General features: G+C 43.2%; 2 protein-coding genes and 2 non-coding genes across 5 annotated transcripts; 3 read left to right on the forward strand and 1 right to left on the reverse strand.

The window, feature by feature from the left end:
• Positions 1-1,414: 1,414 nt before the first annotated feature.
• On the forward strand, positions 1,415-27,892 carry UTP6 (UTP6 small subunit processome component). Of its 2 annotated transcripts, XM_004012482.5 has the most exons (19): positions 1,415-1,568; positions 2,953-3,037; positions 7,437-7,478; positions 7,697-7,789; positions 8,922-8,969; positions 9,424-9,487; positions 11,177-11,295; positions 11,895-11,972; positions 13,189-13,270; positions 13,700-13,781; positions 14,722-14,906; positions 17,725-17,804; positions 18,382-18,459; positions 20,808-20,987; positions 21,847-21,927; positions 22,110-22,219; positions 23,196-23,262; positions 25,660-25,732; positions 26,761-27,892. In XM_004012482.5, the coding sequence occupies exons 1-19, from the start codon at positions 1,477-1,479 to the stop codon at positions 26,916-26,918; spliced, it is 1,797 nt and encodes a 598-aa protein (XP_004012531.1). In that variant the 5' UTR covers positions 1,415-1,476; the 3' UTR covers positions 26,919-27,892. The 2 variants fall into 2 exon arrangements, with proteins under 2 accessions (XP_004012531.1, XP_060251232.1); XM_060395249.1 differs by lacking the exon at positions 23,196-23,262 and having other exon boundaries at positions 26,761-26,786.
• LOC114117077 (small nucleolar RNA SNORA54) lies at positions 12,051-12,178 on the forward strand. Its single transcript, XR_003590869.1, has one exon. It is a non-coding gene; the product is annotated as a small nucleolar RNA SNORA54 (small nucleolar RNA).
• A 5,969-nt stretch (positions 27,893-33,861) lies between the features above and the next one.
• Positions 33,862-38,355, forward strand: COPRS (coordinator of PRMT5 and differentiation stimulator). The gene is made up of 4 exons (XM_027975269.2): positions 33,862-33,998; positions 36,573-36,624; positions 37,006-37,227; positions 37,928-38,355. Exons 1-4 carry the CDS (start codon positions 33,900-33,902, stop codon positions 38,095-38,097), a joined length of 543 nt encoding a protein of 180 aa, XP_027831070.1. The 5' UTR covers positions 33,862-33,899; the 3' UTR covers positions 38,098-38,355.
• A 27,808-nt stretch (positions 38,356-66,163) lies between these two features.
• Positions 66,164-66,236, reverse strand: TRNAG-CCC (transfer RNA glycine (anticodon CCC)). The gene has a single exon. It is a non-coding gene; the product is annotated as a tRNA-Gly (tRNA).
• Between the last annotated feature and the right edge of the window lie 4,471 nt (positions 66,237-70,707).

Consider the following 70,707-nt stretch of genomic DNA (forward strand, 5'->3'; position numbering starts at 1 on the left):
AGGGGCATTTGTGCTCTTACTGTTAACACAGGCCCCAGAGATTTTCCTATTACCAAGAAATTCCATCTGTGTTTTACATCCATGATTTCCTTCCATATCCCTCATGTCTTACAGCTGAGGGAATCAAGAATCAAGCCACCCTTAGCCTAAGTGCTGAGACTAGAGGGGGAGAAAAAAGAAAGGAAAGGATCAAGGATAGAACATGGTTAATTGCTAAGCCTATATTCCCCTTTAATAAATCATGGAGGATCAAGGTACTAATGCTAATGTTGAAATAAACAGGTCTAGCAAGAACTTCTGCTTTGGTTTTTTGAAATCATATTCCAGAACTTGAACTGAGCCACGTAGTTAATATTTTAGATTTAGTAATGACACCAACAATATCACTTTCAAGCTCGGTTGTCTGTATCTTAGAAATGCTGACTTGCTTGGGCAGAGGTTAAAGGAGGGTATGTATCTTATTGACTCTTATTTGGGTAACTCCCAAACTTTTCAATACCAAGATTCCCTCTTCTTAAAAAAAAAAAAAGTTTCTGATATCCACCCAGGGGCCGGCCATGTTTTGAAAGATATTGTCTGCAAAGGCAGGATAGCTTTTTAAATAATAAAACTCTTTGCCCATTTAAAAATTAATCACTATCTAATTGGCACATGAAAAACCAGTGTTATCACACTAGTTTACCAAATCTTGTCGAATGCAAAGGCACAGTGTTTGGGAAAGCCTGAACCATTTTTAGCGCCCCCTACAATTTTCATCGGGCTTCCCTCGTGGCTCAGAGGTTAAAGTGTCTACCTGTAATGCAGGAGACCTAAGTTTGATCCCTGGGTCGGGAAGATCCCCTGGAGAAGGAAATGGCAACCCACTCCAGTATTCTTGCCTGGAGAATCCCATGGAAGGAGGAGCCTGGTGGGCTCCAGTCCTTGGGGTCACAAAGAGTCAGACACGACTGAACGACTTCACTTTCACAATTTTCATCACTCCTCTTTGAAATGCTTACTACAATTTTATGATATTTTCTATCCTTCCCTCTTGGAGTGTTTGTATTTTCGTTCTTAGTGTTGGAAAGCAGAATAAAAGGAGACAGGATCTTGCAGAAAATGCATTTCAGGCCCCTTTCAGGTAAACCCTCCAGACCGCGAGGTGCTTTTCCCGGTCCCAGCCCAGGTCTATCCGTGCGCGAACTTAGCGCCGCCCCCATTTTAGCCCCGCGCCTCAACTCCAGACCTCAAGCACTCGAGTTGAGCAGGTACTCGCAAGCAACCTCACAGTCAGCCACCAGGAGGAGACAGCGGCCTCAAGAGCCGGGAAGACCTGTCCAATGGTGGAGGCGGCGGAAGCGGAAAAGGCGGGACTTAGGGCGCTGGTGACGTCAGCACGCGCGAACGTTTTGGCCGGTTCTCGGGATTAGAGGGTGGCCATTTACTTCGCGTGTCGTCGGTGAGAGGAGCTGTGGTGGGTTGTGAAGTTCGGCTATCATGGCGGAAATAATTCAGGAACGTGTAGAGGATCGACTTCCCGAATTACAGCAGCTAGAGCGCACTGGACTCTTCAGTCAAATGGAGATTAGGTGAGAGAGCGGAGGAAAGAGGAAGGGCTGGGGCGGGCAGAGGGGAGGCAATGGCGTGTGTGTGTCGGGGGCGGATATAGGGGCAGTTGGGTGGTTGTTTTTCTAATATGGCGGAAGGCCGTTTACAGATTTTGATGTTATCTAGAATTAATTTCTCATTCATTGCTAGGGGATCCGTCCTTTTACCCCGCAAACAGTATGTTTCTTCGTAGAGCCGAGTTTTGAGGCCATAAAGGTGATAAAACCAGGACCCCTACCGGTCAACAGCCAGTAGCAGCCCTGACGCAGTCGCGGGGGGCGGAGGGGAGTCAGACAAGAGAAACCTTTTTTTCACGGTACAGTGTGGTGTAAGTTGGTTGTAGCCGAGTGTACGGCCTAAAGATGCCGACAGAGTGCTGTGTGCCTAGGGGTATGTGTGAGTGCTCCGTCGCGTCTCACTCTGCGACCCGCTAGGTTCCTCAGTTCATAGAATTTTACAGGCAAGAATACTGGAGGGGGTCGCCATTTCCTACTTCAAGGCATATTCCCGACCCAGGGATTGAACCCGCGTCTCTTTACCACTGGACCGTGGGAGCCCACGAGTGATAATTTTTTCTAAGAAGACTGGACTTTGGGGATCATTTAATTCAGTTTCATGTTTTACCTTAGGGTTTAGCGAACCACGACCAGCGTGTAGTTATTCATTAGTTTGTTAAAATTTAGTTTAATAGTTTTTAATAGCTTTCTGTGACTTTTTTCATTTTACAGTGACTGCAAATGTAGTACTATGACTGTGGGAACCTTTAACATTTGTTAATGAAACACAACATATTGTTAATTCTTTAGTAACTGTTTAGTAAATGTTATTATTATCGTTAAATAGAGACGATTTTTGGTCTTGCACATCTTGGCTTAAATTCTAATATACCCATGTTCATTTCTTAAATACAGTGAGTCTTCATGAATAAGCCCTTTGTAGTTATGAAACCGGTAGAGACAATCCAGGTGGTGTTGTTTTTTTTTTTCCCCTAAACTGCTTGTTGAGAATTCAGAAACGAGGAATTTAGGAAAGAAATTTGTTTATTATTTAAACTGAAGTGACCTGAATTTGGAGGAAAAGAAATCTTTGCTGGTGGGACTATTGCGGTGATTTTCATGGAAGTTTTAAAGTACATCTTCATGCTCTTGAGACTGCATAAGTCCTGAAACTAATAAATATTGTAAATCAACTATGCCTTAATAATAATAAAGAATACAGAAGTGATTGTATAAGAGAATATTTACTTAATGAAAGGTAATTATTTGGGAATTATATGTTCTTAAATATATTGGAAATAGACTTAATTCGAAAGTCTTTTATTTCTGCATATCGCAAGTGTTACATTTTAAGTGGCTTTCTCCTCAGGGCAATCATTAGGAAGGCTTTAGAACTAGAATACAGGATACAGCGAAGGAGTCTTTTAAAGGATGACTTTATCAGATACGTTCAGGTGAGTAATTTTATTATTTCTGAATTCCCTCACAAACTTAAAATCAGTTATAGAATAGTTAGCTTGCTGTCAGTTTCCTTTGAACTTCTGGAACTGATGATGAGTAGAAAGGCAGTTTTTGAACAGGAATAGAGGTGATTTGGGAATAGCATTGCTCTGCTAAGGGTTTGGTCCTTGGAAAACAGCTTTCTCCTATTCTGTAGGGTTAGTACATCAGAGACTCCAAAAAACCAATGTGTTAGGATTTCAGCAAGAGATTTGATTGATAATGTCTTGTGGGGAAAAAGAAAGGAGTGTGAGTTTGATGCTAGCAGATGGATAGAAAGTTAATATTAGGTGCCTGTAGTGTGTTGATTTAGAAAGAGGTTAGGTTTGCTACAAAATTCTTCAGTCCTGAGAATGAATGGAAGACTTGAGTGAAGATAAAATGTATATGCTAGATCATTTTTCAGTTTGGCGAGAATAATCTGTTGGAGGACAAATTCAGGATTCAGAAAGAACCCAATAACGAGATGATGTCAGTCTTACATTTAAGACTGATAAACATTATAAGAATAAAGGGTCTAAAGCTTAGATTAAAAAAAATCCTAGTGAATGAAATATGACTAAGAATGATACCTGGCTGAGAATCTTGTATTTGAAAGGTCCTAAGGTTTAATAGAATAGCAAGGAGAGATAAGAAAGCCTTCCTAAGTGATCAGTGCAAAGAAGTAGAGGAAAAGAATAGAACGGGAAAGACTAGAGATCTCTTCAAGAAAATTAGAGATACCAAGGGAACATTTCATGCAAAGATGAGCACAATAAAGGATAAGAATGGTATGGACCTAACAGAAGCAGAAGATATAAAGAAGAGGTGACAAGAAAACATAGAACTATACAAAAAAGATTTTCATGACCCAGATGACCACGATGGTGTGATCACTCACCTAGAACCAGACATCCTATAGTGTGAAGTCAAGTGGGCCTTAGGAAGCATCACTACAAACAAAGCTAGTGGAGGTGATGGAATCCCTGCTGAGCTATTTCAAACCCTAAAAGATGGTGCTGTTACAGTGCTGCACTCAATATGCCAGCAAATTTGGAAAACTCGGCAGTGGCCATAGGACTGGAAAAAGTTAGTTTTCATTTTCAACCCAAAGAAAGGCAATGCCAAAGAATGTTCAAACTACTGCACAGTTGGCACTCATCTCACAAGCTAGCAAAGTAATGCTCAAAACCCTTTAAGCTAGGCTTTAGCAGTACATGAACCAAGAGCTTGGAGATGTTCAAGCTGGTTTTAGAAAAGGCAGAGGAACCAGAGATCAAATTGCTAGTCTGCTGGATGATAGAAAAAGCAAGGGAATTTCAGAAAGACATCTACCTCTGCTTCATTGACTATGCTAAAGCCTTTGTGTGTATCACAACATACTGGAAAATTCTGAAAGAGATGGGAATACCGGACCACCTTACCTGCCTCTTGAGAAACCTGTATTCAGGTCAAGAAGCAACAGTTAAGAGCCGGACATGGAACAATGGACTGGTTCCAAATTGGGATAGGAATTTGTCAAGGTTGTATATTGTCATCCTGCTTGTTTAACTTCTATGCAGAGTACATCATGCGAAATGCTGGGCTGGATTCAGCAGAAATTAGATCCCTTCCTGTTGAATTGAATAGCTAAATGTGCTGGGAAAACTTTAAATCTTCTAAAAATAATGAATGACTTTAGGTTCGGAAGAGTTTCTTTTTTCTTTTTGTTTTGTAAAATTTTGTTTTTATTATTTCTTTTAAACACCAGAAACATCTTGTATTGCAGTATAGCTGATTAGCAGTGTTGTGATAATTTCAGGTGAACAGGAAAAGGACTCAGCCATACATGTATATATATGTATTCATTCTCCCCCAGGCAGGCACATAACATTCAGCAGAGTTCCATGTGCTATACAATAGGTTTTTGTTGATTATCCATTTTAAATGTAGTAGTGTGTACATGACCTTCCCAAAGTCCTTAACTGTTCCTACCCTCTGGCAACCGTGAGTCTGTTCTGAGTCTCTGTTTGGTGAGTTCATTCGTGTCTTTTTTTTTTGATTCCACATATAAGGGATGTATGATATTTCTCCTTCTCGGGAAAGGTTTCTTATTTAAATTGAAGTGTAGTTGATTTACTATGCTGTGTTTATTTCTGGTGGATAGCAAAGTTATTTGACTATTCATACATATGTGTATGTGTATATATACATATGTAATCATTTTCATATTCTCTTCCATTATGGGTTATCACATGATATTGATTATAGTTCCCTGTGCTGTAGGACCTTGTTGCTTATATATTTTATATATAGTAGTGTGTATCTCGGAGAAGGCACCCCGCTCCAGTACTCTTGCCTAGAAAATCCCATGGATGGAGGAGTCAGACATGACTGAGCGACCTCACTTTCACTTTTCACTTTCATGCATTGGAGAAGGCAATGGCAAGCCACTCCAGTGTTCTTGCCTGGAGAATCCCAGGGATGGGGGAGCCTGGTGGGGTGCCGTCTATGGGGTCGCACAGAGTCGGACACTACTGATGCGACTTAGCAGCAGCAGCAAACTACATTTGTTTTCTGTCTCTGAGTCTGTTTTATTAATGAGTTCATTTGTGTTGTATGTTAGAGTCCACATATAAGTGATACCATATGGTGTTTGTCTTTCTGACTTATTTCACTTAGTATAATAGTCTCTAGGTCTGTCCATTTTGCTGCAGATGGCCTTATTTCATTCTTTTTTTATGAGTGAGTTGTGAGCGCAAACCATGAAAGAGAAGACCAGTTTGTTTATGTTAAAGGTAAAAATTTCTGTGCAAAAAGGGAAAGATACATATTGTAAAAAGACAAGCCACAAAATGTAAAATATTTGTAGTACGTATAGTGAGAATCTAGAATAAGTAAAGAACTAAAAATCAAGAAGAAATGATGAGTAGAAAGAAAATGAAAACAGGAGAGCTAGGAACAAGCAGTTCATAAAGGGGAAGCATCAGTCATTGGTAAACTTAGGAAAAGATGTTCACCTTTTTAGTAATCAGGTAAATATTGATTAAAATCAGGGGGCACTACTGCTTTATAGCATCATATTTACAGACATCTTGAAGACTGACATTATTAGTATATGGTTTGTCCCACCACTTTGAAGAGCAATTTGGCACTATTTCATAAAGTCGGAGATGCATGAATTCTGTGACCCGGGGTTTCATTCGTTCATACAGTGTATATTGAGGGCATGTTAAATACATGGCACTATCCAGTCCATTGGGGGTACAAAAGTAAATTAGGCAGACAAAAATCATTGCCTTTAGGAGCTTACATGTTAGTAGTAAAGTTCCTGGATGTATCTATAAGAAGACCTGTTCAAGAATATTAATTTCAACTTTTTGTAATAGAAAAATTTGAAACAAATACTATCACAGGAGAAAGGATAGGTAAATTGCTCATTTCTATAATGAAATATTATACAGCAGTTAAAATGAATGGACTTGAATTCCTTGTGACAACAAGGCTATATCTAAAGTCACAGTGTTGAGTAAAATAATGGAGTGATGGGTTCAGTATGATACTATTTGCATAAAGTTTAAAAGCATTTAAGACCATATTACAATAGAGTTTGAAGTCATGCTTTTGAATGATAAACAACTGAGTCAAGATAGTCGTTTCCTCTGGTGAAGAAGAAGAGTAGAATCAGACATGGTTCGTAGGGGGCTTTGCCTTTATTTGAAATGTTTTATTTCTAAAAATATTTTGAAGCAAATAGAGTAAAATGTAGGCTTTGATGTAACTGTGGTAGCTGCATGAGTGTTCTGTATGTTTGAAATATTTTGTTTTAAAATGAAGCATGAGATCTTGTAAGGTTCTGTGCTTTCTCTTTCTAGTATTCCACCCCCCGCCCCGCCCCCGCCGGTAGTTTTGAAGCTTAGAGAGGAATTATTTTTGGAGAGTCTTAGAGGTTCTCAGGGGTCCTTTAGAGGTAAGGGTAGGGAGAGCCAATTAGGGACTGTGTTTCAACTAGTACAACCCTGTTTATCTGCTTTATTTGCTTGTACATCAGCTAAAATATTTAAATGGTTGATTTACTGAAAGTTGGCACACACTGTTGTAGACTAGGTTAGATTGACAAGGTAAATCGTAAGTCTTAACAGCTTTAGTAATATGCATTCTTCTATCTAAGATGTTTGTATGCTAATATATGTATGTGTGAGTTTTGCAGATGTAAGGTGCATTTTCAGGGAATGCTAGATACTTACTGTAAATCAGGTTTCTTGATAGAAAGTTCTCTTCTGTTTTAGGCTCTTGATTTTTATTTACTTTATAGTTTTAACCAAGTGCATTGCCTCTAAATAAAAGGTTATAATATTTCTTGTTTTCTTTTTTATGTGTGTTTTTCTTTCACAGTATGAAATTCATCTTTTGGAGCTGATCGAGAAACGGAGAACTGTAAGTAGATTTTCTGAAAGTTGGGAAAAATACATTATTAATTAATATGACTCTAGAACATGGGTTTGGCAAGCAATTGGCACTGATAATTGTGTGGTGGTATGCTCATAATGATGTTTTTAACTATTTGCTTTCTCTGTCAGTACTGTTTAAAGATCAAGTGGGGTTTGGATAAGTGGGATTAAGCTGAGGCTTTTTTTTTTAATGTCCTTTTTCAGCGCGTTGGATATACATTTAAGAAGGATGAGATTGAGGATCCTATAATACATCGGATACAGAGTGTCTTCCGACGTGCATCAATTAAGTGGAAAGTAAGTGTTCAGTGTGTCCATAACTGTAAGAGATGTGAGGATATGTATTGTATGTATTATGACTTGGATGTGCAAATGTGTGGTTGTGGATTCTTATCATGGGTATCTTGATACTTATTCTAGTGATAGTATCATTACTTGAAACCATATACCAACCATTAAGAAAATTGATTGCATTACCTTAGAGTTATTTTTTGAGGATGATGCTGAAAACAGTGGATATCATACATATTTAAGGATCATAAAATTATCTGAGATGTGTTTGGTTATGTCTCTAAGTAAAATACAATGAAGACTTGAGGTGGAAGAAAAGGTGAGAGTGTTGTTCAGTTGCCAGGTGGTGTCTGACTTTGCAACCCCACGCCAGGCTTACCTCTCCTTCACTATCTCCCAGAGTTTGTCCATTGAGTCGATGATGCCATTGAACCATCTCATCCTGTTGCCCCCTTCTCCTCCTGCCCTCAGTCTTTGCCAGCATCAGGGTCTTTTCCAGTGTGTATGCTCTTTGCATCAGGTGGCCAAAGTATTGGAGTTCCAGCTTCAGCATCAGTCCTTCAAGGAATATTCAGGGTTGATTTCCTTTAGGATGGACTGGTTTGATCTTGAGAGTAGGGGCATCAGCTCAGTAACTTGGTTTTTCTTCAAGTTTGGTTCTGGGACCAGGATATATTATCTGGGAAGTATTCTGGATTGTTAGGAATGATAAATTTTAGTTTGTAATCCCTGATTGAGACCATTTCAGAAGTGCATTTTTTAAAAAATATTTTCTTGGCTGTGATGCATGGCATGTGGGGTCTTAGTTCCCCAGCCAGCGATTAAACCTGTGCCTCTTGGATTGCAAGCATGGAGTCTTAACCACTGGAGTGCCAGGCAAATCCCTCAAGAGGGCATCAAACAAATTGGATAGATTTTTGTCTTAGCGCGTGGGAGGCGGGGTTAGGGGGAGACAGTTATCATGGTTAAGAGATCTAAAGCCTGGGTGTGTGACAGCCTAATAGGCTGAGGGATGTGGTATATAACACATTGGAGATCCCAACATCTTCCTCTGTTGCAAACAAAATTGATGAATGCAAAGGTGTATTGTATATAAAATTTCAAATGCAGGTAGCTTACTACATTGCTTTTCTTGCAGGATGATGTTCAACTTTGGCTGTCTTTTATAGCCTTTTGTAGGAAGTGGGTGAGTATTGGGCAGCTCTGTCTCGCTCCCTTTTTCCTTTTGGTTAGCCTGCATGTTAAACCTCATGCTTGACTCCTGAACTCTTATGTTTTCTCCAATGACGTAGGGAGGGTTAACAAACAGGAAGAGAACTCAAGAATGTGGAATTTCAGTGTAACATTTGCATGTCTGAATGACTATATAGATGGCTTCTATATTAGTTGAAAGGAAAATGATCTTTATGTGTATTTGTTCATTAAAGTTGAAATCATTTTTTAGATAATGTAAAATGTTTATCTGTAGTTGTTTAGGTAGAAGAAAGCTGTGAGTGAATCTTTGTTTATATCTCCCTAGCAATAACAGATCTTGCCTCATTGGGTTTTACAGGGGATTACAGTACAGTACAGATCACTTAGAGGTTCATATCAATGCCTTTGCTGTGCAGGAAGTAGAATTTTTCTTTTTCTTTTAATAGGCTGCCAAGGTTCACCTTAGCAAGGTATTTTCTTCCTTGTTGGCCATTCATTCGAACAAGCCAGGTATGGTGATATCCTCCTTAGTTCTTTGTCTACCTTTTTTTGTGGACTAAAGCCATTTTGGAATTTATTTTGCTTTATAGACCTGAAAGAATTATTTTCAGGATCTGAGCATAGGATCTTGGCCTCAGCAGTTTTTATTCCTGAATTAGCTGCCTTTTTAGTTCATCACTGCCTGCTGTATACTAGTAACCATGCTAGGTACTGTATCTGTGGGCAAGAAGGACTGCAGTTCTTTTTAGCTGATGGTGGAACTCCTTAGTGCTTTGAGGGGTATTCTGTTTGGAGGCACTCAAATCTGAGGATTTCAGAAACTTAAAGGGGAAAATATGAATACAGATTTTTACTAGGGTTATTCCTGGATAGCTCAGTGGTAAAGAAACCACCTGCCATGGGCAGAGGAGCCTGGCAGGTTACAGTCCATGGGATTCCAACGAGTTGGATATGACTTACTGACTAAGCAGCAGCAGTGGCACTGGCACAAGGTAGGTACTCAAGAAGAAAACCTCTTGTGAACACCGATATTTCATAGTGGAGGTGCTTAAGTGTCTGTTCTCTAGTATTAGGTTTACACTACACAAGACTCAGAATTGGCTGCATTTGGCACCAGTTAATTCAGAAAGATCCAGTAGTACTCTCAGCAGCCTGGAGGTTTGTCTCAGATGTGAGGGCATGAGAACACATGAGTGGGCAGAGGAGAGAAGACCCCTGGAGGGATGTAGCTTCCAGGTATTATATATATGAATTGTGCTCAGTTTCAAGAGTCAAATGCTCAAGAAAGTGCAAAGCAGTGGCTCTATACCATTCAGAGTTCTAGTACAGACACAGTTACCAACCATGGGCCATTTTTACCAAAAGCAGTCTTCTCTGGTAATAGCTGATTCTGTGAAGTCTCTGGGAAAGAGCTAGAATGTTAATTTCTCATATAGAAGGGCAAAGGTTTTTTTCTTTTAAAGCCTTTATTTCCAGTAGGTACAGTAGAAATTTTTTTGATTATGAGTCATTTGAAAGAAATCATTAATATTTAAATAATTTTTCCTTTAAGTGAAAAATCATTTAAATACAGAGAAAAGAGCAAAATAATTTATTTCATTGTCTCTAAGATCCACAATTTTTCCCAGCCTTAACACTTAAAATTTGTATGTGACTTAAAAATGAGATGATTGACCTTGGATCTGATGAAATAAAGTAATGGGCACATAAGTACCCACTGCTACTGCTACTGCTAAGTCGCTTCAGTCGTGTCCAACTCTGTGCAACCCTATAGATGGCAGCCCACTGGGCTCCCCCATCCCTGGGATTGTCTAGGCAAGAATACTGGAGTGGGGTGCCATTTCCTTCTCCAATGCATGCATGAAAGTGAAAAGTCAAAGAAAGCTGCTCAGTCGTGTCCGACTCTTAGTGACCCCATGGACTGCAGCCTACCAGGCTCCTCTGTCCATGGGATTTTCCAGGCACAAGTACTGGAGTGGGGTGCCACTGCCTTCTCCATAAATACCCACAGATGTTAACATTTACTAGTTTGGTTCAGAACACTTTTTCGTTTTAGATAAAGCAACAGTACTTTATAGATAACTGTTAGAAACTCCCTATCTCCATCCCCTTCTTGATTGTCAAGTTTAAAAAAAGTTGGGTATCAAAACCTGACTTGATTATTTTATTGAAATGAAGTTGAATGTCTTCCACTTACAGGTTTGTGGATTTTGGCGGCCAAATGGGAACTGGAAGACTGCTTGTCTTCAGAAAGTGCAAGACAGTTATTTCTTCGGGCTCTGCGCTTTCACCCACGTTGCCCAAAACTTTATGAAGAAGTGAGTGTGCACATAAGATGAGAGTAATGGCTCTGTTTGGTCCTCTGGAGAAAACATGTATGCTTCATTAAGTTAAGGCTTTGACTTACGGAGGCTCGGGATAAGTAGGGGAGCTGCTGGGGAAAAGGGGCCAGAAGAGTATTTCTTGGCCAGTATTAGGTATTTACCTTGTTCATCTTCCAGATCTTTAGTGAGAGATGGAGACTCCTACCTTCCCATTATGGTGGAAGGGATAGGGAGCTGAACCTTACTTTTCTTTAGTTGAGGCTTAAGGTTCATTTTTATACTTTTGTACATAGGTATATATACATTTGTTCATTGACTCTCCCCTCCCATTGTCTCTTCCCCTCCACTTCTTCCTCCCCTCCTCTCCCTTCCTGCTGCTTTTGCTCTTTTTTCTGTAAAACCTGGCATGGCCAAAACCAAAAGAGCAAAACAGCATACCTTGTCAGTGTCAGCTAGTTTCATAACAAGAGAAAATATAGTCTCTCCACGCTTCCTCAGATCTGATACTTAGGAGTAAGAAGTGTCATCTTACATATTTCTAACTGAAAAATTATCTCCAAAGATGATTAGTTTGTTATTTCCCTTCTGTGCAGTACTTTAGGATGGAGCTGATGCATGCTGAAAAATTGAGGAAGGAAAAGCAAGAGTTTGAAAAAGCCAACATGGATGTGGTAAGATCCTAATATACTGTAACTTGTTAATAAGATAGAGTGTTTTGAGTTTGCTTAGGAGTAAAAGAAAGTCTTTGGGAGCACTGTTCGTGACCTGCTGGTCTGCCTGTGGCTGGCGGGTTCCATTCCGGTGCCATAGCAGCTCCAGCACCATGTGACTGACTGCCTGGCCTGGAGGCCCTCGGTTTAAGGTCTTGGAGACAAAGTGAGATAAAAAGAAAATCTTTAGAGTGGTGGTTTTTTTTTTTTTTTTTTTTTTCTTTTTAAAAATTTATTTATTGTTGGCTGCACTGGGCCTTTGTTGCTTCGTGGAGGCTTTCTCTATAGTTGTGGTGAGCGGGAGCTACTCTAGTTGTATATGCATCCTAGAGTGTACAGGCTTTAGTAGTTGTAGCATGTGGGCTCAGTTCTCCAAGGCATGTGGAATCTTTCTGGACCAGGAATCGAACCCATGTCTTCTGCATTGGCATTCAGATTCTTAACCACTGGACTATTGAGGAAGTCCCAGAATGTATTTTTCATTCCAGCTTAATGTTTGGAAACTTATAATGTCCTGCATTGACTTAATTAAAATGGGCCTAGTAATAAAAGTGGAATTTTGTGCTTTTAAAACAAACATTTGGACTCATGGGCGTGGCCCTTGAAATTATTACTGATGGAATGGCCAAAAACTATTCTTTATGATCTCATTCAGTGATATGTTAATGGTTCTAAGGAGCTTAAGAAAGGTGGTGAAATGTATGATCCCTAGCTGCCTTTCTTTACCTATTCATGTAATTTTTTACCTGACAGAGTGAGTTTAAAGAAATGTTTGAGAATGTTAGAGCTGAAAAAGGAACTTCGCTGTCATCTGTTAACGGTGGTTTCTAGCTCTGAACTTTTTAACTAGCTAAAATTTTACACAGAAGAGTCAACAAAGCACGTAAAACCTGACCTATTCAGGGCTAGATGGAGACTAGGACCTTAAGCCGTGTGATCTTGCCATCACTCCAGGAGCCTGGGGACACAGTTGTAAGATCAAAGATCTTGTTCATGTTGCACATTTGACAACTGAGGGAAACTGGCCTAGAGAAAGGTGTGATTTGCCAGAGGGTGTGATTTGTGTCATGCGTGATTGCTGTCATGTGGCACAGTTAGTCTAGGATTGTTAATTTTTGCCCTAGTGCTTTTTCTTGCCAGCACCATCTGTTCAGTTGTTTAACTTCCCACTCTTTAGGGGAATCTTGAGCATGCTGAAGAAGTCCTTACGGGCGAGTTGGCGCGGATCATCTATAAGAACGCTATAAGTGTAATTAAAAGTAGGTATCTTTTGAAAACTTATTTATGGTGGGAAAATGAACCATTCTTTTTATAATGAGGAAGACCTTTAGCCTGTTTTGAGAATTTCTGTTGGAATGTGTAAAACTCATGATTGTGGGAAATAGTGTCCTATTTCTTTAAGAAAATGGCAGATTTCCCCTTGGATTATAACCGTGTCTAAGTTTTTGAGTACCTAAATCATGATTTAATTAAGTTTAATTAAGTTCCTTTTGCCCTAAGACACTTAGAATAAAAGTTAAAAGTACTTACTGAATACTCAGATATTAACAAAGACTTTGTATTGTGGGACTGTTATTTTCTTCCCCATTTTCTTTTTCTTCGCATTTTATAAAACAAAACTAATGCTAGTACTTCGAGAAAGTGCTCCTTTAGAGTCTTACTCCACTCCCCTGCTTTTAAAATTTTAGGTGCAAAATTTCATGTGTCACTGCTTTCAGTTGCACAGCTGTTCGACTTTGCCAAAGATCTGCAAAGAGAAATTTACAATGAGTAAGTAAAGTAGTGGAAAGGTGACTAGGTCTGTTTTGATCTTGGGGTAATGATTTAAGTTGGATATTTAGAGACGGGGAAGGAAGATACCATATAAAATCCTTGGAGAGAAAGCTGTTTTTGGACTATTACATCACAGTACATAAATGTATTTTTAAAAAATATTTATGGCTGTACCAGGCATTAGTTGTGGCATGTGGGATCTAGTTCCCTGACCAAAGATCGAACCCAGACCTGCATTAGGAGCATGGAGTCTTAACCACTGGACTGCCAGGGTAGTCCCTGAAAATGTATGTTTGGAGAAGATGTTTTGATTCACTCACTGGCTTTCTGTTCAGTAAGAAATCTGTGCTACAGCTTAAGTAAAAATCTGTATTCCGGCCTTCCTGATGTGTTTTTTGTCCTTAAGATGAGAGTGAGTGAATGTTTATAGTTCAGTGCTACAGGTAATCAGACATTGTTGTTTTAATGTCTGGTTGTATGGTTGAAGAATTATTTGCAGCCTACCTTCTGGGTCCTTCACCCTTGGGAAGACTTATAGGAGATAAGATAGAACTTGGATCTGTTTGCTCTGTGGATACCTTTAGGTTTTTGGCAGAGGATTAGACTCCTATTAGAGAAAACCCAGAGCCTGGGCTCGAGAACCAGGAATCTTGTCATACATACCTGCCTTTGGCATCTAATTTGTAAGTTAATATTTATGAATGAGACAGTCTGCAGTTAACAAGTATGGATTCTTCTTAATGGATGGACCGTTCTCATCCATTGATACTTATATAGTGAGGGTGAAGACATCTGGAGAGCCGGTTGGGAAAGGACTCTTGTGATGAGGGAATTGATAAAGAGGTGTTCTCAGTACGTTTTCAGAGCATTGGGACTCTCTGTTCTGATAGTCTGAATCAGTTACATGTCCTAGGTTGACAATCAGTATTTTTTTTAGCCTTAAGGCTCTGCACACAGACGACCCCCTCACTTGGGACTATGTAGCCCGGCAAGAATTGGTGATTCAGTCACAGCCAGGAGAAGAGCTGCCTGCAACCAAACAAGCCAAAGCAAAGGAGGTGGGCCGCCGGGAGGAGAGGTGCTGTGCTGTGTATGAGGAGGCGGTAAAAACTGTGCCCACAGGTGAGCTTCCCCAGGCCTTGTGTACCTAGGAGCGATGGTGTTCCTGAGTGGGAACCTGGAGCTTCATTCTCAGTAGCAGAATCAGTTCTGGAACCTCTGTGTGGTAGCTTACAGTGTGCCTGGCTGGCTTTCCACTTCTTTCTCTTTTATGACCTTCCCCGAGAGCTGTGGCATTTGTTCATTTATTTGGGGAAATAAATTATACTTCAGTTGGTCTGTCGTGTCCGACTCTCTGTGACCCCATGGACTGCAGCACGCCAGGCTTCCCTGTCCATCACCAACTCCCGGAGCTTGCTCAAACTCATGTCTATCAACTCGGTGATGCCATCCAACCATCTCATCCTCTGTTGTCCCGTCTCCTCCCGCCTTCAATCTTTCCCCAGCATCAGGGTCTTTTCTAGTGAGTTGGTTCTTCACATCAAGTGGCGAAAGCATCAGATTTTCAGCTTTAGCATCAGTCCTTCCAATGAATATTGAGGACTGATTTCCTTTAGAGTGGACTGGTTGGATCTCCTAGCTGTCCAAGGGACTCAGAAGAGTCTTCTCCAACACCACAGTTCGGAAGCATCACTTCGGTGCTCAGCTTTCTTAATCTAACTCTCACATCTACATGACTGCTGGAAAAACCATAGCTTTGACTAGCAAAGTAATATCTCTGCTTCTTAATAGCCTATCTAGGTTGGTCATAGATTTTCTTCCAAGGAGCATGTGTCTTTTAATTTCACGGCTACAATCACCATCTGCAGTGATTTTGGAGCTCCAGAAAATAGTCTGTCACTGTTTCCACTGTTTCCCCATCTATTTGCCATGAAGTGATGGGATCAGATGGCATGCTCTTAGTTTTCTGAATGTTGAGTTTTAAGCCAACTTTTTCTCTTTCCTCTTTCACTTTCATCAAGAGGCTCTTGAGTTGTTTTTCACTTCCTAACATAAGTGTGGTGTCATCTGCATACCTGCGGTTGTTGATATTTCTCCTGGCAGTCTCGATTCCAGCTTGTGCTTCATCCAGCCCAGCGTTTCTCATGATGTACTCTGCATATAAGTTAAATAAGCAGGGTGACATATACAACCTTGATCTACGCCTTTCCTCACTTGGAACCAGTCTGTTCCATGTCTGGTTCTAACTTTTGCTTGACCTGCATACAAATTTCTCAGGAGGTAGGTCAGGTGGTCTCGTATTCCCATCTCTCAAAGAGTTTTCCACAGTTCTTTGTGATCCACAGTCAAAAGCTTTGGCGTAGTAAATAAAGCAGAAGTAGATGTTTTTCTCATACTCACTTGCTTTTTGGTGAGCGAGTTGGCAATTTGATCTCTGGTTTCTCTGCCTTTTCTAAATCCAGCTTGAACATCTGGAAGTTTACGGTTCACATATTGCTGAAGCGTGGCTTATAGAATTCTGAGCATTACTTCGCTAGCATGTGAGATGAGTGCAAATGTGCAGTAGTTTGAGCATTCTTTGGCATTGCCTTACTTTGGGATTCGAATGAAAACTAACCTTTTCCAGTCCTGTGGCCACTGCTGAGTTTTCCAAATTTGCTGGCATATTGAGTGCAGCACTTGCACAGCATCATCTTTAAGGATTTGAAATAGCTCAACTGGAATTCCATCACCTCCACTAGCTTTGTTCATAGTGATGCTTCCTAAGGCCCACTTGACTTTGCATTCCAGGATGTCTGGTTCTAGGTGAGTGATCACACCATCGTGGTTATCTGGGTCCTGAAGATCTTTTTTTGTACAGTTTTTTAGTGTATTCCATTGACACCTTAATATCTTCTTGTTAATATCTTCTGCTTCTGTTAGGTCCGTACTGTTTCTGTCCTTCATTGTGCCCATCTTTGCATGAAATGTTCTCTTGGTATCTCTGATTTTCTTGAAGAGATCTCTAGTTTTTGCCATTCTGTTGTTTTCTCCTGTTTATCTGAGGTTGTTGATATTTCTCCTTGCAATCTTGAGTCTAGCATGTGCTTCATCCAGCTGGACATTTCGCATGATACACTTTGCATATAAGTTAAGTAAGCAGCGTAACAGTATACAGCCTTGACGTGCTCCCGATTTGGAACCATATTGTTCCATGTCTAGTTCTAACTGTTGCTTCTTGACCTGCCTACAGATTTCTCAGGAGGCAGGTCAGGTGGTCTGGTATTCCCATCTCTTTAAGAATTATCCACAGTTCGTTGTGATCCACACGGTCAAAGGCTTTAGCGACTGCATGGACTATATAATCCGTGGAATTCTCCAGGCCAGAATACTGGAGTGGGTATCTTCTCTTCTCCAGGGGATCTTCCCAACCCAGGGATCGAACTCAGGTCTCCCGCATTGCAGGTGGATTCTTTACCAGCCGAGCCACAAGGGAAGCCCAAGAATAGTTGAGTGGGTACCCTATCCCTTTTCCAGTGAATCTTCCCGACCCAGGAATCGAACCAGGATCTCCTGCATTGTAGATGCTTTACCAACTGAGCTATCAGGGAAGCCCAAATTATACTGAGGAAATGATATTTTAGAAGATTGCTTAATCATCATTCCTTGATTATTTCCTGTTACAGATTTACTTCACAATTTTGCAATATTGGGAAAAGTAGCGGGTACCTGACATGGATAGGCTTTTGTTTTTTTTAAGGCTTTTAATGTTTATATTTCTGTCACTTCTCAGTTGTTTTGCCCTCAATATTTGAGATATTTGATAGACTGTAATCACAATAATTTATTTTTTTTCCACTTCAAACTCTTCCTCAGAGGAGTTTTTCCTGAGATGATGTGAGGACTGTTAGACTAAAAAAAGTGCTGGTGGTCTGATTAACATAAGCTTTGACTTTTTCAGAGGCTATGTGGAAGTGTTACATGAACTTCTGCATGGAGAGGTTTACTAAGAAGACAAGCAGTCGCCTCCTCAGAAAGAAGGTATTGACTTTTAAGTGGTGAAAATGGCTGACTAGACAATGTCTTCTTTCTTTCATATATATATATATATATATATATATATACACACATACACACACACACACACACACACACACATTTTTTTTTTTTTTTTTTTTGGTGAGATGTGAGGGGCTGCATGGCATGTTGGGATCTTAGTTCCCCAACTAGGGATCTTACCCATGCTTCCTGCATTGGAAGCATAGAGTCTTAACCACTGGACCACCAGGGAAGTTCCAGAAAGTGTTTTCTGAAAGAAGAACATGGGCACAGCTCCTTGGGGTCTGGGAGTTTCCAAGAAGGTCATGAATAAGCACCTTTTCCTGACTTGAAAGGCCTGAGTCAGCTGCTTTGATCTAGTTCTGGCCACATATTGGAGGGGATGCACTCTCCCTGGGCTGCGCTTGGTGCAGCTGCCCAAATCCTTTAGTCGTAAGTGAAACCACCTCAGCCCCTTCTCTGAATTCTCAGAAGTAAAACTGCCTCTGTTCCTGTCAAAGGCCAAAGGCCCCTGCTAGGATCTTTGTAATGAACTGAAAAGATTTTTTTTTCATTTCAGAGGCTGGAAAGAACCATGGCTGCATTCCGGAAGGCACATGAGCTCAAACTTTTACCAGAACTCCAGTACAGGCAGCTGGTAAGGACACATTCATGCTGATTACATGTATTTCGTTCTGGTTGGTTCATGCTCGTATAGTGTGTTTTAATATATATGGTTTTATAAGTAAGCACATTTGGAAGATTGGCATGGTAGATGTAGAGAGTTTATTATTTGGTTGTCAGTATTTGGTAAATCTGTACCAGTAGAGGGAGGAATGTTTTTAAGTACGTAGTGGAAAACACTGAAGAGTCATACTTGGGTGTATTCTGTCTGTCTGTTCGTGTTTTCCTGAACCTGTGCTTGGCTCAGAGTAACCGTTGGTACAATAAAGACAGATGTGTTCCAGTGTTTTAAAGTTGACATTTTAGTAAGAAGCACAGTAACCCATCCTTATGTTCTGAAGTGGGTAAAGATTATATAGAGACCAGGATAATAGTGGGATTATTATTAATAGTAGTGTAGGAATACACAGGTCTAGACTGGATTTTGCCACAAAATAGGCAAACTGCTTAACCCTTCTGAGACTGTTCACTTGATTTTAGAGTGATAGTGATCCTTGTTTTTGCCACCTCATAAAAAACTGTTGGGAGCATTACATGAGATTGTGAATGTTAATGTATTTAAATACTTTTATAGGGGAAGAAAGGACAAAAATCTGTATTTATTGAGTACCTTTTACTTATACAATTCTTTTTATTTATATAGTGTACATAGTTTTTACATAACTGCCATTAATGTTTTGCTATTTTGTGTTCTGCTGTTTTTGCGTTAATATTTTGTCTGTACTTCTTACATGGATCTACATAAGCAACATGTTAGTAGTGTATCATGTTATACCACGACTGGGGTGCCCTTCGTCCATTAGAGCATCTTAGCTGTGAAAAGTCCCCTATTTTGGATGAGTTCAGATGCCATGTTTGAGCTGTTAATTGAATACTGGTGAGACAGTCCCACCCTGTATGTTTGTTCAGCTGCGTGCATCTTGGAGTGCCTTGGTAGTCATATTCAAGTTCCATTATTGGTTTCTTTTGCCAGTCATAACTCTGACCATTTCATTTTTATTTATATATATTTATTTATTTCTAAGTTTTGGCTGCACTGTGTTTCATGTGGGATCTTACTTCCCCAACCAGGGATTGACCCGGCATCCCCTGCATTGGGGCATGGCGTCTTAACCACTGGACCACCAGGGCAGGCCTGCCCTGGCCATTTCAGACAACTTCTCTTCTTTACAATTCTGGCAGTAACCCTTCCAGGCCTCCCTGTGTGTCACTGATTTGGTGACCTTGCCTTTCGTGGGAGTCCTTCACTGTACTACCTCTTAACTTCAAATGCTTGGTTGATTCTACACCCATCCTTTCTCCAGATTATTCTCCACAGAACGATCGTTTAAAATCTATTATCAGGTTATTCTGTGGCTTCCCATTGTCCTTTGGATAAAGCTGCTCAGTCTCCTTAATTTGGCCCCAAGGAATTTCCAGTCTCTCCAGTTTATATCCCAGCCCTCCAGTCATTCTGTGCTTCGATTTCTTTTTGGATCCAAAGTTTCTGTCATCTTTAGCCTCTTGCCCATGTTGGTGGGAGAGTCTTCTCTTTTCCTGGTGAACTCTGCTTACACCTGAATAATGCCTGATCTTTCTGAAGTCTTGGCACAGATGGGGCTTCCATTTGGGGAGCCCTTTCTGATCACTGCTGAAGACAGTGCTTTGTACTCCTATAGCATATGATTCTTTTCCTGTGATCATACATATCACATTGTCTCTGGTGCTAGACTGGAGGCGCTGTGGGTGTTTGGGAACACACTTGACCTTCTCATTATTGAAGATTCAGTAATGATAATACACAGTGTGCAGTTAACATGCTTGTTGAATAAATGGATTACATATGGCCATTTACTTACTACTTCACAATTTTATAATAATGGATTGGTTTTAGATTTTTCTGTCCCTATTAACAGTAGCATGGACACAAGCATTTTTGAGCAGGTAATATTTCCTCCTGTTTATTTCTTGGGTCATACCTGTTAAAGTAAAACTCCCCAAGTTTATGTATGAACATGCTCATGACTCTTCAGAGAAATGGTACCAGTTTATAGTATGCCAGGCTCTTGTTTGATTGAATGAGTTTCTTTCTTTACCACCACACAGATAGTAGTTTTATCTTTACTGATTTTTATATTCTGTTCGGTGGGTGTGGATTTTGTTGTAGTGAACTATGTTATTAACAATTTCGCTTTCAATCTAAATTATTCAGGGCCTTTGCTTTTTGGCTCTTACCTGTTTTTTCGATAGTCTTTGGGAATAGGAACAGGAGTGGAGGTGAAATTCCAGTTAGATAACTTAGATCTCAGCAGTGACTCTTGGATGGCCCTTTGTCTTCTGCAGAGCACGTTGTTGCTGCATCGCCAGTTGTTAAAGGAATCCCTGGAGGTGGCAGACGCTGGGGTGAAATTGTTCAGGAAATCAGTGGAGATGTGGCAGGTGAAGCTGGAGGCCCTGATTTCGTCAGAGAGCCACGAGATGGCCAAGGGTTTTGACCAAGCCTTTGCGTACCTGAAACCTCAGGTCTGTGAGTTGGGTCTTTTGCATTTTGTTCTATTTGGGACCTTTTAAGACTTCAGCCAAAGTGTGTTTGGAGTAGAGTTGTCAGAGGAGAGCTCGCCTCAAAGTGCATTCATGGTGATGGTTGAATCAGGATCACAGGTGGAAGAATAACTTCCATTTACTAGCATGTTTCTACATCTTTATTTGAAAATAGACTAAATTATGTAAACTTCTCTACTTCTATATCTGATAAGTGAAAACTATTAATAGAATATTATTTTCATGTGCTTCCAAAGCTGACCTTAAGTCCCATATATATTTCTAAACTCTAAAGTTCATTTTAAAATTGAAAAAAAAATTTAAAAGAATAAGCTTTAAAGCTTCATGGTGAATCTTCTATACTAGTAGGAAAAAACCATTCTAGAGGTTAAAGTGGGGAGAAATCATAATTATTTTATTGCTTATCTGTGTGAGCTGCTGGGATATGAGTGAAGTCCAGGCAGTTCAGCCTAGATAAGTTAGCACTTGTGTTGTAATCCTGCACAGCAGACTACAGATCGTATATAGTGACCTTACGGACAGCTTGGGTGTAATTGTGGGCTGTTACATGCTTAACTAACAGATGATTGATAATAATAACTTTAGGCAGTAGTCCCCAGGAGAGGGGAAGTAGAATTAACAGAATAGTGTTACTTTGGGTGACTGAGTCCACAGGCTGTTTGTTTTGGCGTACCATTCCTGCCAGGCACCAAGAGTTCCATGAGGACAGACTGGGAATGACTCCGTATTTCACATTTTATTTCAAGGGGGACATATTTTTATAGTGACTAGTTTTCAGAGCTTGGCACTAAGCTGTCATTTTCTGTTTCATGGTGAGCAGATGTGTCTTCCATTGTGGCTTACTTGGGCCCAGTGGAGTGAAGATGCCGGAAAGCAAGAAGAAACTGAAGGAATCTATAAGGTACAGGCCCCCTGTCATAAGTCTCATGTGGGTAATGAGCAAATAATTCTAGTTGGCTAGCTTTCAAAGGGTTTTTTCCTAAAGCACTGTTCATTCAGTGTGCTGGGATGGTTTTGGGAAATTTGTCTTGATACCTACATGTCCCCTTATGTAGCTTGTTTCTTTTTTCTTTTCTATTTTAGAGAGCTATCTTCCGTCTCTCAGGAGCTGACTCAGTCCCTGTGAAGGAAAAGTATCTGAATTGGGCTTATCGAAGTGGTGGTTACAAAAAGGCTAGAGATGTGTTTAAAAGGTACTTACAGACATGTGCAGCTGTTACTTGTCTCTCCACCCCATACTCAGCCCCTTGCACCCATATTATATGTGAGGAATAAATCCAAGAGCCTTTTGGTTCATGCCCACTGTGACAAATTTTTTTAAAAAGAGAAGGAGGTAGATAGCAAACAATTCATTATAATCCCATCATTAAGAGAAAAAGCATCTTTAATCTTTTTAAAATTTGTCTTTCACCCCAATAAAAATTAAAGGGACTTCTCTGGTAGTCTGTTGCAAGGCAGGGAATATGGGTTCGATCCCTGGTTGGGGAAAAAGATGCAGAGCAGCTAAGCCTGCCCACTGCAACTGCTGAGCCCTTGCGCCACAGCTAGAGTCCACATGCATAATGAAAGACCCCACATGACGCAGCTAAGGCCTGGTGCAGCCAAGTAAATGATACCAGAAAATTCTTCTTTTAAATCTGTTTTTCACATATCTGAGATTATACTACAATCACATGTGGTGTACCACTTTTTATTGATGAAGCTTAGACTGACTGGCCTTTTTCCTATCAGTAACAATTCTTTAACATTTATTAAAAATAACTTACGGATATGCCATAATTTATTTGGCCACAGTAACTGCTTTGATGAACCCTGCTGCACAAATATTCTTTGTCCATATTGGAAATTATTTTCTCAGAATATATTCTTAGAAATGGGCTTATTGGTGTCCTTCAAAAAGACCTTGAGATGAAGGAGAGGGAACTTAAAACCCTAAAAGTGAGAAAACAGAAAGAAAACTGGGTAGGTGTTTGGTGGTGGTGAAGAGTTCAGGCTTTGGAGACTGGAAATGGTGAGTAGCTGGTGGTCAGGTCCAGTCCCCGCACTGAATTGCAGCCAGAACTTTATCAGACCATGTGTGGCGGGGGCCCTGGCACAGTATTTATATTCACGATTTGTAAGAGGCTTTCTGTCTCTGTGCAAGATAACAGTTCCCCACTTCCTCTTTAGTTTACAGGAAAACCGTCCATTTTCAGTTGATTTTTTCAGGAAGATGATCCAGTTTGAGAAAGAGCAAGTAAGTGTCCTGTCTGTGCATTTCTCATTGGGAAAATGGATTAGCACGTACTCATCTATGGCAGCATTATGTTGTTTAAGATGCTCTCATAATACAGTATAATTTCTGGTCCCTTCTTCCAGCCCCTTTTCCATAGATGTGATTTTAGGAATGGTAGCCAAGCAAAGAAGAAAAGAAACCTGTCTTGAAACTAGACAACTCAGACGTTGTCTCATATAGGAAGCCGCGCCCTGCCTCCACAGTGCCCTGGTTGTCTCTTGTTTTGGGCTGTGAGGTAGAGAGAAGGCACACATAACTGTGTCTGGTGTTTTTAACTGAACTTGTGAATGAGGAAAAACACAGGAAAATGTCAGTTAGAAAACACAACGTAAAAGTCCAAATATATCTGTAATCCCATCACCAGTGACTCAACCAACCATATTATTTTTATTTTTGTTGTTTTTTTAATCCTTTATTTACCTATGTTTTGTACTGTTTTATTTCTGACGATACATGGAGTTTTTCTTTATTTCTTAACATTATTTTGTAAACATATTCCTATGTTTTCACATGGTATCATTTTGAATGTTTGAATGGTTGTCTTACTAAACCTGTAAGTTTTCTTAACCATCCCATTATGTATAGGATATTTCCAGAATTTTGGTATTGAAAACAGTGCTGCAAGCATTTTATTTGTATACAGTTTTTTTTCCCTGTTTGAATTACTTTCTTGAGATAAATCTCTAGGATTGGAGAATACTGGCTTTTTTTATGGTTCTGTATTGCCAGATAGTTTTCTAAAAATTATGGTGATAATTGCTGCATACATATATCATTATATCTGTTTTCTCCATATCTTTTCCATGTGTTCAATTTTGTTTTCTCTTCTTTGGCATTTTGATTTGTGTTTATTATTTTTCTTTGAATTTTGAGAAATTGATAATGAGGTTGAATTCTTATTTTCAAGGTTTTGACCCCTGTGTGGGTCAGTGATTTCTTTTTGTTGTATAGGAGATAATCTAACATAATAATTCACAGACTGACTTTGGGTTAGTAACGCAGTGGTCATGTACCTTGGACAAGTCACTTAATTTTAACCTTCGACATACTCACCTGTAAAGGAGGTCGTAATACCTGTTTTGGAGGGGATATACAGGGCCAGATGGAAGACTGGATGGAAAGGACTTTGCATAGTTACACATTTACTATGAGCCCTTCGTAAAGTGTGATTTCTGCCTATATCCATGTGTAAGACACGAAGTAAACTGGCTTTCTGTAAGATAGTACAGTCTCAGCAAGGAGAAATTGAAACGAGGACATAGTTATTTGACTACATAAAAAGATTTTTAAACTGAAGATGTTTATCTGCTTTGAAAATGAAACAAAGAGAAAACATTTAAAGTAGAGGTGAAGAATTAACGTTTGTTGTTGTAAAGGTAGTACTGGCAGGAAGTTCCCTGCTGGTCTAGTGTTTGGGACTCAGCTTTTAATGCTGTGGCTCAGGTTCAGTCCCTGGTCAGGGAATCCTCAGGGAACTGAAATCCCATAAGCTGAGTGGTCCTGCACTGCCCACCCCCCACCCCCACAAGGTAGTGGCTACTCTGCTTGGTGAATAATTCATTAGTAGTTTAATTGAATCCTTACAAATTGCTCTAAGAAATAATGTTACTGTTATCCTCATTTTATGGGTGAGGAAACTTGAAGGTCAGAGGGTTCAAAAAACTTGCTAAAGTTCATGTAACTAGTGTTTATGTAGTGCCTTGATATAAACAATTTTTTAAGGTGAGCATAGCTAGTATGTGCTGCTGCTGCTGCTAAGTGTCGCTTCAGTCGTGTCCGACTCTCTGCGACCCCATAGACGGGGCCCCACTGTCTCTGGGATTCTCCAGGCAAGAACACTGGAGTGGGTTGCCATTTCCTTCTCCAGTGCATGAAAGTGAAAAGTCAAAGTGAAGTCGTGCCCGACTCTTAGCGACCCCGTGGACTGCAGCCTACCAGGCTCCTCCGTCCATGGGATTTTCCAGGCAAGAGTACTGGAGTGGGGTGCTAGAGCCCATATATTAAAGGAAGAAATCCCTCACCATAGGGAGTAGAACCTTCCCCATTTATTTAGTTAAGTCCTGCAGGGTTTCACATATATCTTCCTGTGGAGCTGTCCTTGTTCCCTTAAGTGAGAATTGATGAGGCTTTTTGCAAGCCACCAGAGCAAAGTGCTTTTGTCATTGTTTGACTTTACTTCACTCTGCCACATAGTACATTTGACTTTTCTCTGGACAAGTTCAGAGTCAGGCTGTGTTTATTTAAACCCATCTTTCCTCTCCTTCAGATACCTAATAGACAGTAGTAGCAATATGTGTGGAATGAATTTGTGACATTACAGATTAGAGTTTTGAGGCAAGATTGTCTGATTATTTATAGGAATCCTGTAAGATGGAGAACTTAAGAGAGTATTATGAGAGGGCTTTGAGAGAATTTGGAACTGAAGATTCTGGTAAGTAAACTTCAGTTAACTATTTTTGGGTCATGGCCCTCCTTGAGAATAAAACTTAGCATCCTTCCTTTGCCTCCTCCCTTACTTTGTATGTAAATAGTTGCAGATATAATTTTACTGCTGATTTCAAGTTTACAAGCCCAGAACGAAGCCCATGGGTCTTCTATTAAGAAGAGCTCTGGATTAGAGGGAGATTTGCTTGGTTTGGTTCTTTTAAAAAATGTGATATTTGTAAGGAAAAGATTAAGGTAGGTCAGAACAAAATGGAGTGGGTATTATGTCAGGGGAGTGGTGATAACTAATTGACAAGGGTTGTCATGGGCTATTGCCACATTGTCTTAACTTAAAGGACTTGTAAAACATACCTCTGGGTATAGGTATGTCATGTAAAGTCTGTTGATTTAGGAACTCAAAAAAATTACACTTACAGATGTTAAACTCAGATTTTAAATCATACATTAGGTTTTACAAGGTTTTAGCATGCTTTCTGGTGAAATGAATGAAAACAGCATTTTTGCTAACATTAAGCACGTTTTATTAAGCATGTTGACAAGGTTCCAGTAAAGTCATTGAGGTAAGTTTCACAATGAAAGAGACTCAGCAAAATCCTCCCTCGAAAATATATTTAGCATTTTTGAGTTTACGAGATAGATTGTCATGATTAAAGTGAAGTTTTCTACTTAAAAACAAAAGGTTTTGATGTACCATACTAAAGAAGCTGAGAGTGAAAGTTGCTCAGTCGTGTCCTACTCTTTTCGATCCCATAGAATAGTCTATGGGATTTTCCAGGCCAGAATGCTGGAGTGGGTAGGCATTCCCTTCCAAAGAAAGAAGGGGGAGAGGTATTATTTTACCTAGAAGCCACTTCTAAAGTAAGAAGCTGAGGTATTATTTTACATAGTTTTCTAGGAAAATAACTGCACAGAGTTGTTTCTTAGAAATCTTGCATTGAGTTGATGTTAAATAATTAAGTTGACCTAATAAAGCCTTGTCAGTTATCTCATTGTATGTTTGGATTCCCTTTAAAGATCTCTGGATGGATTACATCAAAGAAGAATTGAACCACCCGCTTGGTAGACCTGAGAACTGCGGACAGCTCTACTGGCGAGCCATGAAAATGTTGCAGGGAGAGGCAGTAGAGCAGTTTATGGCTAAACATGCTCTGCATCAGGCCGGCCGTTTGTGAAAAGAGGAAGAGCACAGTCACCTTTGTCAAATAGTGCTGTAAGCCCTCCGGGCAGATTTGTTTTATGCAGTCATCTGCAGTTTGCTGAGATGGTGTCTCATTTTGAGGCCTGCTTTAATTTTGTTGACGTGTTAATCTTGAATTCCAGAAAAGAGAAGTGCTGCTTAATGGCCAGAAGCCAGTTGTTGAGGCCAGGCCTGTGTAGATCCTAAATGTTTTTCAGAATACATGGAAACGATGTAACTGATCTTGTTTTACTACACCTTGTCAGGCTTGAGTAGCTCTAATCTAGACCTCAGGTTCAGTTAAAATGGAGACGAAAATACAGTTCTGTTTATTTTCTCCTTATAAAAGTATATGTGGTGTGCATTTAGTGTGAAAGTATGGAGGGGACAGAGTAATTTTGCAGTCTTGTCATCTGGGCTTAAACTCACTGGTATGATTTCCTTTGTTAGAATTGGATTTACACTGTTAGATCATTCATTCATTGAGTCCCTGTCATGGGCAAGAAAGAAGACAAACTTTTGGGATGGAAGTGGGGGTTAAAGGCATAGAGCTGATGTCCTGAGTTGGTTGAAGCAGCAGAATAGGATGCTAGGTATTAGGGGGAAAGTTATCCTTTAAGAAGATCTTAAGAAATTACAAAAGTGTTTTTGTCTCTGGGACTGATCTGGAGAGAAATGTTTGCACTGGAGAGACCCAGTAACAAGGAAAGGCAGGGGTAGGGAGTAGCTTAGAAAGAGAAGGGCTTCAGAGGCAAGGATGGAGGGTAGCTTACAGCAGAGACGGGCATTCTTGGAGAAGAAGAAGCGGTTGTTTGAGTTGTATATCCTTCAGCGTAACATGATACTGGGAGAAGGATTCAGTACAGTTTTACTTACAGTGTTTCACTTAATATTATGTTGTTTTCCATGTTATGTCTATGTTATAAGTAGCCTTGAAAATGTGAAATAAATCCATAGCATTCCATTGAATAGATGAGTCATGACTTATTTTTACTAATTGCTTGTGGTTGGACCGTGTGCCATTTTTTCTTGTAAGTGCTGTTGGTGAAGATTCTTAAAAATCTTGTTCACATCCCTGGTTATTTCTTTGGAAGACTGACATCTGACAGTAGAAATTCTGTGTTAAAGGATATATATATATATATTTTTCCTCTCTCCTAAGTTGCTGGGAAACACTCATCTATTTTCTTCTTCTTTTTTATTTATTTATTTTTTTAAAATTTATTTTTACTTTATTTTACTTTACAATACTATATTGGTTTTGCCATACATTGACATGAATCCAGCACGGGTGTACATGTGTTCCCAAACACAAACCCCCCTTCCACCTCCCTCCCCATAACATCTCTCTGGGTCATCCCCGTGCACCAGCCCCAAGCATGCTGTATCCTGCGTCGGACATAGACTGGCGATTCAATTCTTACATGATAGTATACATGAGGATATAATTATTTTAAAGAGTATTGATAAGTATTGCCAATTTGCAATGTATGGAAATACTTTCAAGCATTATGGGTATTTTATATATTTTTTACCATTTAATACGTGAAAAATGATATATCCTTGTTTTAATGTGCATTTCTTTGATGTTACTGTATGTTAATGTGTTAGACTGTGCTACTGTGTTTATCCTAGTTCTCTCTTCACGTTTGACTACTTTTTAAACTTTTTTTTTTTTTTTACTAATTTGTAAGTTTCTTATGTACTAAGAATAGTAATCTTCAGCTTGTGTTTTCTAACAGATATTTGCTCCCAGCTTTTTTTGTGTTTGTGTGTAGTGTTTTTTGGTGTTCAAAGGTTTTGTATGTGTGCGTGTATGATTTCGATTGTTGAAAACTCCATCTCCTGCTGAAGACAACTCTGTTTACGCCAAGCAGTTAACTGAATTTTTTACAACACGATTTGTGGTCATTTTTCTTTTTTAATTTTACCTTTATTATATATTTCTATGACTCTTAGTCTATTTTAGGACACCTTTATTATGAGCTTTTGTACCTTAAATGGTTGGTTGTGTGTCATTTATTCTAAAATAAGAAACATCTCTGTCTTCTCCACTAAGTCTTGGGAAGTTCAACATTTAAATCCTTAATGGGCTTTTTTTATTTTAGGAAAGGGCACATAAGAGATGAGAGTAAAAAGGATGGTGGTTGTCCTTCCAGCATGGCTATGAAGATGGGTCACCCTGGGGTCATCACATCCTGTACCTGGTTCTCACCATTGCAGATAATGAAAAGGCATGTAGCCAGTTCACCCTGAGCTCTGCTGATATGGTGGCTTCCAGCCACATGTGGGGACTTAAATGTATTTAAATTAGGTAATTCATTTACACTGGACACATTTTCAAGTGCTCACCCAGCCCCATGGTTTCCTGAACAGCACAGATAACAAAACTTTTGTTTCTACCCATCAAATAAGGTTCTGCTAGACACTTCACCTAGATCCAGTTAGATCTGGGGAAACTGACTCATGCATCAGAAAAGACAAATGGTCACACTCTCTTGTAGGAAAGCCTGCATAGAGAAGAAAATATTACCTATCAACTGTGTTAGGCTAAATATTTTTCAAATGGCTTATGTAATGTATAAACAACATTCTTTGAGAGATTTGAAGGAATCGTGTAATCTCAGATTGTCATAAAATGGCCTGATGAACAAAGAATTCCAGCTTCCAGCTTTTCTGCTACTTTTACAGGTTAAGGTGATTATCACACCTTAAGCAGATTTGTTACAGAGGTTCAGGCAGCCCAGAGAGGGAAAGGCAGCAAGGGCTGTCTTTAGAATTTGCTGTTCCCCAGTTCAGGTGCTGCCTAACTTCTGCTGCCCTTGGCTGTAGAGGGCCAGACTTGGAGCACTGCAAGATAGGCGCCTAGGTGAGACTATGGGCACAGTGCAGGATGTTTAGGGTTACTGTGACCGAGTGTCATAGCTTATAGTTCAGTCACTGTTGTGTCCGACTCTGCGACCCCATGAATCGCAGCACGCCAGCCCGCCCTGTCCATCACCAACTCCCAGAGTTCACTCAAACTCCATTGAGTCGGTGATGCCATCCAGCCATCATCCTCTGTTGTCCCCTCCTGCCCCCAATCCCTCCCAGCATCAGAGTCTTTTTCAATGAGTCAACTCTTCCCATGAGGTGGCCAAAGTATTGGAGTTTCAGCTTCAGCATCAGTCCTTCCAAAGAACACCCAGGACTGATCTTTAGGATGGACTGGTTGGATCTCCTTACAGTCCAAGGGACTCTGGAGCCTTCTCCAACACCACAGTTCAAAAGCATCAATTCTTCGGCCCTCAGCCTGCTTCACAGTCCAACTCTCACATCCATACATGACCACTGGAAAAACCATAGCCTTGACTAGACGGACTTTTGTTGGCAAAGTAATGTCTCTGCTTTTGAATATGCTGTTCAGGTTGGTCATAACTTTCCTTCCAAGGAGTAAGCGTCTTAATTTCATGGGTGCAATCACCATCTGCAGTGATTTTGGAGCCCAAAAGCAAAGTCTGACATTGTTTCCCCATCTATTTCCCATGAAGTGATGGGACCAGATGCCATGATCTTCGTTTTCTGAATGTTGAGCTTTAAGCCAACTTTTTCACTCTTCTCTTTCACTTTCATCAGGAGGCTTTTTAGTTCCTCTTCATTTTCTGCCATATCTGAGGTGATATTTCTCCTGGCAATCTTGATTCCAGCTTGTGCTTCTTCCAGCCCAGTGTTTCTCATGATGTACCCTGTATATAAGTTAAATAAGCAGGGTGACAATATACAGCCTTGACATACTCCTTTTCCTATTTGGAACCAGTCTGTTCCATGTCCAGTTCTAAACTGTTGCTTCCTGACCTGCACATAGGTTTCTCAAGAGGCAGGTCAGGTGGTCTGTATTCCCATCTCTTTCAGAATTTTCCAGTTTATTGTGATCCACACAAAGGCTTTGGCATAGTCAATAAAGCAGAAATAGATGTTTTTCTGGAACTCTTGCTTTTCGATGATCCAGCAGATGTTGGCAATTCAATCTCTGGTTCCTCTCCCTTTTTTAAAATCAGCTTGAACATCTGGAAGTTCATGGTTCACGTATTGCTGAAGCCTGGCTTGGAGAATTTTGAGCATTACTTTACTAGCGTGTGAGATGAGTGCAATTGTGCGGTAGTTTGAGCAACCTTTGGGATTGGAATGAAAACTGACCTTTTCCAGTCCTGTGGCCACTGCCGAGTTTTCCAAATTTGCTGGCATATTGAGTGCAGCACTTTCACAGCATCATCTTTCAGGATTTGAAATAGCTCAACTGGAATTCTATCACCTCCACTAGCTTTGTAGTGATGCTTTCTAAGGCCCACTTGACTTCACATTCCAGAATGTCTGGCTCTAGGTGAGTGATCACACCATCGTGATTATCTGGGTCATGAAGATCTTTTTTGTACAGTTCTGTGTATTCTTGCCACCTCTTCTTAATATCTTCTGCTTCTGTTAGGTCCATACCATTTCTGTCCTTTATCAAGCCCCTCTACATGAAATGTTCTCTTGGTATCTCTAATTTTCTTGAAGAGATCTCTAGTCTTTCCCATTCTGTTGTTTTCCTCTGTTTCTTTACATTGATCACTGAGGAAGGCTTTCTTATCTCTCCTTGCTTTTCTTTGGAACTCTGCATTCAGATGCTTATATCTTTCCTTTGCTTTGCTTTTCGCTTCTCTTCACAGCTATTTGTAAGGCCTCCCCAAACAGCCATTTTGCTTTTTTGCATTTCTTTTCCATGGGGATGGTCTTGATCCCTGTCTCCTGTACAATGTCACGAACCTTTGTCCATAGTTCATCAGACACTCTATCAGATCTCGTCCCTTAAATCTATTTCTCACTTCTACTGTATAATCATAAGGGATTTGATTTAGGTCATACGTGAATGGTCTAGTGGTTTTCCCGAATTTGGCAATAAGGAATTCATGATCTGAGCCACAGTCAGCTCCCGGTCTTGTTTTTTCTGACTGTATAGTGTTTCTCCATCTTTGGCTGCAAAGAATATAATCAATCTGATTTTGGTGTTGACCATCTGGTGATGTCCATGTGTAGAGTCTTCCCTTGTGTCGTTGGAAGAGGGTGTTTGCTATCACCAGTGCGTTCTCTTGGCAAAACTCGAATAACCTTTGCCCTGCTTCATTCCATACTCCAAGACCAAATTTGCCTGTTACTCCAGGTGTTTCTTGACTTTCTACTTTTGCATTCCAGTCCCCTATAATGAAAAGGACAGCTTTTTTGGGTGTTAGTTCTAAAAGGTCTTGTAGGTCTTCATAGAACTGTTAAGCTTCACTGGTTGCGGCCTATAAGGGTGTATGAAATGTTAAGAGTTTTGATCAATCTGGCTTGGTTTCTAATGGGTTAACGCTAAGACCTGGTTAGCTCAGGGGGGAGAGTCACTGGGCTCCTGAGTTGTCTCATCCATTTGTGGGAGAGTTGTAGCCTGATTCCAGCCCAAGTTCTAGAAAAACCTGTTTATAGAGAAGAGTAAAATGGGATTAGAGCTACAATTGCATAAAAAGTTTTTAAACTCTTATGCACTATTAGGTAGATGCAGGTCAATTGACTATTCTAACAGGTTTTGACTTCCAACAAACTGGAAAATTCTGAAAGAGATGGGAATACCAGACCACCTGACCTGCCTCTTGAGAAACCTATGTGCAGGTCAGGAAGCAACAGTTGAGAACTGGACATGGAACAACAGACTGGTTCCAAATAGGAAAAGGAGTACGTCAAGGCTGTATATTGTCACCCTGCTTATTTAACTTATATGCAGAGTACATCATGAGAAACACTGGGCTGGAAGAAGCACAAGCTGGAATCAAGATTGCGGGGAGAAATACCAATGACCTCAGATATGCAGATGACACCACCCTTATGGCAGAAAGTGAAGAGGAACTAAAAAGCCTCCTGATGAAAGTGAAAGAGAAGAGTGAAAAAGTTGGCTTAAAGCTCAACATTCAGAAAACGAAGATCATGGCATCTGGTCCCATCACTTCATGGGAAATAGATGGGGAAACAGTGTCAGACTTTATGTTTTGGGGCTCCAAAATCACTGCAGATAGTGATTGCACCCATGAAATTAAAAGACGCTTACTCCTTGGAAGGAAAGTTATGGCCAACCTAGATAGCATATTCAAAAGCAGAGACATTACTTTGCCAACAAAAGTCCATCTAGTCAAGGCTATGGTTTTCCAGTGGTCATGTATGGATGTGAGAGTTGGACTGTGAAGCAGGCTGAGAGCCGAAGAATTGATGCTTTTGAACTGTGGTGTTGGAGAAGGCTCTTGAGAGTCCCTTGGACTGCAAGGAGATCCAACCAGTCCATCCTAAAGGAGATCAGTCCTGGGTGTTCTTTGGAAGGACTGATGCTGAAGCTGAAACTCCAATACTTTGGCCACCTCATGGGAAGAGTTGACTCATTGGAAAAGACTCTGATGCTGGGAGGGATTGGGGGCAGGAGGAGAAGGGGACAACAGAGGATGAGATGGCTGGATGGCATCACCGACTCGATGGAGTTGAGTTTGAGTGAACTCTGGGAGTTGGTGATGGACAGGGAGGCCTGGCGTGCTGCTTTTCATGGGGTTGCAAAGAGTTGGACACGACTGAGCGACTGAACTGAACTGAACGGGTTTTGAAGGAAAGCATGTCAATTGTGATTGGGTAGGGGTAACACTCAGGCGTTCCAGACCCAGCTAGTCCTCTAGCCCTGGGACCTGCATCGCCAGTGGCTACAAAAATTAAGATTCAGGACGGTTGGGTGGACTAGGCTTTCGGAGGCGGGCACTCCCCGCCCCTTACTCCGCCCCGTCCGTTGCCCCGCCCCTGGCTCCCTCTTGACCCCCCGCGCCCCGCCCCCCGGCCGAGAGCACCCCAGGCTGATTGGCCCTCAACGGCGTATCCTCGGGCCGGCAGCCAGGCCGGCGCGTCACGTGGCCGAGCGGCGACCTGGGCGCCGAGCCGCGGGCAGACAGGCATGGACCCTCCGACCGCCGGGGCCCAGGCGCTGGGGGCCGCGGAGCAGCCGCGGGGTCTGCAGCTGCCGAGCGGGCGGGAGGCGCCCCCGATTCCGGGGGTGAGCGCGGCGCGGGGCCTGGGCGCGTCCACCACCTGCGGTCGGCGGCGGGAAGTTGCGGGGGCTCGCGGGGCGTGGGCCATGGAACCGGGGAAGCGCTCCCGGCCCTCCTCGGGCAGCCCGGCCGTTTGGGCGCGCGCCCGAGCTGGAAACAGCCGGGCCGCGGGACTGTGGGGCGGGGCAACCTCGAGGACGTGGGTGGGCGCGCCGGGCTGGGAGAGCTGGCTGTTGGCTCCAGGGCGCCTTTGCGTCCTTGCTAAATGGGAGGTGATGCTGCTGACCGAGAGCTGGGGCTGCTGCTCGGGGGCCTGGGCTGGGGCGAGGTGAGGGCTGCGAGGAGAGCTACTTTCCCTGAAGGATCCGTGTCCCATGGTGGGGATGCTCAGCTAAGCCGGAGCACCGGATGATGGCTCCTGCGCGCTCTCCTTTCACTGAAACCAAAAGGCCGCGTTTGACGCAGGGTTTCTAGAAACTTGTTTTCTTTTGCGCGCCAGACAGCTCCCGGTTTCTGAAAGACTGCTATTACAGTCATGTCCTGCCCTTGTTCAATAATCCCTTTTAGACGGTGAGCTCCTTGAGGGTAGGAACGCTCTATTTAGTGCTGAAAACCCGGTGCGTAGCGTAGTGCCTGGCACTTCACACACGCATATTTATTAACTGGATGGAAGAGGAATGCTTATCTAAGCATCAGAGACATCCTAACCAAAATAAGATAGGAAAAATGTAGTGGTAGGCTTATAAAGAATATTACTTTACCGGGCAGGTAGGATGAGACTGATTTTGGCAGGCCACAGCAGGAAGGTTCCTGCACTTCCTCTCCAAGATGAGAGGATAGTGGTCGTGGCAGAGGCGTGGAGATGAGGATGTGCAGGGCAGATGGTTGGGAGCTTGGAGAGAGAACTGTGCTGCACAAGTTGATGGAGCCTGAAGGGACAATGTGGATGCCATGGCGAATTTTGTACTCTAGCAGTGGAGGCCTGTTGAGGTTTCTGGGCAGAGTGGTGATTTCCAGTGTGAGGCTGTGGCCAGATGGATGAGTGTGGGACCCTGGTGGTCCAGTGGCTAAGACTCTGTGTTCCCAATGCAGGGGACCCTGGTGGGGGCTCTCATATGCTGTAACTAATACCTGGTGCAGCCAAATTAAAAAAAAGAAAACGTGGGTGAGTGGGAAGGCAGTTAAGGAGCTCTTGCAATAGAAGAGGTGAGAAGTCCCACTATTGGTCAGCAGGGGTGACCGGGAATTGTCACCGACTACTGGAGATGGAATTAGCTCATTAAATCCAGGTAGGACTAGGTTGTGAGCTAACGAGCAGGTGCCAAGTACAGTTTAAATATAGGGGCAAAGAAGGTGGGTTTCAGCTCAATAAATGTTATATTCCTGCTGTGTGCTAGGTGTCTTCATCAGTGTTATCTCATTATAAACCTCCTGCTGGGTTAGAACAGTTGTCCCCAATTTCCAGAGACAGAAACCCAGGCATGGTGGCTGAAGTGATGTGTCCCAGGTATACTCTGAGTGAATGGGATTGAAGTCACGCCTTCTCATGCAGGCTGTGAACATTTCTCGCCTCACTTAGAAAGACATCTTCACAGGTGATAGGATTTCAGGAACGAACTCTTTTTTTGTTTTTGGCCGTACTGCCCAGATATGGGATCTTAGTTCCCCGACCAGGGATTGAACCCATGCCCCCTGCATTGGAAGCTTGGAGTCTTAGCCACTGGATTGCCAGGGAAGTCACAGGATTTCAGAACTTTTGCGCGGTGGGAGCAGAGAAACCTAGCGATGGCTATGAAGGAAGACGATTTCCTGTCAACCGCTGATTTCCCTTGAACAGCTAAAGCTCTTTAGTCCTCCTGTGTCAGTCAGGAGATGAAATCTGATAAAAGAGCTATTAGCTAGATAAAAAGTTAAGGTAAAAATGAACATGGAGGTATCCACTGCAGGGAAACAGCAACCGGCCCCAGGGCTGAGGGAACAAAGGGGTGAGATTGGAATGACTAAAATGTGCAAGCTCAGAGGAGAATTTCAGGGAGCTGAAATTCCAGCCTCTGAGGACGGGGTGCTGTCCTGGCTAGTTTGGAGTCTCTGAGCTTGGAGGAGGAGACCAGACCTCTCAAGACAGGGCCTGGTGAGGGACTTCCTTGGTGGCCCAGTGGCTAAGACTCCACGCTTCAATGCAGGCAGCCTGGGTTTGATCCCTGGTCAGGGAACTAGATCCCACATGCCAAAATTAAAGATCTCAAGTGCTGCAGCTTAAGAGGTGGTGCAGCCAAATACATATTGAAAAAAAAAAAAAAAAGATAGGGCCCAGCGAGGAGACTGGCTCTGTATGTGCTGGCAGCCTGTACACTGGATTCAGTAGGCACTCTGTGAAGGCAGGTGATCCTGCCGGCAGGGGTGATGCCCACAGGAATGGGAAGCAGCAAGTCCCAATGTAACAGGGCACAGTAGAAATGTGGGTTGCAGGGTCCCACCCCAGCCTCGCAAAGGAGGGTCTGAAAGGGTGGATATGGGGCTGAAATACTGGCCATTCCCGAGATATCCAAGTCCTGGGTCCTTGTTTCTTCTTCCTGCAGGCTGACCACTCCAATCAGGAGAGAGCGCCTGAGAACGCCACAGATCGGCTAGGCAAGTAGGCGACAGAGGCGGGGGTGGCTCTTGGGAGAGACCAAGGAAGTCTGTACTGTGAAAGCTTATCGTTGCCAGAAAACCTTTCCCTGCATGTCATTTAAACCACCTGAAAATACACACTGCCCGATTTCCTCATGTGAATGAAAAGATTGGTAATGAATGGCCTTGTTTAAGATAGAACATCTTATTGAAAATAAATTATCAACCCTACTTCTAAAACTGGGAACAGAACGACAGTAATTAAATAAGTGCTGTGGTGGCTAAGGGGCTCCACACGCTTGTTACTGTTGCCGTCTTAGTAAGTTTGCCCAGCATCTTCCTAGCAGAACACGACCAGGTGGTTGTTTTAAGATGGTCTTCCTTTTGTCAATTTCTTAGCCAACGGAGCACAGAGCATCCCTCACGATAGTCCTGCCCACGGTGAGGGCACCCATTGTGAAGAGGAAGGCTTTGCTGAAGATGACGAGGATTCTGATGGGGAACCGAGTCCCTGGGAGCTGTCAGAAGGAATGCCGGGCTGTCTACCCAAGGAACAGGCTGGTGATCTTTTTCACGAGGACTGGGACCTAGAGTTGAAAGCAGATCAGGGGAATCCATATGGTAGGTGCAGGGTTTCTGGGGTCCTAGGCCAGGCTCTAGTGCAGTCGGAAAGAATCTGCCTGCCAGTGCGGGAAATGCAAGAGACGAGGGTTTGATCCCTGGGTTGGGAAGATCCCCTGGAATAGGAGATGGCAACCCACTCCAGTGTTCTTGCCAGGAAAGTCCCATGGACAGAGGATCCTGGCAGGCTACATATAGTCCATGGGGTCACACAGGCCAGGCTCCTGAGACCCTCCTACCAGATTAACCCCTAAACAGTTTGGAAGAGGGAGCCACATCTGTTAGCTTTGCCTCATGGTCTGAAATTTCTGTGACGGCTCCTCTTTCATATTGGAGGTGGGGGTTGGTGGGGGGAAGTGCCAGTTTTGCATTTTATTTTATAACAGTATGGGTCTGTTTGAATGTTGAAACAGCGTTACTCTCTCCAAATATCTTTGTATGAATGGAGCAGCCGCAGACAGAAGTGCTCTCAGTTGCTTTCTCTGCACTGCTGAAAACCTGTGTCAGAGAAGCGGGACTGTGGGTGGCCTCAGAGTGAAGGTGCTTGGGATTGTCCAGCAACGGAAGACTGTGTGCATACGTGTGTGCCTGCCTGTGCGTATGTTTAAGCAAAGACGTGCAAGTGTCTGTCCCCTAGATATTTCTGGGTCTGTCTTGTCACACTCCCTCCTTTTAATCTGTCTTTTAAAACTGCCTGCAGATGCTGACGACATCCAAGGTTGCCTGTCTCAAGAGGTCAGACCTTGGGTGTGCTGTGCCCCGCAAGGAGACATGATCTATGACCCCAGTTGGCACCATCCGCCTCCACTGATACCCCATTATTCCAAGATGGTCTTTGAAACGGGACAGTTTGATGATGCAGAAGACTGAGGGTGTCACTTTTGCCTGCTGGGTGGGCAGAGGGGCCCCTCAGGTCAAGGTCTCCTTTCTTTGAGGTGCGAGAAGTCACACCTGAGGAAACATTCCCAGTGATCCCCCAGTCGGGCGAACGGACTGGTGTTAAGTAAGGTCCTGAGTGCCCTGGTTCTGTTGTTGTTTTTATAAGCTCCTCCTTGGAACGTGTGCGTGTTTATGTCTGTGTTGGGGGGAGGAACTGTGTTCTTTATAAATAAAAGAAGAAAAAAGTCAGTGTGCTTTTGCCTACTTCCTCCCCCTTTTTCATTAGATAATTCTGAGCAAAGCTTCCTCTCCTTCATATGAAGCCCTTCAGTCCATTTTCAGGATGGATGCATGTTGAGATGAAAGATTAAACGACTCTGTGAAAGAAAACCATCTTTTAGTTTGGCCTCTGTGGATCTGGTCCTACTGACCAGAAGCTGAGACGCTGGTGACTACACGGCTGACTTCTATTCCTGTTCTGGAAAATTGACCATTTACTTAGTTAGCAAGGACTTTCTGCAGGCTGGAAGATGAAATGGCAAATTAATTAAAGCAGCAATTGTATAACCCTCAATTGGCCTGAAAGGATTTTACACTCTGTTTTCCATTTCATCTTCTAATCCTTAATAATTACATAAGTCACTTGAAAAAATTTTTTTTAACCTCATTTTAAAGAGGAGGAAAATAAGGCTCAAAAAAAAAAAAAAAAAGAAAATAAGGCTCAAAATGTTTTGACCTCTCCCAGATCATATGGCTGGGAGACGGCAGAACTGTGACTTGATCCGATACATGACTCTGAAGTCTTCCCGTGGTTGCCCTCGTGTGTGTGTGTGTGTACATGTGTGTGTGTACGTGTGTGTGTGTACGTGCATGTGTGAGTCTGGAGGAGGGACCTGGCGGGCCACACCTCAGCAGGTTTGTGATGCCCCAGACCGAGTCAGTCACACTTGCCCCTTTGGCAGGCTGAGGAATTGCATCTTAACCTCCCTGCCCCCTTAATGAAACTGCATCAAGAAAAAGTTTCAGACCTGAAACCCTAAGTCAACTTCACAGCAGTTAAATGAGCAATGCACCATTTAAGCAATTTTTTGGAGGCTCCATAAAAAGTGTGCTGGGCTTCCCAGGTGGTGCTAGTGGTAAAGAACCTGCCTGCCAATGTAGGTTAGATGAAATAGAAGTGGGTTTGATCTCTGGGTCGGGAAGATCCCCTGGAGGAGGGCATGGCAACCCACTCCAGTATTCTTGCCTGGAATCCCATGGACAGAAGAGCCTGGCAGGCTACAGTCCATGGGGTCACAAAGAGTTGAACACGACTGAGCAACGAAGGACGCGTGCATAAAATGTGTGAATAAGGCAGCACCGTGTGAGGGAGGGCAGTGGCTTTGGCTGGGAGGAGCCCTCATGGCCACAGCTATCCTAGGGAGGAAAAAACGGTCCCTTCCGCTGTCCTTCTTGGAGAGAGAGTTGTAGCCCACAGCCCCACGCCACTCTTGCTGTACTCCCAGCGTCACAGCTGGTGAGACCATGAGTGAGTCTGATGTGAAAAGAGGACCTTGAGAAATTGAGCCAAGAAACACTGAGAGCTTGGGGACCACGGCAGAGTCGCCAAAAAGAAAACTGGTGGTATGGGCAGGTTATGTGGGTGCGTGTGCAGTTAGTCACGAGGCAGCTGAAACTGAGTAGAGACAGAAGTCACGAGGTGGGGGGATTCCAGGTGTGTCGGAGGGAAGGAAGAAAAGAAGCACGTGTGCGTGAGTGGCTGAGCAAAGAAAATCGACAAGCTGCGTGGTCCAGGGGATGGTGGTGCATTTGGATTCTTGCTGCTTTAAAAAAGTTTGTCTTTGCCATTCTTCGTGGGTCCTCCCAGCAATATTCTCTTAACGACATTAGAATGGTTTTTACCGTTGAAAGTTGGGTATGTCAGGAGAACAGGAAAAGAGGGGAGGGGCTAGTCAATTGTTCTGATTTAGGTCTCATTCCGATGCCCTCTTCTAGGGTGGATCAAACACAGAAGGGTATTGACAGGTGGGTGACTCCCCAGGCTGTGAACCCTGGTTATCGCAAGGGGGTGAAGTGCGAGTAAGAAAGAAGTAGGGACTTGGAAAAATAGTGATGATATAATAAGTGAAAATACAGACTCTAGAACCACTCTGATATTATTGGAAACCTGAAAAATGGCATATGCAAGGGATAAGGATTAACATGGACAAATGGAGACAGTTTGATCAGACAGTGGAGGTGTTGGCAATTTGCTTTTGTATTTTTGTTTTTTTTAATATAGATTTTGCAGTGAGGTATGTAAAGACACGTCGTTATCCTAAAACAAGATGCCTCCTCTGCCTTGTCGTCCCTGTTCTCTCTAACAAGTGTCACAGCACCTGCACCCCTCTGCTGTAGTTGCTGGCGTTTGGGTCCACCTCCTTCCTCAGAGTGAGAGCTCTCTGAAGGCAGGACCATGTCTGACTCCTCAGCCTCCCTGTTTCTTTAAGACAGCGTATAGGAATAGGACAGAGAAAAACATCCAGAAGTGGTCAGATTTGTAACCATCCTTTACTCTGAAAGCCTTCAGTCAATGACCATGTAAACTTCGTTCTCCAAACACTATAGAGTGTGTGTATGACAAATGAGTTTGTAATACAGATTATCAGATAAACAACAAATCATGGTTATATAAGAAATAATTGAATCAAAAGGAAACGTCCCAGTGACTTCTCACCAGCATCCTGTAGTGAAGAACTTCCATTTTTGGTACTCAAAAAATACAAAACGCAAAACCCAAAGCCAAAAAGCTACTATATATCTGAATCTCTGATTTCTGAGTTGAGACTTACAATCTCAGAATAGGGAGAGAACGTTTATGTTGCTTAGCTTGGTCTGCTCGTGTGTGGAGGAATCATCTCTGCTTACTTCCGGCCACGGGGAGCTCATTACCTCAGAAGGAGCCCATCCATTGCTGGTTAGTGCTACTTGCTGGAAAATTCTCTCTGGTATGGAGTTGGAATCTAGCCATCTGGTGGTCCTGGTCTGCACTGTGGTCCTGATGTTTTTTCCATTGTAGGAAATGAGCACTTGTATCCTCTCTCCAGCTTTTCCTTTTCTAGGGACTTGCAAACGTGTCTGAAATCGAGAGATTGGGGGAGAAGAAGGTAGAGGGGGGAAGGGAGGAGCGGGTGAGGGGGGAAGTGGGGAAGGGAATGTTTTGCGGGTTTGGCAGGCATTGCAGTGTTGAGAGAGGTTGAACTTGTTCAACGAGGGCATGTGGAATGGAAGAAGACCAAGGACAGAACCCTGGGGAGCATTAGTGATTATCGGGTAGACAGAAGGATCGGATCCTGAGGGCAGGCTGTGACCCAGGAGGAGGAAAACCCAGGTGAGTGTGGGTGCCCCCCAAGTGATATCTAAGGAGGAGAGACTTTTAAGGAAGAGGGAGTGGCCGTCTCTTGGAGGCCAAGTAAGATGCAGGCCGAAGAGGGTGTTGCGGGTGTGGGAATCAGAAAGAGCTCTGAGAACGTATTGACTTGGGGTGGGTGCAGGGGTGGGGATGGGGCTTCACGGGCTAACGCATTTTGAGGGATGCACCCGAGCTTTTGGTGCTGCTGTTTCTCTCGGGCTGGACTGGGGGCAGTGGTGACTTCCGGCCAGCTTCTCTCAGAATGTGCAACCAGGCTGGGAAGAGGCAGTCAGTGATGGGAGAGAAAAGGAGTGGCCAGCGAGAGGGGCAGACGTGGGAAGAGGCTGCTGGAGAAATGGAGGCAGGAAGGGACTGTTAGCGGAGACAGAAGGGAAACTCTTATTCTGGCGTTTCTTTCAAACAATCGCATTAACCAGGAAAGAAACCACAGCTGACCACTTTGAAAACTTGGGTGATGGAAAGGAGAGGAAAAATGTGTTTCTTGTGTGTCTGGATGACATTTCTGAAGCACCCTGTTTTCTCTCCTGCCCTGTCTCCACGCAAGCAGGCTCCTTGCCTTCATGCAGGCACATGACAGAGTCGAAAACAGCCAAGACGTTTTTTGTGTTTTTTTTTTTTAGCTTCGGTTTTACAAAAAGGATTTTTAAATTAAAAAAGAAATGTGTATATATTTGGTAAGCAGGCAAAGGAGTTTGGGGCCAACAAACTATGAATCTTGTAGAAATTCGGGAAGAAAGAATTTTCCCCAGGCCAAAAAAAAAGTCCCCTTGTCTATGAGAACGAAGATGGAGAGAACAAAGAGAGCACTCTGGAGACGCTAAGATCAGATGGAATTATGAACCCTATTTCTCAGTGTGCCCCCGGGGGGTTAAGTCCCCAGAATGATAGATGTTGCTGTTTCTAGGCAGTCAGGACCATCTCCCAAAAGATGCCCAGGTCTTGAGCATGCAGAGGACTGCAGGGACCCAGAGGGGCCATGGGACAGAAAAGACCTGTGAAGATGGATATCGGATGATGTCTTGCACTGCTTGAGGTGCTTGAGAAAGTGTGAACCCCAAAAGGTACACATGGAAGCTCAGGGTCGGAAACTGGAATGGTCAAAGAGACGACTGTTTTGCTTCTTGAGCCCCTGAAACGTAGAATTAACAGAAGCCAAGATGACAATGAATTACTGCTGGGGGGAGGGGGGTCAGATCATCAGGTAGGTATGACAGCGTATTGAAAGCATCATCATGGGCTGATTCCTATCAGAGCGCTGATAATTTTTGCTTCATTTTTATTTTCTCTCTGGATGAAAAACTCCCCGTTTTTGTATTGTGGCAGAAGAAAAAGAACTGTGCCATTCACAGTGTGTGTAAGTCACGCTGTGTATTTTTGTTTGGCTCTGGCATGTTTCTGTAAGTTACGGCTTTCTTTCCTTTTGGAAGGTCTGGAGGAATGTACTCTTTCGCCTCACCCCTCAATTAGTTTGGTGCAGTGTTTATTTTTGAAAAGTCTTTATTGAATTATTTACAATATTCAGATTTACAACATTTACACTATTGCTTCTGCTGTTTGTGTTTTATGTACATTTTCAATATTTACACATTGACAATATTGATTCTGCTTTTTTATGTTTTGGTTTGGTTTTCTGGCTGGGAGGCACGTGGTATCTTAGCTCCCCAACTGGGGGTCAAACCCACAGCCCCTGTACTGGAAGGCAAAGGAAAGTCCCTGGTGCTGCGTTTATAGTGGGGACAACATGTTCATCATGAGACCCTGGGGGGAATGGGGGATGGTGCTTCCTGTAGCTTTTTCTCTGGTGCTTGGTGCTTGTTGGGTTGACTGTGAAGGCTGCGAAGGCCACACTGTCTTTATGTATAGGAGCAACTGGCTGGACTCTGCAACGCTGTAGTGCCCTGAGGAAAGCCAAGATCGCCTTCCAGGGAGAAGGAAGCATGCTCATTGGCTTAGTAAATACCTTGGCGCTGCACTGCCCTTGGTTTTCCGGAGTTCACATTCCTGGACCCAACTTTCCCAGGATGATTGGAATATGGAGAAAGAGAAAAAACAAAACAACCCACAACAGCCCAATACCCTGGCTGTAGCCCATGTGGATTCTGCCTGCCAGTTCTCCCAGAGCAGATTCCCCACCCAAATAACAGACTGCTGGATCTGGAGGACTCCTTGTGTGTGTGTGCACACATGTGCGTGAGCATGGCAGGCCCAGGAGAAGTGGGAGGGTGTAACAGGAAGGCAAGCTGCACGGCTGGCTCCCGCTGTGTTGACTTAGCGGGTCTGGCTGCAAAGCCAAGGCCTTTGGAAAAGCACGGCCTCCCAGCTTCCGGCAGTTTCTGTGGAGCTGGTTCCAGGACTCAGCTAGATCTTGCAGGTGTTGATGAGCAGGAGGAGAGTTCAACTGGGTCCCAGGGCACCAAGGTTGAGAGGGTCCCACCAGGATGTGTCCTCACTCAGGGCCTGGGGAGTAAGCCACAGTTTCAGGAGAAGGCATTTCTCTCCATCTTACAGGGTTCTCCGGTCCTCCGGCTTTGAGTGAAAGAGAGAAGTTTCCCCAGGAGGCATACTCCCACTTTCTGCCATTGCAAGGTACAGTTGGCTTTCCTTTTCTTCCCCCCCCGCCCCCTTTTCCGGTGAGGTGATTGTGATTTCAAAAGCCATTTCCTCTGACAGCTTCTCGTGAGCTGTTGAACAAATGTGGCAGATAGACCTTAGAGCCATGTGTTCGGCAACTCAAGGCAGGCGCCTGAATCTCTGCTGCCTGCCGCCTGTAGCCTTACCCCATTCCTCCAGCAGGTGGCAGTACAGACCCACCCACGCGCTGTGTGCTGTGTGACCGCAGGGAGGGCGAGGGGCCCTGGAGGAGCTGCTCAGCAGGCTCAGGGTTACCTTCCTGTTAGTGGGCTTCCTGCTGATTAGCAGTCTCACCTGTGAGTTCAAGGGCAGGATTTACTCCTGATTTGATAGAGGAGTTTTCTCAGAAAAGATTATTGTGAAATTTAGGGTAAGAGTCATCATCACCCACCCATGCCCCCCCACCCCAACACCCATCCCAGAGCCTGGCACATAGTAAGCACTTAAAATGCTTGCTGACTTCAACCAAAGTGTGGGTATGCAGCAGGAAAGTCAAATGCATCGTGCTACATCCCTCTGCCAGATGACACCTTCGGTGGTTTTTCTTACAAAGCTTATAATTCTCGTTTTACAGAAAGAGACACTGAGGCTCAGGGAGGTAAGAGAACTGGCCAAAAGTCACAAAGAGGAGAGATCGTGACGCAAGTCATCTGACTCCTAAGTTTTTGTTCTCGTATGCTCACTCTACTGGGATGGGAAACATCTAGATTTAGCAACAGCCTAGGCTTCTCAGGTGGTGCTAGTGGTAAAGAATCCGCCTGCCAATGCAGAACTGGGTTCAGTCCCTGGGTTTGGAAGATGCTCTGGGAGAAGGGAAAGGCTACCCACTCCAGTATTCTGGCCTGGAGAATTCCACAGACTGTATAGCCCATGGGGTCGCAAAGAGTCGGACACGACTGAGCGACTTTCATTTTCTAGGCTTTCCAGGGGGCGCTAGTGGTAAAGAACCTGCCTGCCAATGCAGGAGATATGAGAGATACTGGTTCAATCTCTGGTTTGGGGAGACCCCCCGGAGGAGGGCATGGCAACCCACTCCAGTATTCTTGCCTGGGGAATCCTATGGACACAGGAGCCTGGCAGGCTATAGTCCATAGTTCGCAAAGAACTGGACACAACTGAATCGACTTAGCATGCAGGATGAATTTTGTTTGAGAAAAAGCAGGAGAATCCCAAGTAGACTCTATCTTTATTTATCAATTTATTCCTGAATACTGTCTGCTCAGGATGGAATGGTTCCTGCTTTTAGGGAGCCCAGCACAAATATGGACCCTTCTCTCACCACAGGAGAACTATGTAGGCCCAGGGTATGGTGGGAACCCTGAAGAAGGAGAGACAGGTCAAGGAGACCCCTGAAAGGAGACAACCTAGAAGCCGAGTGCTAGAGGACTTGGCCATGAAGTGGGTGCAGGATCAGCCAGGCAGAGGGAGCTGTGTGTAGAGAAGCCTCCAGGTGTGAGAAAGTCTCATGTATTTGGGGACATGGTGAGGGATGAAGTCAGGTTAAGCAAGAGTCTTTGAAAGATATGCCAAGAAGCTTGAAGGGTTCTTAACAGGAATGTGTGATGGGCAGATTTTCGTTTTCAAAAGAACCTCCTAGTTCTTGGTGGGAGGAGGCTGAGACCCAAGCCAGGGAGGCCAGTCTTGGAGCTGTAATCTAGCAAGAGAGGATGGGGACCTGAACTAGGGTGATTGCTCTAGAGATGGATGGGGAGGAACAGGCAGGGATTATATATTTAAGGGGGACAGATCACCTGTGAGGGTACAGTGAGGGAGAGGAAAGAGTCTGGACTGACCTCGAGGGCCATCCTGGTTTGGGGAACCAGATGGATGGAATGGTCTCTAGACTGAATGACTTCTAGATTTGTAAGACCTTTCATATCCACTGTTTCAAGAGGAAGGTGCTCCTTGTTCCAGATGTTCAACTTTGCTCTCAGGGTTTAGAGAACTCCCTGGGGGGTAGGGGGAGCTGTGTAGCCCTCCACCTTGAACTTCGCCTGTGAAGGTCACACGTCAAGGGCACCCTCTGTCCTTCCTGTGCTCAGAGAGTCGATGTTCAGAGATGGCCCCATTCTTGCACGTGGTGTGTGGGGTGGACACTCTGGATGCCTCGCTTAACATCTGTGGCCCTCTTCTTGATGACCACACCTTTCTTAGGGGTGGGAATCAGGCCTAAGTTGATCTGTGTTTCCTGTCTTCTGGATTCGTCTCCTATGCCTGCTTAACAAATAACCATGACCTTGGTGGTGTAAGACAACAGAAATGAATTTTCTTGTAGTTTTGGGGCCCAGAAGTTCAAAATCAAGTTATCGGCAGGGCTGGAGCCCCTCCAGAGGCTCTAGCCGAGACGCTGTTCCTTGACTCCTTCACCTTGCGCTGGCAGCCGGCATCCTCGGCTCGTAGCTACTCACCCCAGGCACTGCCTTACTTCTCCATCCGTGCCTGTCTTCTCCTCTTCTGTCTCCCATAAGGGTACTTGTCATCAGATTTAGGGCCCACTTGGGTTATCCAGGATGACCTCATCACAAGATCCTTAATTGCATCTACAAACACCCTTTTCCCAAATAAGGTCACTTTCCCAAGTCCAGGGGTTAGGACGGAGACATATCTTTTAGGAGACTGCCATTTAACCCACTACGGCCTCCGTGGGTGGCCAGACAATGAAACTGGGACCAAGGTGACATCATCGAGCCCCTGAGGACCAACCCGGAAGCCTGCCTGCTCAGGACTTCCGGTTATGTAATTCAGTAAGTCCTCCTTTCTGCTTTCAGCCAACATGACGTGACTCTCCCGCCTTCTCTTGCTGCTCAGTGTGCCCTGGCTGACAAATGTGTCCATTTGGAGTCCTGCATGCGGGCAGTGGGATGTAGGGCAGAGATTGCAGCGGTTGGAATTCTCCTCTGGGCTCTATTGTTGACACTGTGTGTGACCTTGGGCAGACCACAGGCTCGCTGACCATGGGCTTGAATGCATAAATAGGGCCCTTGTCCCTGTAAAAAGCTCTTCAAAATGGAAGCCACTGTGGTTTCTGTTGTTATGCCCTCTGCATTCCAAGAAAGACATAACAGAACTGGAAAAGGGCCAGACAATGGAGCGATGCATGGCTTTTACCATTTGGGCAAGCTCCACAGCGAGACTTCTCCTGCCGGGAAAGATGGAGGCTGAGGAGGAGATGGAACTACAGTCTTTTGTGCATAAGGCACAGCCACAAGGCAGAACAGATTTATTCCTCAAATCCTGGAGTCCTTGGGTGCTCTTTCTGAAAGTTTGGGAGGTTGTTTCAGGGCAAACACAAAAAGCAGCTCCTTTCCATGGTGGAGAGATGGACTGGAGGCCCGTGGGCATCGCGGTGCCCTGCACGTGGCGTCAGGGAGCCCTGCCTTCCACTCCCGGCCCCAGCGGTGTGACGGTGAGCCATCTCCGCTGCTCCCTGTGTCTCAGTTTATTCACCAGAAACCTGGTAATAAGCTAGGAGTGAACTTCCACAGACTCACCATTGACCTCCCTGCCTCCCCCGCCCCCTCAACCCAGCGCTGGCAATGCTGTGATCAGCTTCTGGCTTCTTACAGTTTCCGCTCATGGGTTTGCGGCTGAACTCACCGCTCATGCGCCTGCGTGAGGTCGCCTCTCCCTTACTGAGAACCGCTTAAGCAATTCTCTCCTGCCTTTCTTGCATTGTCTGTTTCTCTTTCCTTACCAGATCATTCTGCTTAGCGTGTGCACAGAAACCACTATCATTTCTCCCATCTGAAAACAACCCTCCCTTAATCCTGCTTCTGCATCTAGCTCCTGCCCACTTTCTCAGCCCCACTCTGCAGCAAAACACCTTGCAAGAATTGTCTGTACTTGTCTCTTTTGCTCAATGAATCTGAACAAAACGAACACACTCGTGTAATTACCACCTGGGTTTTTTAAAAGAAGGACTGTTATCAGTACCCCCGGAAGCCCTGTCCTCCTCCCAATCACTTACCCCTCCCTACACCCCAGGATAACCACTATCCACACTTAACACCACCACAGATGAGTTTTATCATTTTTTAATTTGATTGCAGTCAAATATTTACAAAATGTCCCATCTTAAACTTTTCAAAGAATGCAATTCAGTAGCATTGAGTATGCTCACGATGTTGTGCAGCCACCACCATGACCTAGTTTCAGGACCTTTTCATGATTTCAGAAGGAAACCCCACACGCATTAGTGCTCTCCAACCCCCATTCTCCTGAGCCCTCGGCAACCACTGAGGTGCTTAATGTCTCCATGGACTTGCCTCTTCTAGATGATGCACTCCCTCAGCAGTGTGTGAAAATTTCACTTGCTCCACATCTTCACTAACACATGATGTTTCCACCTGAAAGTTTAGTAGACACCCCCAAATCAGCAAGTCCCAAACTTTACTCTTTTGTTCTCCTATAAACCTGACCCTTCTGTTGATGGCAACTTTATCCTTCCAGTTGCTCAGGCCAGAAACCTTGCAGTTACCATGATCTTCCCTTTTTTGTTGCCTTACTTCTGACACATCCAGAATATGGTCTCATTCCTTGCTCTGTTGCCATCCTTGCTAGAGCCATCATTTCTTACTTAGATTCCTGGAATGTCAATTGTGGTGAAATGGGCATAACACAGAATTTACCAGTTTAACATGTGCGGTTCAGTGGTATTAAGCACATTCACCACAGGGTGATCCTTGTAACGTATAAGGTAGACCATCCCATTCCTCTGCTCGAAGTCCTCTAATGGACCCCACACTCCGGAGGAGGAGTCCAAGGTCTTAGGGAGAATCCAGGGTCTTAGAACAGCACATCAGGACTTGTCCAACCGGATCTCCTATTATGTGACTTCATCTCCTTCACTTCTCTTTGGCTCTCTCCACCCCAGCCCCTTGGGCCTTCTCATGTTCCTGGAACAAGCCTGGCATGACTCTGCCTTAGGGCCTTTGAGTTGGTGATCACCTCCGCCTGCCTGGAGTGTTCTGTCCCAGAGAGTCTTAGAAATAACTTTCTTGCCCCCCCGCTACAGCCTTGCTCAATTGGCTTGAGGATTTTCGCCCACCATCTATGAATTGAAATATAAGAGCTGGCTTGTGGTTAAAGAATTCTCAGGGTAAAAGTTTTTTTTTTTTTCTTTCCCACCTACTTCCAGTGTTTAATATGGATAATTTTCCTTGCTCCCCTCTGGGGAACTGAAGTACATTTCTAGCCTACTCTTGACTGGAGATGGAACCCCGCCTTATGAGAAGCTCTCCATTTAATTCTTCACCTGCACTGAGCCAGGTTTATCTCCTTGTGCATGGACTCCATAAGGCCTTGAAAATGAATGCTAACTTGGGCTTGGCTTGGCTCAGGGAGAAAGCCAGCTCTGCATCCTCTCTGGGTTCCTGCTTTCCTTTCCTCTTTGGCCTCTGATTATTCCTAACCCTCTTTGCAAGTTCACTTGGTGACTTTCAAAGATTGACAATATTTTATCTAGCCTTTTGAATACTTCAGTAGGAAGGAGTTTGGAGGGTCTAGTCAGCCAGAATCAGAAGTCCATTCAACATCAGCCATAGAGAGATAGCGTACTGTCAGAGAAGAGACTGGGGTTCAGGAGTCCATGGTCCCAATTCTAGCCCTGCCTTCAAACTAGCTATGATTTTACACAAGATCACATAGACCCTCTGGGCCTCAGCTCATCTGACAACATGAGGGCTTGAGGGTGGGTGGCCTCAGAGATTCTGTGATTCCATGTTAACTGAGAGACCATCTCTATTTTGATGGGAGCCCCTGACTGTGAGGGTAGAAAGCTCCCAGTTCAGGGGGACTTTCTGTGTGCTCACAGCGATTTGCCATGCTCTGGGTCTGATTTGGAAGAGGAGATGACAAATGTGAAATGTCAATGGTGAGAATTATGAAATAAAGAGCAATTTATCAATTCCCCAAAGAGGGTAGGAAGGGGGTGTAGGGAAGCCACGTTGCACACGATAATGTCATGGTTGCTAGGTGGGTGGTGGGGACAATAGTAAGGAAATGGTGAGTCTGCGGGTAGGATCTGCCCTGGTGCCGGGGACTTGGGCACCCCTGGACAAGCCCGCCACCCACTGCTGAAAAGAAGGTCCTGAAGACAGAGGCTTAGGGCCTGGCCAACAACCCTTCTCCTCCTCTCCTCCTTCCCTTGGTCCCTTTTATCCTTTGTTTTATATATCTGTATATTTTATAATTTTTATATATAACTATATTTGCATACATAAATTTATTTATATGTAATTTTAATTAATAGACTTTATTTCTAGGCTTTCAGAAAAATTAAGACGATGGCACAGAGAGGTCCTATACACCTAGTTTCCCCCATTATTGACCTCTTATGTTAGTATGATGCATTTCTTATAACTAATAAAGCAATATTGACACATCAGGCTTCCCTGGTGGCTCGGTGGTAAAGAATTCGCCTGCCAATGCAGGAGACACAGGTTCAATCCCTTGGTCAGGAAGATCCCCCTTGGAGAAGGAAATAGCAACCCACTCCAGTATTTTTGCCTGGGAAATCCCATAGACAGAGGAACCTGGTGGGTTACAGTCCAGAGGGTTGCAAAAGAGCTGGAGTTGACTTAGTGGCTAAACGACAATAACAAATATATCCACGAGTGTAAAAATGAATAGGGCCAGCTTAGCATATAATAAAAATAAATACCCACATACCTAGCCCCTAATTTATTAATGTTTCCAGTACTTCCTACTCCCGCCCCAACCCCTCCCCATCCATTATGCTCTCCTCAAATCCTACCCTTACCCGTGGCAGATAATCACCAACCTGAATTTTTTGTTTGTCTTTGTCTTGCTTGTATAGTTACACCACATAGGCGTGTGTCCCTGATCAAGAAATTGTTTAGTCTGGAGAGTTTTTTGGACTTCTGTTAAATGAAATCACATTGTATATATTATATTCTAATCTACCTTATGTGATTAACATCGTGCTGATGGGATTCACTCATGAAGTTGTAGCATATTTATTTTCAAGACTATATAGTATCTCCTTGTATGAATAAGGAATATATATATTTTTAATTTTAATTTTTTAAGTTGAAGTATACTTGGTTTACAGGGTTCTGTTAATTCCTGCTGTCTAGTTAAGTGACTCAGTCACACACAAATGTACATTCTTTTTTATATTCCTTTCCATTATGGTTTATCCCACGATATTGAAGTTAGTTCCCTGTGCTCTACAGTAGGACCTTGTTGTTTAGCCATTCTAGAGGTAATAGTTTGCACCTATTAACCCCACACTCCCAGTCCATCCATCCCGTACCCCGCTCCCCCTTGGCAACCGCAGTCTATTTTTGAAGAGAGAATATATATATATTTTTAACCCATTCTCACGTCCACAGGGATTTGGACTTATGAGCACTGTTGCTGCGAACATGCTGGGGCCCACGTGGTGAAAGAATTTCTCTAGGAGCACTGTGACGAGTAGAATGACCGGGTCGTAGAGTGTGGACTGGACCTCGCCAAACTATCTCCCAAGTGCTGGAGTCCACTAACCTTCCACCAGCAGGCTATGAGTGTTCCTAGTGCTCCATGACCGCAGAGCGCTCTTTGGTGCTGGTCTGTCCACTTAGCTGTCTCCACGTCTCAGAGTCCCCTTGGCCTTACTCAGGCCTCGTTTGGCCTCTGGCCTGAGCTCTTCTGATCTGGTTCCCCTGCTGCCCCCCAGGCTGACCTGAACTTCCTGTTTCCCAGAGAGTTGGAGCCCTGGCTCCTGTTGTTGGCTCAGCCTGTGGGTCGAGGCACAGGGCTTCAGCCTTGTCCTGGACCCTGGATCCCGCAGGGCCCTCTGGCTCTGGCGGTCAAGGAGGTTAGACATTGCTTTCTCTTGCCGAGACAGGTGGCACTGGAATTTTCCACTGTGGAAGAGGCAGTGCGTTGTCTCCCCACGCCTCCCAGAACCAGGAATCCTTACAGAGAGCTTTACGGGCTTTACTGGAGGCCTTTTGGCAGATTAGCACCAGCACTGTCAGCGCTGGCAGGAGGACGCGACATCTGTGCTGGCCGCGGGCCAGGCCACGTGGATGTCTGTGCAGCACCAGCTGAGCCGGCTCGGGCCTCAGGTGTGCGGTGAGCGCAGAGCCGGCTCTGCCCAGGCTGGAGAGCTGGGCAGTCCACCTCCTCCTGCTATCTCCCACCTTCCTGCCAGGTGCTTCCTTTTTGATAGTGGCTGCACCAGAGATGATGATGCCTTGCGCCCCAGGCTCAGAGGCTCTGGGTTTTTCCTTGTCGTGGGAAGGCACCACACAGCATCGTGGTTCCCAAAACGGGTTCTGGGCCATCCCTGACGGTCCAGTGGTTAAGACTCCAAGCTTCCACTGCAGGGGACACAGGTTCGATTCCTGGTCGGGGAACTAAGATCCCACATGCCCTGCAGAGCTATCCCAAAATAAATTAAAAAAAAAGAAGAAGAAGAATCCCGGTTCTATCTCTTGCCAGCTGTACTGATGACTTTACCTCTCCCAGCCACTATCTCCTCATTTTATAAAATGAGGACACCACCTACATTTGCAAGGTTATTAAATGAAAGAATGTGTGTAAAGCACTGGAACCCCCCCTTGCACACACCCTGGACCCTGAGAACTGTTTCGGGTCTTTATTGTGACGTGGTAGAAAGGACTGGATTGGAAGCTAGAAGAACCTGGGTTTGAATCCTGGTGCTGTCACCTCTTGCTTGTGCCATCTAGCCAGTCTGAGCCTCAGTTTTCCACATCTGCAGCATGGTAATAAGAATTTCTTCACTGGATTCATGGAACCGAAAATGTAAAGAGCTTGGCAGAAAGTTGTTGCTTAATAAATATCAGTGACTGTTACTATTATGTGAGATGAAGGCATTTTATTTTCAGTTAAGGGAACTAGAGACATGGTGATTTGGTAATTATTTCCTGTGGAACAGCCAAGACTTCAAATTTTTAAGTATTTATAAATATATATTATTTAAAAATATACTATAAACATTTTGGAAAAGAGAAAAGGAGAAAAATATCAAGAATTCCCCCAGGATTCCACCACCTGAACACAAGCACTGTGAGCATGTTGGTGTAAAGCTCTTCTGGGATTTTTCCATGTGCATTTTATGGAGTGGTTGTAAATTGTAGGATATACACTTTTCTGTATTCTTTTCCTTTACTCAACACTGTATCATAATTTCCCCCCCATGTTGCTACATGTTATTCATAATTGTAATTTCTTATGATTGCATACCACTCTTAATTAAGACCTTTATGTGTAAACTCCAGTATTTCAGGTTTTTTTTTCCCTTAAGATTCTGGAAGTCAAATTACTGGATCATGGGGCCTAAACACTTTTTATAGCTTCAGATTCATACAGCCAAGTTGTTCTGGTGTGGTATCAATTTGCCTACAGTAAAAAAAAGAGAAGTGGTATCAGTTTGCCTGCAGTTAATGTCTGAAAAGGAGAAGGCAATGGCAACCCACTCCAGCACTCTTTGCCTGGAAAATCCCATGGACGGAGGAGCCTGGTGGGCTGCAATCCATGGCGTCGCTGGGAGTCGGACGCGACTGAGCGACTTCACTTTCGCTTTTTGCTTTCATGCATTGGAGAGGGAAATGGCAACCCACTCCAGCACTCTTGCCTGGGAAATCCCATGGACGGGGGAGCCTGGTGGGCTGCTGTCTATGGGGTCGCACAGAGTTGGCCACAACTGAAGCGACTTGGCAGCAGCAGCAGCAGCAATGTCTGATAAAACTCATCCATCTCCATATCCATTGATACTGGGTATTAGAAACAGTTTGCTCATGATTGATTTATGAACTAGGTCTTGTCTTTATTGGTAGCAGTTGCCAAGCCAGAAAAGTGAAAAGGAGTTAAGAAACCACAACAAACTTCTTTAATGCAGAATCATGGAATTGAAAAGTTAATACTTCTTGTCTCACCTGATTTTACCTGCTGCATTTGGACTATAAAGATGGATGGATACTATATTTTAATTTAACATAGTTTTTTTTAAAGTTTTTCTTTTTCTATTGTAAGAGTAAAATGTGATTATTAAATACATTTTGGAAGCTACAGAAAAAGTTGAAAGATGAGTCAGTCACTCTTAGTTTCAAGGGTAACATTTTAGGGCATTATTTTCTTCTAATTTTTTTCTGACCAGTTTTCTCTTTTCACATAATTGAATATACTATATGAATAATTTTAATTTATTTTTTGCTTGTTACAATATAGATATTTATATAACTAAATATATAGAGACATCCTTTTTTATAGCTTATGTATTTTATTGTTTTTATTGTCTTTTATTTTGAAATGGAAATACATACTTAGGATTTAAAACATTTTAAATAGTGCAGGGTGTACAATGAAAAATTTCTTTCCCACCCTTGACCTCAAGTATTCTTTCCAGAGGAACCATTGTCACAATTTTCTTGTATATCCAGAGAAATTCTATGCCTATTTAAATATAAACAGTCTCTTCAACACAAAAAGTAGAATACTAGTTATGTCGGTTTGCACCCGCTTTCTTGTCTGTTTCACTTAATGTATCTTGGAAATCATCTCACAGAAGCACATATGATCTTGACATGATCTTTTTAACGGCAGATAAAATATATTGCCTGGATGTACCATAGTGTATTATCTAGTCTCCTATTGAAGACTACTCCTTTCTTTTGTTCCTATTTACAGTGTTTCAAGCAATAGTGCTGCCCTTCATGCACATGTGTCAGTAGCGTCTGTAGGATAAATTTGTAGAAGAGAAATTTTCCTAGGGCATCTGATGTATTTTAACATGTGCACCATTAAATTTTGATAGACACCGTCAGATTGCCTTCTACAGGGTTTGTACTGAATTAAACTCTACCCAACAAGATATGAAATTTCCTGTTTCTCCATACTATTACCAGCACAGTGTCCACAATGTTTTTGACCTTTGACAAACTGAAAGGTAAAAATAGTATTCCATTTTTAATACAATTTTTCTTACGAGAAAGACTAATCTTTCAAAGCCACTTATATTTTGTTCTCTGTGAACTGACTAGACTTTGCTTTTTTTTTTTAAATTAGGTGTTTTATATTTGACTGTGCTGGAGTGTTGCTGTGCACGGGCTTTCTCTAGTTGTGGCGAGGAGGGGCTCCTGTCTTCTAATAAGAAGGTGCTTAGGCTTCTTATTAGGGTGGCTTCTCTTGTCGCAAAGCATAGGCTCTAGGTTCGAGGGCTTCATTAGCTGGTGCTTATGGGTTTAGCTGTCCCGCGGCATATGGGATCTTCCTGGCCCAGGGATGGAACTGGTGTCTTTTGTATTTTAAGGTGGATTCTTAACCACTGGGCCACCAGGGAAGCCCTAGACTTCTTTTCTAGTTACTGAAAAATATCCCATGGGGAGGATTCACCATAATGTATCTTACTATTCCTTTATGTTGTTTATAAAGTTTCACTGTTATAAATAATAAGCATAGTGAACATATTTTTTGGTGTAAAACATATTCAGCACTTTGTATTGTTTTCTTGGAGTGGCTTCTCAGAAATGAAATTTGTGGATCCGGGGGCACTGGCATTTTAGAGACAGGATTGCCAAACTGCTCTTGGAGAGGCTTATACTAGCTTACAACCCACCAACAACATACACATGTGCCCAGTTCACTTTTCCATTGCCAGCCTTGGCTCACTGTATTTAAAGGGACCCCCCAGGATGCAGCTTCTGCAGACTGACTTTGTGCTCTATGCCAATGTTAACCTAACCTTTAAAACCAACAGACTTTCCTCCTTTGCATCACACCCCTGATCCTTCCCATCCAACTGAGGCTCAATCTTGTTCTGGGAGGACTCACAGTTCTGCATCAGAGATGCCAATGTGTATTTTCCTTTCTCTGTAAAACCCTAAGGCCAAATTTGTGTGAATCACTGTAGAAGAAAAACATTCCTATTGTTCCAAGCAGCGCTCAAATGCTTCTCTCCTGGATTAGCCATCAGAATAGGTTACCTATGGCCCTAAAGGTGTGGGCCAGCACAGGATGCCAGGCTCTGTGTGGCGGGTGTGGGTGCCGTCTGATTCATTTCTGCTGGGATGTGGCAAAGTCAGTAAGCATGACCCTGGGAAAGGTGCCCTCTGTGCTGGGTTGCATCAGCTCAGGTGTCACCTGGCTGGGTAAACTTTTTTTTTAACTTTTAATTTTGTATTGGGGTATAGCCATTTAACAAACAATGTGATGATACTTTCAGGTGAACAGCGAAGGGCCTCAGCCACACATATACAGGTATCCATTCTCCCTTAGAGGCTTCCAGGCGGTGCTAGTGGTAAAGAACCTGCCTGTCAATGCAGGAGACATAAGAGACATGGGTTGGATCCCTGGATTGGGAAGATCCCCTGGAGAAGGGAATGGCAACCCACTCCAGTATTCTTGCCTGGAAATCCCATGGACAGAGGAGGCTGGCAGGCTACAGTCCATGGGGTCACACAGAGTTGGATACTGAAGCGACTTAGCACAGCATTCTCCCTCAAAGTCCCCTGGCATCCAGGCTGCCACATAACATGAAGCAGAGTTCCTGCGCTATACAGCAGGTCCTTACTGGTTATCCATTTTAAATATAGCATGGAGTAGACATTTGTTTTTATCTGCTCAATATCTCTTTCCTCTCCCAGTAGTAGGGGCTTCTCTTGCTCTTGCAAACAATAGTGTCAAGACCTAGCTCTGGCCTAGAGAAATCTCCTTTCTTCTTGTCCAGATTCAGGAACAGACCCTTGACCCAAGAAACACCAGTCACAGCCCTTCCTGGAATTTGACCTATGGATGGTGCGAGAAAGACACTTTGCTTTCCTATGAAGTTTGCTGTATAAGTTGGGATGATTTAGGGTTATGGCTGCTGGTGGTCCTCTTTCCTTCCATGTGGAAAATTCTGTCTGCAATAGAAGTCTGGGAATGTGGAATGAAGGAAAGACCCACATAGATGAGGCAGGAAAGGTGGAAAGAGACTGTCTTCATGCCAGCTATTTCAGTGCTTGCCCGAACTGGATGACTCAGCCTTTGTCATCAGACAGATTTATATCGACACAAAAGCAGAATACTATTTTTACCTTTTGGTTTGTCAGAGATCAAAGACATGGGAAAGACTGTGCTGGTGATGGTTATGGGGAAACAGGCTCTTTTATATGTTATTGGATAGAGTTTAATTTGGTACAAGTCCTGTAGAAGGCAATCTGGTGTCTATCAAAATTTAAAGTGTACATTTGAAAGAACATCAGTTGCCCTAGCAAAATGTCATTGCTAGGAACAGATCCTTCCGATATTACTGACACATGTGCATGTAGGGCACTTAAAATCCAAAAACTCCCTGGTGGTCCAGTGGTTATACTCTGCACTTTCACTGCCTGGGGCATGGAATCGATCCCTGGTCAGGAACTAAGATCCCTGCGTGCCACGTGGTGTGGTAAAAAAAAAAAAAAAAGCAAAAACTCTAGTTCATCTGGAGAGGCCAGAGAACTTGCCCCTGAGAAGTGAGTGCAGGGAGGCCAAATGTTGGTACTCAAGGAAAATACTAGGGGTCAGATTGAAACATTTCAAATGTTTGAAATGATAGGCAAGGTAGGGATTGGTGGCTGGGAATATGATAAGCAAGTCATTGTATTGATGTTGAATATACACACAATGGAATGTTATTCAGCCATTAAAAAGAGTGAAATGATGCCATTAGCAGCAACATGGATGGACCTGGAGATTATTCTGCTAAGTGAAGTCAGACAAATATCATATGATGTCACTTATATGTGGAATCTAAAAAAACGAGACAAATGAGCTTATTTGTGAAACAGAAGCAGACTCAGAGACTTAGGCAATGAATTTATTGTTACCAGGGGGGAAGGGTGAGAGGGAGGAGTAGATTAGGAGTTTGGGATTGCCATGTACACACTGCTTTATTTAAAATAGATAACCAACAAGAACTTACTGTAAAGAAAATAAACAAATCAAAAAAGGAGCCATAGATGAGGAAAAGGTCTTTGAAATAAATAAAAATGGATGTAGAAGAGTATTCAGTTCAGTCAGTTCAGTCGCTCAGTCGTGTCCGACTCTTTGCGACCCCATGAATCGCAGCATGCTAGGCCTCCCTGTCCATCACCAACTCCTGGAGTTCACTCAGACTCACGTCCATCGAGTCGGTGATGCCATCCAGCCATCTCATCCTCGGTCGTCCCCTTCTCCTCCTGCCCCCAGTCCCTCCCAGCATCAGAGTCTTTTCCAATGAGTCAACTCTTCGCATGAGGTGGCCAAAGTACTGGAGTTTCAGCTTTAGCATCATTCCTTCCAAAGAAATCCCAGGACTGATCTCCTTTAGAATGGACTGGTTGGATCTCCTTGCAGTCCGAGGGACTCTCAAGAGTCTTCTCCAACACCACAGTTCAAAAGCATCAATTCTTTGGCGCTCAGCCTTCTTCACAGTCCAACTCTCACATCCATACATGACCACTGGCAAAACCATAGCCTTGACTAGACGGACCTTTGTTGGCAAAGTAATGTCTCTGCTTTTGAATATGCTATCTAGATTGGTCATAACTTTAGAAGAGTATTAGAGTCTAACCATTTGTGATTGGAAGCAAGGATGTTGTCATATTTTAAAACAAGACATAGATGGAGAGAAGTCTTGTGTAAACTCTAATCTATACTCTTAAAGCCATACTCGGAGAATCACTGATTTGTAACTGCTGTAATTTAAGATGGTCTTTGCCAATCCAAAGCACATATTAATAAAAAGAACAGATTGGATCATTAAAGAGATTCAAAATGCTTTAGATGTAAAATAACTGATATGATTGAGGCTATTTAGGAAAATACTAATGTGAACAATCTAATCTGGAAGAAAAATTATATAAACATGATCTGGTTGTCTTCGTCTTTTGGAGCTAGTCCCTCAGTGGTTGTTGCTAATACATACCTGTCTTTGGGATGGGACAGTGGAGGCACCCTGGTGCTGCCGTGTCTCAGGCCCTGTGGGTACCAGTCTATGCTGGGCCCCTTTTTCCCCAGAACCTCTGCTCTCAGCTCCCTGCCCACTGGCCTTGTGTTCCCAGCTGGCATCAAGGGCCTCTTGTCCCACTGGGTCCGAGGGAACAAGCACAGAAGGTCTATCCTGATCAGGTGGGTACCCCAGAAGAGCTTCCTTTCCCCATGATTCTGATCCATCCACTTCTCCACTCTCTTGGATTAATGAAGTATGGGTCAGTTGGACCCTCAAGGGTCACCCTTTGTTCACACTCAGGGCTTGTGAGAGATGTGAGCAAATCCATCTGTTTGAAAGTCAGTGTCCCTGCTGGTAAAGAACCCATTTACCAATGCAGGAGACTTGGATTCAGTTCCTGGTTCGGGAAGATGCCCTGGAGAAGGAAACGGTGGCCCACTCTGGTATTCTTGCCTGGGAGATCCCATGGACAGAGGATACTGCTAGGCTACAGTCCGTGGGGTCTCAAAAGAGTCAGACATGACTTAGTGATTGAGCATGCATGGATTTAGAAAAGGAGAGCTCAAGAAAGCAATTGCAACTGTTTTAAAAGTTCTTGAGTAACTGTGATGAACAATAGGGATGCTTGTCAACTTCTGAGGAAAAAGTGGATTAAACTAGGACCAAAGGGTGAATGTGGGAAAAAAAAAAAAAAGAAGCAAGTCAGAAAATACAAAGCCAGAGAAGATAACAGAGTTGATTGCATTCATCTGGGCATAAGATGATCTCGAGCTATGCTGACAGTAGACACAGTGAGGAAGAAAGCAAGACTTGCAGGGACCTCCCTGGGGGTCCAGTGGTTAGGAATCTGCCTTCCAGTGCAGAGGGTGCAGGGAACTAAGATCTCACGTGTTGCCTAGCAACTAGAGAGCTTGGACATTTTAGAGCCCGTGTGCTCCACAGCAAGAAAAGCCTGCATGTGCCACAGTGAAGACCCAGTGCAGCCAAAATAAAAATAAATAAATAAAATTAATAAAATAAAAGGAAAGTATTATTTTAAAATCCAGTAACAGGTTTTTGTTTTTGTTTTTTTTTTTTAAGTGAGTATTGCAAAGAAAGAGTGGACAGGACTTGGTGGCTGGCTGGTTAACTATGTTAGTCTGCTTGGGATGTCATAACAAAATACTACAGACTTGGTGGCTTTAACAATGCATACCTATCTCCTCAGAGCTTTGGAGGTGGAAGTCCAAGATCAAGGAGCTGGCGGTGTTAGTTTCTGGTGCGGTCTCTCTCCTTAATCTGTAGATGGTGATTTCCTGCTCTGTGCGCACATGGCCTTTACTCTGTGTGCACAGAGAGGACTCTGGTGTTTTTCCTCTTCTTGCAAGCTCAGCAGTCCTATCGGATCAGGGCCCCCCCCTTCTAACTTTATCTAACCTTAATTGTATTTACCTCCTTAAAGGCCCTGTCTCCAAATATAGCTACACTGGGGGTTAGGGCTTCAACCTACAAATCTTAGGTAGGCATTTGTTTTTGTTTGTGCTTAGTTGCTAAGTTGTGTCTGATCCTTTGTGACCCTTTGGACTGTAGTCCCCCAGGCTTCTCTTTCCATGGGGTTCTCCAGGCAAGAATACCGGAGTGGGTTGCCATGCCCTCCTCCAGAGGATCTTCCCAACCCAGGGGTCAAAGCTGCATCTCCTCTACTTCCTGCATTGCAGGTAGATTCTTTACCTGCTGAGCCATCTGGGAAGTCCAGTGGTGGGGTGGGTACACAGTTCATTTCATAGCATTAATGAACTAAAAATAGGATTTGGGGATAGGCTAATTCACTTAGTTTGTTTGGGTATATTTTTGGAGGGGCTTTAACGAGAGATTTGTATTCTTGTGTACATGTGAATTTAAAAACTCTGGTCTTTTCACTTATCCTTACAAGCATTTCTTTATTGCTATGTAGTGTTCATAACTCATTTTTCAAGATTATGTCTCATTCCTGGTAGTACCTTCTTATTATTCCTGGTCTTTATCTTAAATAGTTTCCCTTGGCTAGCTAAACAACTGCAAGCCCTACCCACAATCCAATATTAAGCTAATCTGGTTGCTACTTATGCTGCTTTTGTGTTTTTGTTTTTTTTTTCCCCTAGAATCTGATCTGTCCCTCACTGTACTTCTAGCATGTTCTGTCACTCCCAGTTCATTAACTTTGCTTCATTTGGATGTCCTTTTTAAATTTAATTAATTTTTTATTTTTGGCTGTGCTGGGTCTTTGTTGCTGGGTGTGGGCAAGTGGGGCCTACTCTTCATTTTGGTCTGGGGGCCTCTTGTTGTGATGGCTTCTCTTGTTGTGGAGCGTGAGCCCTAGAGCTCTTAGACTTCATTAGTTGCTGCTCATGGGCTCTAGTGGGCTCTAGAGTGTGGGCTCAGTAGTTCTGGTGCACAGGTTAGTTACTCAGTGACATGTGGGATCTTCCTGGACCAGGGATCAAACCTGCATCCCTTGCACTGGCAGACAGGCTCTTAACCACTGCCATGAAGGAAGTTCCTAGACGTCCCTCCTGATCATCTAGTTTTATCCAAGTTGGGTTATCAGAACACTTCTGTGTGCATATTTGACTGCCACACCTGCCTCTTGAGAAATCTGTATGCAGGTCAGGAAGCAACAGTCAGAACTGGACATGGAACAACAGACTGGTTCCAAATAGGAAAAGGAGTACGTCAAGGCTGTATATTGTCACCCTGCTTATTTAACTTATATGCAGAGTACATCATGAGAAACGCTGGACTGGAAGAAACACAAGCTGGAATCAAGATTGCCGGGAGAAATATCAATAACCTCAGATATGCAGATGACACCACCCTTATGGCAGAAAGTGAAGAGGAACTAAAAGCCTCTTGATGAAAGTGAAAGAGGAGAGTGAAAAAGTTGGCTTAAAGCTCAACATTCAGAAAACGAAGATCATAGCATCCGGTCCCATCACTTCATGGGAAATAGATGGGGAAACAGTGGAAACGGTGTCAGACTTTATTTTTTTGGGCTCCAAAATCACTGCAGATGGTGACTGCAGCCATGAAATTAAAAGACGCTTACTCCTTAGAAGAAAAGTTATGACTATCCTAGATAGCATGTTCAAAAGCAGAGACATTACTTTGCCGACTAAGGTCCATCTAGTCAAGGCTATGGTTTTTCCAGTGGTCATGTATGGATGTGAGAGTTGGACTGTGAAGAAGGCTGAGTGCCGAAGAATTGATGCGTTTGAACTGTGGTGTTGGAGAAGACTCTTGAGAGTCCCTTGGACTGCAAGGAGGTCCAACCAGTCCATTCTGAAGGAGATCAGCCCTGGGATTTCTTTGGAAGGAATGATGCTGAAGCTGAAGCTTCAGTACTTTGGCCACCTCATGTGAAGAGTTGACTCATTGGAGAAGACTCTGATGCTGGGAGGGATTGGGGGCACGAGGAGAAGGGGACAACAGAGGATGAGATGGCTGGATGGCATCACTGACTCGATGGACGCGAGTCTGAGTGAACTCACTCAGGAGTTGGTGATGGACAGGGAGGCCTGGCGTGCTGCGATTCACGGGGTCGCAAAGAGTCGGACACCACTGAGCGACTGAACTGAACTGAACTGAGACCATGACTCATTTCTATAGTTTCTTCACTGGCTCATGGCCCAATATGTAGACCCAGACACATATCCAAGTTTCTCTAGATTCAAATCCTGGCTCTGTCACGTCCAAATTCTATGACCCTGGATGAGTCGTTTAAGCTCCAGCCTCTGTTTCCTCAGCCATAAAATTGAGAAAATAATAGTATTATATCTAGTTCAACTGACTATCCTATATGACATGTATTGTGCACGATTTTATGTAAAATACCATTTGTCCCAGGTCCCGGACATAAGTGTTTAATCAATCTTAGCTATTTTGATGGTGGGGACAGTGATTAGCACTCTGGAAATGTTTGTTGAATAAATTGCAGCTTTGCTCATGCACAGACAGAAAGGTGCAATGGCTTTTCTTCCTCCTCTTGTGATCCCCAGCCTCCTGTCAAGAACTTCTTACAACACATGCCCATCTTCCAGCCCTGACTCAACGTGGCCCCAGACTGGGAAGCTTTGAAATGCTCAAGTTTCCTTCTTGGCAGCTTGAGTAGGTTTGCCCTGAAGGTGCAGTAGCTTCTTCCCAGGAACCAACTTCCTGGGGCTTGATTGATGTTTCCAAGTCCAGATGTCCTGACTCACCTGGGTTGGCGCCTGCTGAGGGAGTCTATAGGAGCCAGAAATGTGTTCCTTGCCCACAGCCAGGCCCTCTGCAATGCCTCCAGGCCTGCCCCTAAAGTTAGAGGATTCCATGACACGAAGAAAAAAGGAGGCCCAAATACCCTCTGTCCAAATATTTAAAAGTTGTGAATCAGGCTAACAAAGTGCTAAATGTATTCCGTCCTCCTACCCCGACAAATGCACCCTCACCTCATGCGAAGAGTTGACTCATTGGAAGAGACTCTGATGCTGGGAGGGATTGGGGCAGGAGGAGAAGGGGATGACCGAGGATGAGATGGCTGGATGGCATCACGGACTCAATGGATGTGAGTCTGAGTGAACTCCGGGAGATGGTGATGGACAGGGAGGCCTGGTGTGCTGCGATTCATGGGGTTGCAAAGAGTCAGACACGACTGAGTGACTGAACTGAACTGAACTGAATGGCAAGGTCAAAAAGTAGATATGCATACATATGTATAAAAAATACATGGACAACGATGTAATTATTATTATTGAAATTAGCAAAACAGTAAATGTGACTGAATTTAACTATAATTGTTTCTGTCTGGATGCTCTGTAGGTTGGCCAGAGATGTTTCAGCGAATATAATAAAATATTTAAAAATTAAAATTGTTTTAATATGTTTCCCAATAATTGATTTTGAACATTTAGAAGAAAAATATATTCAAATGAAAAAGTATCCACAAACCCCTGTTATTTAGAACTTTAATGTTTTCCAAACATGTCATTATTTTCTCAGTAAAACATTTACATAGCTTTTGTTAGATTTATTCATTTCAGTTAATATTTTTGGCATGATTATCTTGTTACTAATTACCTTTTCATTTGTTACTGCCTGTAGAAAGTCACTGACTTCTGTATATTAACTTTTATTCAGCCACATTGCTAAACTTTTATTACAACTAATAATTTCTCTATAGATGTTTGCGTTTTCCACATAGCAATAATATGTAAGAATAATAAATGTTTGATTCATTTTTTCCAGTCCTTATACTTTTAGTTCTCTTCTCTTACTCCAATATAATGTTGAATTCAGATATTAGCAGGTATTCTCTTTTTGGCTTCAAAGAGAAAACATTCAGTGTTTTACAGTAAATAGGATTTTTGTTGTCAATTTTACATAAATATACTTTAGGAGGTTGAGGAAATTCTACTAGCTTTCTAAGGTCTTTAAATATATTTTTAAAATCATGAGTGAATATTTAAATTTATCAAAACTTTCCATTTACTGAGATGATCATATTTTTTTCCTTTAAATCTTTGAATTATATGAACTGGCCTTTTAACATTAAATAGTCTTGGAGTCCCACAAAAACAAACTTGGTCAAGCTTGTTTTATACATTGCTGGAACTAGCTTGCTAACTTTCAAAGAAGAGTTTTGTGTCTGTGTTCACCTGTGAAATTGTCTTGTACGTTTTGCGCAGTGTTCGTTTCAGTTTGGGTGTTAATTTTGCTATAATTTTTATTTAGTGTTCTCTGTGCTGGTTCTTCGAAGCTGCACGGGCTTTACTTAGCTGCAGTGAGTGGGACTACTCTCTAGTTGCGGGGCACGGGCCTCTCATTGCGGTGGCTCCTCTTGCTGTGGAGCACAGGCTCCAGCGTGTGCAGGCTTTAGTAGTTTGTGGCTCCCCTGGCTCTAGAGCACGGGCTCAATAGTTGGGGCATAGGGCTTAGTTGCTCCTCGGCATGTGGGATCTTCCCGGGTCAGGGATCGAACCCGTGTCTCCTGCACTGGCAGGCGGATTCACTAGCACTGAGCCACCAGGGAAACCCTGGTATGAATTATAACACCAAAAAAAAAAAATCGGGAAGTGTTTCCTCATATACTATAATTTAAAGGGTTATTATTGGAGCTTATATATTGGAGTTATTTGATCCTTGAATGATAGTAGTAAAACCATCTGGACCTGGTGTTTTTCTTGTGGTAAGATTTTAATCTACTGATATGATTTCTTCAATGGTCATAGGGTTAATCAGATTTTAAATTTCTTCTTGAGTCAGCTCATTTTTCTAGGAATTTGTCCATGTGCTTTTAAGTTTTCAAACTTATTAGCATAAAATTGTGCATAATATTCTCCATCGTTTCAATCTATGTGGCACCTGCAGTTATACGCTATTTTTCATTCCTAATATTATGCCTTCTGTTATTTTTTTCTTGATTCATGTTGCCAGAGGTTTGTTAGTGTTATTAATCTTTTAAAACAGCATAATTTTTGTTTTGTTGATTCTTCTGTATATGTTTATTTTTCATCATTCTGTGTTCTTATTTGTATTATTCCCTTTCTTACAACTTTCTTTGGGTTTCTTCTACTATTAGTTTTTCAATCTTTTTAAAAAAACTTATTATGCAATAAAAACATAAAAGTGTACATTTCTGCTGCTGCTGCTGCTGCTAAGTCACTTCAGTCATGTCCAACTCTGTGCAACCCTATAGACAGCAGCCCACAAGACTCCCCTGTCCCTGGGATTCTCCAGGCAAGAACACCGAGTGGGTTGCTATTTCCCTCTCCAGTGCATGAAAGCGAAAACTCAAAGTGAAGACATTCAGTTGTATCCGACTCCCAGCGACTCCATGGACTGCAGCCCACCAGGCTCCTCCGTCCATGGGATTTTCCAGGCAAGGGTACTGGAGTGGGGTGCCACTGCACATTCCTACTACCACCATAATGCTTTAGGTTAAAAAAAAGTTTTAACATGTAGTACTATTGTTATTGTAGAGTTCTAAGTATTTTTAAAATTCTTGGTTTATTTTATTTAAAAAATTATTCATCTACTTGGCTGTACTGGGTCTTTAGTTGCGTCATGAGAACTCTTAGTTGTGGAATGTGGGATCTAGTTTCCCTGACCAGGGATTGAACCTGAGTCTGCTGCATTGGGAGTGCAGAGTCTTAGCCACTGGACCACCAGGGAGGTCCTTCCATCGATTTATTATTTAACCCATGACTTTTGAAAATGTGCTCCTTGATTTCCAGACACATTTCCCCCCTAGTTTTGTAATTGATTTCAAATTTAATTATACCATTAGAAAAAGTGACAGGAAGCCAAATGTTTGAAATTTGTTAAGATCTGAATATAATTTAATTTCCTAAGTGTTCCATGTATTTCTGAAAATACTTAAGTAAACCTTTTATTATGTTTTTCCAGTGTTTCTTTACAATGTTAAAATAATTTTGGTGAGTTCTTCACTTGAGTTCACAACCATGTCCCTAGTGGAAACGTTTTCAGTTGTTTGTTGGGTCAGTGAAGTTGCTTCTGGGGCTTTAGGAGGGCTGTATCTGCTACAGCCTCCACTTAGCGAGGGCTCCCTCCCAAGCACTTTGCATGGTTTCTCTTTCAGGCCTCATAATACCATCAGGAGGTAGGAAATATGACTCCTGTTTTAAAGCTAAGGAAACTGAGGCTCGGATGAAAGCAAATCACATCCTTAAGGCTGTACTGAGACAGAAGATATTAAAAAGAGGTGGCAAGAATACACAGAAGAACTGTACAAAAAAGATCTTCAGGACCCAGATAATCACGATGGTGTGATCACTCACCCAGAGCCAGACATCCTGGAATGTGAAGTCAAGTGGGCCTTAGAAAGCATCACTACGAACAAAGCTAGGGGAGGTGATGGAATCCCAGTTGAGCTATTTCAAATCCTGAAAGATGACGCTGTGAAAGTGCTGCACTCAATATGCCAACAAACTTGGAAAACTCAGCAGTGGCCACAGGACTGGAAAAGGTCAGTTTTCATTCCAATCCCAAAGAAAGGCAATGCCAAAGAATGCTCAGACTACTGAACAATTGCACTCATCTCACATGCTAGTAAAGTAATGCTCAAAATTCTCCAAGCCAGGCTTCAGCAATACGTGAACCGTGAACTTCCTGATGTTCAAGCGGGTTTTAGAAAAGGCAGAGGAACCAGAGATCAAATTGCCAACATCTGCTGGATCATGGAAAAGCAAGAGAGTTCCAGAAAAACATCTATTTCTGCTTTATTGACTATGCCAAAGGCTTTGACTGTGTGGATCACAATAAACTGTGGAAAATTCTGAAAGAGATGGGAATACCAGACCACATGATCTGCCTCTTGAGAAATCTGTATGCAGGTCAGGAAGCAACAGTCAGAACTGGACATGGAACAACAGACTGGTTCCAGATAGGAAAAGGAGTACATCAAGGCTGTATATTGTCACCCTGCTTATTTAACTTATATGCAGAGTACATCATGAGAAACGCTGGACTGGAAGAAACACAAGCTGGAATCAAGATTGCCGGGAGAAATATCAATAACCTCAGATATGCAGATGACACCACCCTTATGGCAGAAAGTGAAGAAGAACTAAAAAGCCTCTTGATGAAAGTGGAAGAGGAGAGTGAAAAAGTTGGCTTAAAGCTCAACATTCAGAAAATGAAGATCATGACATCCAATCCCATCACTTCATGGGAAATAGATGGGGAAATAGTGGAAACAGAGTCAGACTTTATTTTTTTGGGCTCCAAAAATCACTGCAGATGGTGACTGCAGCCATGAAATTAAAAGATGCTTACTCCTTTGAAGAAAAGTTATGACCAACCTAGATAGCATATTCAAAAGCAGAGGCATTACTCTGCCAACAAAGGTCCGTCTAGCCAAGGCTATGGTTTTTCCAGTAGTCATGTATGGATGTGAGAGTTGGACTGTGAAGAAGGCTGAGTGCCGAAGAATTGATGCTTTTGAACTGTGGTGTTGGAGGATACTCTTGAGAGTCCCTTGGACTGCAAGGAGATCCAACCAGTCCATTCTGAAGGAGATCAGCCCTGGGATTTCTTTGGAAGGAATGATGCTGAAGCTGAAACTCCAGTACTTTGGCCACCTCATGCGAAGAGTTGACTCATTGGAAAAGACTCTGATGCTGGGAGGGACTGGGGGCAGGGGGAGATGGGGACGACAGAGGATGAGATGGCTGGATGGCATCACTGACTTGATGGACCTGAGTCTGAGTGAACTCCGGGAGTTGGTGATGGACAGGGAGGCCTAGCGTGCTGCGATTCATGGGGTCGCAAAGAGTCGGACATGACTGAGTGACTGAACTGAACTGAACTGAGACTTGAACCTGGGCGTGTCCAGTCCTAGACTAATATTCTGCTGTCCTGGTGTGAATCAAACCGAATAGGAGGCCATAGTTCCACTTCATTTTCCCCAGGGTACGCTGTCCTGGGCTCCTTGCAGAGGGTCTCAGCCATCAACTAGATTGTCCTTGTATTCAGGGTCTGGGGCTACCTCAACATTCCTTTTGGATTTTAACCCAAAACAGAGCCTTGGGTGATGTTATAGACTCTCATCCTGGAGAGAACCCACGTGCATGCGTGTTCTTGTACCCATACCCGCACATGTGTGCCAATGACCTGGTGCCAGTGTAAAGGGGTCATAGCGGGCCATCAGCCTTCTCTCTTCCTACTCTCCTTCCCCTCTCTCACCACCTCTCAGCCCTCCACATCCACCAGAGAATGGATGCTTCCTACTCTGGTGGAAGCACGGCTAAGCGTCCCAAGAGAAATCATAGTGATTCTCTTGCTCTGGGCCAAGGCGATTTCCGGAAGTCACTTTTGGGACTTGTCCAAACACTATGATTACAACCAGGTCTAAAAAAAAAATTCCTGTAAAGAAGAAAAGAAAGGGGATTATGAATTTTTTCTTTACTTTCAAATATTTCTGTGATGTGGTTTTCTTATGTTTATAATTAAAAGTGATGAAAAAGACAATGAATTGCAGAAAGCGCGTGTTGCTTTTCTATGTGAGAAACTCCTGCGGGCAGCTTAGCTTTGCTTCCTGTAAGTAGTAACACTGCATCAACAAAAGAGGTTTTTTTGGGGTGGGTTGTAGTTATTTTATTTCATTATTTTAAAATTCATTTATTTTTAGCTGTGCTGGGTCTTTGTTGCTGTGCTCGGGCTTTCTTTAGTCTCAGGGAGCGAGGGCTACCCTGCTGTGTGGTGTGTGGGCTTCTCATTGTGGTGACTTCTCTTGCTGCAGAGCACAGACTCTAGGGTGTGTGGGCTTCAGCAGTTGCGGCTGGTAGGCTCAGTAGTTGCGGTACATGGGCTTAGTTGCTCTGCGGCAAGTGAAATCTTCCCAGACCAGGGATTGAACCCATGTCTTCTGCATCAGCAAACAGGTTCCTAACCACTGTTCCACCAGGGAAGTTTAACATGGTTTTAAAAATTCTTTTTTTATTGTGGTAAAATCTACAAAACATAAAATTTACCACTGAAACATTTTTAAGTGTTCAATTCAGTGACATTAAGTACATTCGCACTATTGTGCAACCATCACCACCATCCATTTCCAAAACTTTTTCATCATCCCAAACTGAAGCTCAGTACTCATTAAATACTAACTCCCCATTCCCTCCTCCCTCCAGCCCTTGGTAACCTCCATTCTACTTTTGGTCCTTATGAACTTGACTATTCCAGGTACTTCATAGAAGTGGAATCAAACAGTATGTATTGTTTTGTATCTGGCTTATTTCACTTAGCATGATGTCTTCAAGGCTCACCTGTGTTACAGTGTGTATTGGAATTTCCTTTTTTTTTTTCAAAGCCTGAATAATATTCCATAGCATGAATATGCTACCTTTTGTTTATCCATTCATCTGTCAGTGAACTTTTGGGTTGTTTCTACCTTCCAGCTATTGTGAATAATGCTGCTGTATGAGTACATGGGTGTACAAATACATGTTTGAATCTCTACTTTGGCCTGTATATCTAGAAGGGCAATTGCTATCAAGGCGGTTTTTAGAACTCATTTTTGGGACTTCCCCAGAAATTATTTTGGGCTTCCTAAGCTATGGCCACTTTTTGTCCCTTGAATGTGATTTTTTAGAAATTGCTAGCAGTTGCATTGGAGAAGGAAATGGCAACCCACTCCAGTGTTCTTGCCTGGAGAATCCCAGGGATGGGGGAGCCTAGTGGGCTGCCGTCTATGGGGTCGCACAGAGTCGGACACGACTGAAGCGACTCAGCAGCAGCAGCAGTTTTATTGCTTTGTTGTTTGGTTGCCCAGTCGTGTTTGACTGTTTTGAGACCCCATGGATACCCCACTCCAGCACTCTTGCCTGGAAAATCCCCTGGATGGAGGAGCCTGGTGGGCTGCAGTCCATGGGGTCGCTAAGAGTCAGACACAACTGAGCGACTTCACTTTCACTTTTCACTTTCATGCATTGGAGAAGGAGATGGCAACCCACTCCAGTGTTCCTGCCTGGAGAATCCCAGGGACGGGGGAGCCTGGTGGGCTGCCATCTATTGGGTCGCACAGAGTCGGACACGACTGACGCGACTTGGCGGCGGCGGACTCTATGTAGCTCGTCAGGATCCTCTGTTCATGGGGTTTCCCAGGCAAGAATACTGGAGAAATTAG

The sequence above is a fragment of the Ovis aries genome, chromosome 11, assembly GCF_016772045.2.
Source record: "Ovis aries strain OAR_USU_Benz2616 breed Rambouillet chromosome 11, ARS-UI_Ramb_v3.0, whole genome shotgun sequence".
Taxonomy (NCBI): domain Eukaryota; kingdom Metazoa; phylum Chordata; class Mammalia; order Artiodactyla; family Bovidae; genus Ovis; species Ovis aries.

What these genes read in the sequence shown, in the direction of transcription:
- COPRS (XM_027975269.2), top strand. Translation starts at nt 33,900, where the DNA reads ATGGACCCTCCGACCGCCGGGGCCCAGGCGCTGGGGGCCGCGGAGCAG. An exon ending in AGGCGCCCCCGATTCCGGGG is followed by an intron (nt 33,999 to 36,572) that starts GTGAGCGCGGCG and finishes TTCTTCCTGCAG; the next exon opens with GCTGACCACTCCAATCAGGA. An exon ending in AGATCAGGGGAATCCATATG is followed by an intron (nt 37,228 to 37,927) that starts GTAGGTGCAGGG and finishes AACTGCCTGCAG; the next exon opens with ATGCTGACGACATCCAAGGT.
- UTP6 (XM_004012482.5), top strand. Translation starts at nt 1,477, where the DNA reads ATGGCGGAAATAATTCAGGAACGTGTAGAGGATCGACTTCCCGAATTA. An exon ending in CATTCATTCGAACAAGCCAG is followed by an intron (nt 9,488 to 11,176) that starts GTATGGTGATAT and finishes TTCCACTTACAG; the next exon opens with GTTTGTGGATTTTGGCGGCC. An exon ending in TTGCGTACCTGAAACCTCAG is followed by an intron (nt 20,988 to 21,846) that starts GTCTGTGAGTTG and finishes CATGGTGAGCAG; the next exon opens with ATGTGTCTTCCATTGTGGCT.